General features: G+C 34.1%; 5 protein-coding genes across 12 annotated transcripts; 4 read left to right on the forward strand and 1 right to left on the reverse strand.

The window, feature by feature from the left end:
* Positions 14,117–18,482, forward strand: LOC109712270 (terpene synthase 10-like). The gene is made up of 7 exons (XM_020235735.1): positions 14,117–14,431; positions 14,799–15,060; positions 15,198–15,573; positions 16,645–16,863; positions 16,994–17,132; positions 17,601–17,849; positions 18,010–18,482. Exons 1-7 carry the CDS (start codon positions 14,195–14,197, stop codon positions 18,316–18,318), a joined length of 1,791 nt encoding a protein of 596 aa, XP_020091324.1. The 5' UTR covers positions 14,117–14,194; the 3' UTR covers positions 18,319–18,482.
* LOC109712786 (tRNA wybutosine-synthesizing protein 2/3/4) lies at positions 19,538–26,712 on the forward strand. Its single transcript, XM_020236540.1, has 11 exons — positions 19,538–20,046; positions 20,559–20,749; positions 21,043–21,244; positions 22,003–22,399; positions 22,884–24,005; positions 24,201–24,330; positions 24,732–24,967; positions 25,048–25,183; positions 25,534–25,610; positions 26,140–26,246; positions 26,342–26,712. The coding sequence occupies exons 1-11, from the start codon at positions 19,566–19,568 to the stop codon at positions 26,440–26,442; spliced, it is 3,180 nt and encodes a 1,059-aa protein (XP_020092129.1). The 5' UTR covers positions 19,538–19,565; the 3' UTR covers positions 26,443–26,712.
* Positions 28,387–29,178, reverse strand: LOC109713280 (formin-like protein 3; the record flags this gene model as incomplete). The annotated part of the gene is made up of 1 exon (XM_020237281.1): positions 28,387–29,178. A coding segment is annotated over one exon (639 nt), but the record flags the coding sequence as incomplete, so codon positions are not given.
* Positions 30,736–37,266, forward strand: LOC109712785 (disease resistance protein RGA2-like). Its single transcript, XM_020236539.1, has 4 exons — positions 30,736–31,157; positions 31,247–34,808; positions 36,781–36,884; positions 36,965–37,266. The coding sequence occupies exons 1-3, from the start codon at positions 30,843–30,845 to the stop codon at positions 36,837–36,839; spliced, it is 3,936 nt and encodes a 1,311-aa protein (XP_020092128.1). The 5' UTR covers positions 30,736–30,842; the 3' UTR covers positions 36,840–36,884; positions 36,965–37,266.
* LOC109712787 (reactive Intermediate Deaminase A, chloroplastic-like) lies at positions 42,894–49,092 on the forward strand. 8 transcript variants are annotated; one of them, XR_002216968.1, is made up of 6 exons: positions 42,918–43,253; positions 44,671–44,786; positions 44,900–44,944; positions 46,822–46,842; positions 47,772–47,910; positions 48,839–49,092. XR_002216968.1 is itself a non-coding variant. In XM_020236543.1 (5 exons), exons 1-5 carry the CDS (start codon positions 43,022–43,024, stop codon positions 47,817–47,819), a joined length of 462 nt encoding a protein of 153 aa, XP_020092132.1. In that variant the 5' UTR covers positions 42,918–43,021; the 3' UTR covers positions 47,820–47,956. The 8 variants fall into 8 exon arrangements, 4 of the variants coding, with proteins under 4 accessions (XP_020092133.1, XP_020092132.1, XP_020092131.1 ...); XR_002216969.1 differs by having other exon boundaries at positions 48,849–49,092; XM_020236543.1 differs by lacking the exon at positions 48,839–49,092 and having other exon boundaries at positions 47,772–47,956.

Consider the following 56,085-nt stretch of genomic DNA (forward strand, 5'->3'; position numbering starts at 1 on the left):
TCCATTTAACCATAATAAGAGAAGGAAAAAATAATGTCGTAGCGCCTCCATGATGGACATTTAAAATCGTATATTTGGAGAAGAAACACTGAAGGAACACAAACGTGAAAAATTTTATGTATTTCTTTCTAATTTGAATGAATTTATATAAAAAAACCAATTGGGCTATTTCTTTTAGCCTTCCAAGCTTAAATTTTGGATTTTAAAATTTGGATTTTAAAATTTAGATTTTAAATTTTAAATTAGATTTCAAATTTTATTTTTCTAATTTTAAATTTTAAAATTATCAATTTAAATTTTAAATTTTAAATTTTATATTTTATATTTTAAAATTGAAATTTCAAATTTTAGAATTTAAGTTTAAAATTTCAAAATTTAAATTTAAATATTTAAATTTCAAATTTCAAATTTTATAACTTAATTTTAAAATTTTAAAATTAAAATTTTTATTTTAAATTTTAAATTTAAATAAACTTTATAATTAAATTTTAGAATTTTAAATTTTATTTTTAAATGATATATATATCCAAAGAGTTTAAAAATGATGTTGTGGAAATTTTTTATAGTTACAGAATTTCTTATTTTATTCAAACTAAAATTACAGAATATAAAATAATTTTGTAGCCATGCATCCAAACAAAGCCTTGATCTTAAAAAAGCTCTAATCAAATTGTGTTGAATGAACAAAAATGTGGATGGAACATGCCATTTTAAGTTGTACTAATGATACAATTGTTTAGGCCCGCGTTTTTAATAAGTATATGTTAATTTTCTGTATGAATAACAACACTCCAATTAATTTGGAAAGAGATATCTAGATCCTTTTCTTGCAAAGATCTAATAATTTTTAAAACCCTTTGATTACTTGACAAATAATGTTAAAAAAGTAAAACATTTAGTTTTAAAATAATTTTAATAGTGTAGATCACATCCAACGAAATCGATTATTGAATCAGATATTTTATTATTAAAAATAATTCACAAATATGAAAACTTTCAAAAGTACAGAAAAAGCTGTTATGATAGTCATAGGGATGCATAACTCCTTGTGGAGGGGTAGCACAGTATTTTTCATGAGGATAATTAGCAAGGATTTAAGTGTTGTGGTATGAGATTGTGTCGAAAATTTGTCGGCATTGCCGGTCACAAAAAATATATGTGTGTCGATATATAATAACATAAAATATTTATTTTTTTTAATAACAAAATATGTTAATTATTTATTATATATTTTTATCAAATTTTTTGAACTTTATTGAGAACATTACTTACTAATTTCAAAAATAGAAAGTTTTGAGTTATACCATCGGCACGGAAGCTGTATCGTATCGATATTTTACTGGTACTATACGGCATGATAGATACAGCCTATACTGATGGACACTTTAATCTTTGATAATTAAGGCGCAAGGAGTATGTCGACAAATGTGCAAGGACTATAGGCTAATTGTATGTAAGGTTCATCTATTACATTAGAACTTAGCCACTACTATAAATTTATTTTTTATTTTATTAATTTAATACGGCAGGAGAGAAAAAGTATATTGAGACTAATATTTATGAGAGAGACATATATTTTGTAAACTATTTTGATTATAATAAAAATTTTCACTTTATTTTTGCCTATGGATATAAACTAGCAGTTGAATTATATAAATATATGTAAGCTTTATTTTTTTTTTCTCTTTTTCTCGTCCCACGAAATAGATTTTTTTAAACTTTTGTTGTAATAATCATAAATATAGTTACATAGTTGTAGCGGCTAAAGAAGTATCATTAGTACAAATTAAACTTACACACTTCACACCCCAATGGATGTTACATGAGGATAAGGGTTCTAGTGGTTGAAAATGTGCAATAAATATAGGCTAAGTAATTTTACGTATTACTTAATGAATGAAACAGATAGCTTGCTACATATTTCTAAAAAAAAAGGTAATTGTACGTATGATTCATTGTTTTGCCACGTGTGATTTGGCATTGCAACTACCACAAAGTCCACCAATTTATTTATTTATTTTTCTTAACGTATCAATCATTAAACTTTTTATCACTAACGTTGAGAAGGTCCGAAAGCTTAAAATCTATGTACAATGCACGTTTTTTTATGCCGAAAAATTAAAAAAAATGAATTTAAGAAAGATAGTTTTATTTGTGAATTTTAAAAAATTAATAAATTTTATCCCATTATAATTATCTAATCTGATAGAAAAAAAAAACGAAGTATTATAGTAGATTTAGTTCAACTTAATTGGCTTACCAATTAACAATTTGATTAATTTTAAATTTTAATTACATGGGTTGATAAAACCTACAAAAATACTTCAAATATTAGATTGTTGTAAAATTTATATTTTATTTTTAAATGTACAAATACTTTTTTTTGTTACTTCATTTTCACAAAACTTGGAGACATGACATGTTAGTAATAGTTTAATTTCACACGAGTGAGACTTGTAGGCACTGTTTGGTTTGGGAATAGGGATAGGGATAGGTACTTATCCCCTTCTTTATACCCAAACGCTAATTTTTTACCCGAGAATAGTAGTTTTCGGTTATCCCCACCAACACCTCCATTTTCTATATAAAACTTTTTAGTATTTTTCTTATCCTCGGGAACAACCAAATTTTCATCCAAACGCTATTTTTTTTATCCCCATACTTGTATCTATCCCTGTAATAGCTAGTTCTTGCTTATACCCGAACCAAACGGTGCCGTAGTGTTTTCTCTCTCTTTTTTGTACTATGTTTTTCCAATTAAGTTATAATGATTGAAAGCGAAGGGATAATGGCTTATGGCTATGCCTATTTGACACATTTTCCATAGTCTTTGATGGGGGTTAGAAGGGGGGGGGGACATTTTTTTCGAAGGGTGGAATTTGTTAACTCCATTCTTAACATATTATTCCGGAATAACCGGTTAGGGTGGGGTTAACAAACCGCAACTTGCCTTTCGGAAATTGGGGTGGGATAAACTAATTTCACCCCAATTTAATTTCTAAATTTAAATTTATATTTTAAATTTTAATTTTAAGAATTTGTAATCTTAATTAATATTTATAATTTTAAATTATAGCAATTAAATTATTATTTTAATTTTTTAAAATTTAAAATTTGATATTTGATATTTTTAAATTTAAATTTAATCTTAAATTTAAAATTTAGAACTTTAAATTTTTGAAATTTAAAATTTTATTTTAATTTTTTTTATTTTTAAAGTTAAAATATTTTAATTTAAAATTTTAAATATAAATATTAAAAAATTTAAATTCAAATATAAAGGACATTATCATTATTTTTTATTTATAACTGCCCAGTATTCTTTTTATTCCATATTATCTATCCAAATGCTATTTTTTTTTTATTTCTGTGAACAGCTCAATTTTCATTCAAACGTAAAATTGTTCTATTCTAGGCTTACACATGAATTTATATATATTCCTGGAATAACTAGTTCTTACTTAACTCCGAACCAAACGAAGCCTTCAGGATTTAAAATAGTTCTATATACGAGATATAATATAACTAAATTTTTTAACCCGATTATAATATTTTGGACGGTGGTTAGGATATAATTGTTTAGGCCTGCGTTTTTAATAAGTATATGTTAATTTTCTGTATGTATAACAACACTCTAATTTGGAAAGAGATATCTCGATCCTTTTCTTGCAGAGGTCTAGTAATTTTTAAAACTCTTTGATCGCTTGATAAATAATTTTGAAAAATTATAGAATTTAATTTTCAGATGGTTCTAATCATAAAGATCATATGTAAAAGAGCCGATAATTGAATTAGATATAGCATTATTAAAAATAATTTAAAAACACGAAAATCTTCATACCTTCAAAAGCATAGAAGATGATGTTACAATATTCGTACAGAAGCATAGCTTCATATGGACGTTTTGACTTGTATTTGTTACAGAGGGGAAGCATAACAATTTTTATGGAGAAAATTTACTAGTTCACACTTAAATCACATCACCGACAAGCACATCTCTTAAAATATAATCATGATGGGACCGATGAAGAAAAAATATTTGATTGATGGGAGATGCATCTGAGCAATATAATTAATGTATTTTAGACTTTTCCTTTTTCATGACGATATCTGCGGAAAATATGAAACGTCAGTTATAAACAGGTGGCATTAAGAGGGCCCGAGTAGGTGGGAATTAGAGGGGGCGGGTAGGGCCCAGGCCGATAGGGGTGAGGGTGGGGCCGGTCTTCTTCTTCTTTTTTTTTTCTTTTTTTCTTTTTTTTTTCTCTCTCCACTATTGTAGTTTAAATTTTTAAATAGTTTAAATTTCATACATTAAATATGAATTTTAATTTTTAGTATTAATCACTTAGATATAATTGTATAATAAAGAATAAAAGAGAGATTAATTTAGTTTAAGTTAATTATTGAGTTTAATAAATTTTAGTTGCAAGTATAGTATGAAGTATACGAGCTAAATCTGTAAACTAAACTATGCATTCAAATTTTGAAGTCAAATATTATTGACTAGTTCAAATTTAATATATAGAAAGGTTGGATAGTTAAAATAAAATTTTGGAAGATTAGATAGCTGATTCAAAATAGTTCATAACTTAGAAAAATTTTATATAATTTTACTTTGGTTTTAATATCAACTTTTATTGCCACATTTATAATCTGATGAGCGCCCAATTTTACATTTAAAATTTTCTAAAATATCCAAAAATATGATTGGTGGACTTTAAATTTAATAATTAAATATTTTAAAATTTATTAGATAGTTTAATATATTCTTTCTTCATATGAAGTTACTAATTGAACAAAACCGATTAACGCTAAACTCTGTTTTCGTTTGGAATAAAAATAAAATATAAAAAATAGTAAATTATGCTTTTGATCCCAAAACTATATGACGCGTGAAACTTTAGTTCCCGAACTCCCATGCATAATAATTTTTTACTCAAACTATAAAACACAAGATATTTTAGTTCTTAAACTTTAATTCCTAATTTTTACTGTTGCTATAAATATAATTTATTCTTTTTATAATTTTCTTCTTAATTTTTTTTTTATCCTTTTTATACTTTATTACTGCGGTTACTGCTGCAACTGTAGCTTATATTTCAGTTTCTTCTATTCTTATTCTTTTATATTTTTTTTACTTTTGTAGTTTTTTAATATTTTTTTACTTCATTTAATTATTTATTTTTGCGGAATCGATCCGGCGTAACACGTGGGCGCTATATCTGTACGCTTTAAGTGAATTGGCTGCGTATTTCTAACAACTCGAGCTTTTGGGATTAATGATTAACGCCAACGATCCGACGAGTGGTATCAGAGCCAGAGGTTACGGGTTCGATTCCAGCATGCTGCAAATATGTGCATGTGCTGGAGGGAGAATTATTGGCTAAAATAGGACAGTATTCTACCTATGGTCTGAGACTGATTGGATCGAATCATAATCGAGACACTGCACTAGAGATAATAAAGTTAAGGTGCAAATAAGCATGGTGGCAAATGTAAGAGTACTATAGGCTAATTGTATGTAAGGTCAATCTATTGCCACGTATCATGGCGGCGAAAGAAGTGTCCCGATCGAGCCCCAAAAATTTAAACTCACACGCTCCTCACGCCAAAGCACGTTTCAAGGGGACTTATTCTAGAATTCTGGTGGTTGTGAATGTGCGAGGACTATAGGCTAATTAATAAATTGTACTTAAAGGTTTATTGTACTGTCACAGTGTCACGTATCACTTTCATAGTGCGACTACTACAGAGGTATTTTTATTTGTGAATTTTAAAAAATTAATTCTTTTTTTTTGCATCATAATTAGCGAAGCGGATAGAAAAAACATAAGCAACCGTTTGATTGGGTACAAGGATAACTCCTTAATTATCCTACCCCTTATACCAAAATAAAAAAAAAAAAGAATTACTATCTCACCCCTTAACGGGTTATTCTGAGATAACCCGTTAATGGGTGGGATTAGCAATCCCACCCCTCCCCTTGGAATAGAGATGGAAATAGTTATTCCCACCCCTATTTAATTTTTAAATTTAAATTTATAAATTTTAAAATTTAAAATTTAAATTATAAATTTTAAATTGATATATTAAATTATAAATTTTAAATTTATATTAAATTATAAATTTTTAAATAGTTTAAATTTCATACATTAAATATGAATTTTAATTTTATAGTATTAATNCCATGTGGTTTCATTTTTATCTTTTTATTATCGATTCCACTAATTTTTGCATTAAATCAGTGACAAAGTTAAAAATAAGGATACTAAAGTGAATATTCGATAAACCTAGGTGGGGTATCTGAAGTTTTTTATATATAATTTAACGATATATTAATGAAAAAGCTGACGAAAAAATAAAAATGAAATCACAGGACACTAACTTGATACACTTTAAACCACGGGGTACTAAAATGAAAAAGTGCAAAATCACATGGGTGGTATTTGAAGTTTGCCCTTAAAAATATATTGAGCGTATCTGAACTATAGTCCATTTTGAATCAACTACCTAATATTCAAAATTTGGATTTTACTATCAAAAGCGTTTGTTTGAATTAGTTAATGGTACTTTTGACTTCAAAGTTTAAACTAATTATTAATTTTAATCGGTTTATAGTTGTGGGGAGTGTATAAAGCATACTAACTATGTCTATAAAAATAAATAAAATATTCAAATTTTGACGTCAAATGCCGCTGGCTGACTTAAATCAAACAAATTTTAGATATTAAAATTAAAATTTTAAAAGATTGGATAGCAGACTCAGAATAGTACATAGTTTAGATGAGTTTGATATGATTTTATCATTTATTTAATTATTTATTTTTATAGAATTGATCCGTCGTAACACGTTGGCGCTATATCTGTACGCTTTAAGTGAATTGGTTACGTATTTCTAACATCTTCTATTTTTGTTCTTTTATAACTTTTTATTCTTTTTATTTTTTAATATTTTTTTTAACTTTATTTAATTATTTATTTTTACGGAATTGATCCGTCGTAACACGTTGGCGCTATATCTGTACGCTTTAAGTGAATTGGTTACGTATTTCTAACAGCTTGAACTTTTGGAATTAATGGTTAGCGCCAAGGATCCGACGAGCGGTATCAAAGCCAGAAGTCACCGGCTCGATTTTCGCATGCTGCAAATATGTGCAGGTGAGTCATGTTCGAAGTGGCGTGAGGCTGCAGATTGGGCCAAGTCACAGTCGAGACTCTGCGCAAGTATAATAATAAGGTTAAGGTGCAAATAAGTATGGTGGCAAATTAACGTACAAGTACTATAGGCTAATTGTACGTAAGGTCAATCTATTGCCACGTATCATGGCGGCGAAAGAAGCTCCATAGGCCAAAGCACGTTTCAAGAGGACTTAGGCTTCGTTTGGGATTGCGGGGAGATTGCGTTACGTGCGGTGAGAAAGTACGTTGGAAAAATGCTCTGTTTGTTTCCGTACGTAATATTGCGTTCCGCATATCGCGATGAGTCGGTTATGATATATTTTCTGCGGTCCCACCGGAGAACGCAAAAGCATATCCTTATATACTTTTTCCTCAACTCAATTTTATCTAATAGCGTTAGATAGACCTAAATACCAAACTAAGCCTTATACTAGGATTCTAATGGTAGTGAATGTGCGAGGACTATAGGCTGATTAATAAATTGCACGTAAGGTTTATTGTGCTGTCACGTATCACTTTCATTGTGCGACTACCACAAAGATATTTTTATTTGTGAATTTTAAAACATTAACCAATTTTTTTGCATCATAATTAGCTAAGCAGACAGAAAAAACATAAGGTTCCATTTGATTGGGGTATAAGGAGGAATTGCTATTCTAACAAATTATTCGGAGATAACCTATTAAGGGATGGGATTAGCAATCCCACCCTTCCCAATGAAATAGGGGTGGGAATAGCTATATATTCCCACCCCTATTTAATTTTTAAATTTAAATTTAAAATTTAAATTATAAATTTTAAAAATTTATAATTTGTAATTTTAAAATTAAAATTATAAATTTTAAATTAATATATTAAATTTTATATTTCTAAATTTAGATTTGATCTTAATTTAAAATTTGAATTTGAAAATTTAAAACTTTAAATTTTAATTTTGTATTTTTAAAATTTAAGAATTATATATTTAAATTTAAAATTTTAAATATAAAATTTAAAAATTTTAATTCTAGTATAATAAAAATGACAATATCACTATTTTCTTTTATAACCACTACAACAAAACGGTCTATAGCGACATTTTAATATAGTACATGTCAAACAAAGTGCTGCTAGCTAAAATTACCGACACTTTTAAAAAGTATTGCTATATGTGGGGTCGCTAGGTATATAGTGACAGTTAAAGAGTGTCGCTATAATTTAAAATAATGCTGCTAATTTATCAACACTTATTTAAGCATTTAGCAACCGCCGAAACTCTATCTCGTTGACTGCGGTGGCGGAGGAGGACGACAGGAAAGGCTCTTCATCTAGAATTTTAGTGGATTGAGTGAAGAGAGAAGAAAAGATGATAATTGATTTTTCTTTTTTTTTTCTTTTCTGTTTGTAATTGGGCCAAGTGGACTGGGTGTGGTGGGTTGAATAGAGTAATCTTTTATTTTTGGTTGGATTGAGCTTTATATTTAGGCATTAGTAGATATTTTTTTAAGTTTTAGGATAAATGAGACACTTACTCAAAAGTGTCCCAAACATATGTCCCTATAACCTAATTCTGTTGTAGTGAACCGCCCATTATTCTTTTTTATTTCATTTATTCCAACCAAACACTATTTTGCTTATAACTGAACTAAAACCAATACTCAAACAAATACAAAATTACTCTATACCCATCTTATACCTCATCTTAATTATATCTATATCTGAAACAACTAATTCTTATTTACACCTGAACTAAACGAAACCTAAATAATTATTTTAGATTTAGTTCAACTCGGCTTATCTGTTAACATTTAAAGCATTGTCCATTGATAAAATTATGGTGTAAAATTTATGTTTTATTTTTGAATATATAAATAATATTTGTTTATTGTTTTATTTTCATGAAATTTGTAGACATGACATGTTGGACAGTATATTTAGGTTCGCATGAGATCCTTATCCACTCTCTTTCTCTTTCTCTTTCTCAGTACTATATTTTTCCCATTAAGTCACAATGATTGAAAGTGAAGGAATATGCCCAGGTACTTTGAGATCTAGAACGCACCTACTATATTGCTTATGTGGCATTTCTAATTAATCATATTATTTTTTTTATTCACCATTTCATTATAATTATTAAAAAAATATTTTTATTATAATTTTTTATAGAAAAAAATATGATTGGCTGTTAATTAATGATGTGGTATAAGTGTTGTACAGTAAACTTCCTCCGGATTGGTACGAATAATAACCCACATCTATTACACCTATTATTTTAACATTGTTAGAGGGTAGGCTTCTATGAAGCACAATTCCAGTGTTAGAGTTATACATCAAACAGTAGTTTAGTTATGAAAATTGCAATTAGTTGTCGTGTGTTGAGCAATGGCTCGGTCACGGCGGATTGGGTCCGGTGCACCGCCTCTGTCTCACGTCCGACATTTGTACACGCACATCTATTACCACCGCCACCGCCCTCACCACCATCGAAATGGTTGATATATACCGTTTGCAAGTTTAACGGTGTAGAAGTATTCAAATCAGATGAAATTTTAATAGAAAATTTTTTATACTATCTATAACAAGATCAATATTTCTGATCGAAAATTTTAGTGTTAACATTATAACTTTTTGTGTGATTTTTATTTTCAATCGTTGATTTTGAATTCTTTCGATTACTAGGTAGATGATATCGAAAAACCGTAAAAAATATTTTCTAGTTAGTTCAAATACGCTAGATCAAGTCTAACGGAGTCGATCGTCGATTCGAAAGTCCCATTATCGAAAACGGCTTAGGAGCACGAAGGCCTCTGTACTTCTAATAGCACATAAGTCTTATATATATATATATATATATAGAGAGAGAGAGAGAGAGAATTTTGTTAGAATACTATCGCTAGTAAACAGCTCGATTTATTACCGATTTGTTTTTCATGTATATTATTTTTTATTAGACTTGCACCTCTCAAATAGCTGGATAACATTAATTGGGTGCATACATATACGAGCAATGCTATGTATATGTTTTTAGACTACGTTTATGTATTAAAATTAGGCAGCTATCAAAATGTCTTTTATTATTTTGTACTTTTTGAGTAACTAGATTGTTCTTTTTTTTTTTTTTTTTTTTTTGAAAGAGATAGGTAGCACGCTGCCCGCTTCGTTTATTTCATTTAGAAATAAACTTAGCTGGAAATGTGAATTAATTAGGATTTGAATTTGAAATCTCGAGTACCAATCATCAAATCCTTTACCACTTGTTCTAGGAACAGTCGGTGTAACTAGAATGTTCATTAAAAACGTGCGGGGTATGCTAGCTCTAGCTACTTGTAAACTATTTTGACATACTAAAAAACGTGTAGTCCTCTCGGAATCTTGTCCATTTAAAGCCATTTTATATACTTCCGCTTCTTTACTAATTGGTCGTAAAAGTTATAGAGTCGCTCATCACCTGTACGGAGCTGACGGGGACAACAAATTTAATTAACATATACTTATTGAAAACACGGGCCTAAACAATTCGAGCTAATGCCATATCTAGTCTTATTAAAAAAAAAAAAAATTCTAATCTAGCCTTNTTAGGAGCATTTATATGTTAATTAGCAGAGAAAATTTTTTTTCTCTCTCTTTCCTCTCAACCTACTAATATTTAAAAATAATTAATTTTTATAATAATAACAATAATAAAAAATTAATATTTAATAATATTATTATTATTATTGTTACTGAATGATAATTTTATTTATTTATTATTATTATTACTAGTATTTAATTGACTATACATACCAAATTTGATAATATTGATTTGTATAGTCAAATTAAATACTAGTAATAGTAATAATAATTATAATAATTATTATTTAGTAACTGACCGCTTTTAGTACAAATGGCAAAGGACTTACTGGTTGGTATTTGAGATTCTAAGTTTGAATCATAGTTGATTCACATTTCTAGCTAATTTTATTTAAAAAAAATAACTGAAGAGGATAGGATGTTGCTATCTTTCTGAAAAAAAAAAACATTCAGTAATAATAATATTTATTATTATTAACTATTAATTTTTAATTAATATTATTATAACAAAAATTAATTGTTTTTAAATATTAGTAGGTTTGGAGGAGAGGGAGAAAAAATTTCTCTCTCCTAATAGGCATATAAATACTGTTAAAATTATCTTTTTATTTTCTAATCTATCAAAAGGAGGCTAGATTAGGAATTTTTAAAAAAGGAAGGTTAGATTGGGAATTTTTTTTTTTCTAATGAGGCTAGTTATGGCATTAGCTCAAACAATTCCATTAGTACAACTTAAATTGACTTGCACAGAGCGTACGTAGACAAACAAATTTAATTGGGTAAATTACACTTTTAGTCCCCAACCTTTTTCCAAATTTTCAACTGGATCCCTAACATTTTTTTTTTATTTTGTCAATTGAGTCTCCAATTACAATAAATTATTTTAATTAGGTCTTACCGTCTATATTTCCGTCACACTCGACGGAAACTAACACGTAGACGCCACTTTGGTGTCTTTTGGGTTAATTACACAGGTAGTCCCCAACATTCGCACTAATTTTCACTTGAGTCTCCAACTTTTTTTTTTTTTTACAATGGAGTCCCTAATCTTTTGATTTTATTACAATTACATCCCAAAATTTGAATTTAAATTTAATATCATATTCAAAATTTTGATTTTAAATTTTAAATTTGAATTCAAAATTTAAATTTGAATTCAATTCTAAATTTGAATTTAAACTTTGAATTCAAATTCACATTTTGAATTTGAAATTTCAAATCGAAGTTTGAAATTAAATTAGAATTTAGAATTCCAGATATGAATTTGAATTTAAAATTAAAAATTTAAAATTAAATACAAAATCGGTATTTGAATTCCAATTTAAATTTGAATCCAACAGCAAAATTTAAATTTAAAATTCAAATCTTAAATTATTTTTTTTTTTTGAATTTATAAATTTAATGGGTTAATTACACCAATGGTTCTCAACCTTTACACCGTTTTTCAATTTGGTCCCTAACCTTTTTTTTTTTTGCAATCCGCTAACACAGCACCACCGTGGCGCTGACATAGCGCCTCCGTGGCACTGACGTGGTGCTGACGTGGCATATTCCGTCAATTTTAACAGCTATCTAACGGCTGGGACTTAATTAAAATGAAATTAAGAGACTAGGGACTTAATTGCAAAAAAAAAAAGTTGGGGATCAAATTAAAAAATAGTGTAAAGGTTAAGAACCATTGGTGTAATTAACCTAATTTAATTAACATACACTTATTAAAACCGCGGGCGTAAACAATTCCATCATCAGTAAAACTTAAATTGACTTGCTCGATCCACGTTTTGTTGAACATCAACAAACACATTTTCACTGAAGTTGGTGGGATGGCATCTACCTTGGTTGTTAATTTGACTTCTCATGAGATTTGTAATCTATGGGTTATCAATTCCATTATTTGAGCTATGTACGTGGAGTTGTTTAGAAATAAATTAAGGCATTATAACTTTTAGCTTAAGAGATGTAAAAAATAATATGTAATTTGTTTGTATCATTTTGTGGGAAATACTTCAGATCTCACATACTGTTAATATATTACGAATTCCATGTATTACTCTTCAAGTGCGTGTGTGTCCAAGGTAATACCCAAAGCTATACATATTATGAGCGCCATGTCACGGCCTTAGCGTTTCTGTTCACAAAGCCCGTGCGGCGCCCGCCTTCCTGCTCGAAGATGGGCAAGCCTTCGTCCCTATTGCTAGTCTGGACCTTCGCGCCATACGACTAAGTATATAAAGGGAATGACAAAGAGAGAGAGGCAGAGGTTCACTCAAAAAAACTAAGTACTCCACTACTTAGAAATGAGAATTACAATCTACAAACAGCATACAAACACATTCTCTCTTGTGTGTCATGGCCTTAGCCAACCCCACTATTTATAGGCCTAATGAGCCTTTTCAACTCACCCACCAGCCACATAACTCACTCACTATTACATAAATAATGAGCCCTCATAATGAGCCCTCATAATTGCCAAAAGCTCAAGAGTCATCCATAACTCCCATGAGTTTCATAACCCTTGAGTTTTCCACAGCGGGTTGGGTTTGGGTCTCCTTGACAACCCGATTCAATCCGAACTCGCTAAGCAGATTTGGGCCATTGTCAAGAAGAAATCAGCGAAAAATATTTTGTCCGTGACAACCAGCTCATCAACAAAATGGAAAATCAGCAATGTTTACGAGGGACTTATGGTGGTACGTACGTACTCCAATTTTAAAAGTACGAAGATCTCTGTACTTCTAAAAAAATATCTCAGCAAGACTCCATATATATACACAATTTGTGAACTTTAATTGGTAATTATTTAGAACAATATTGCATATTTAAAACAAGAGTATAGCTACTATGCTATCGGAAGCATAAAGTGGTTGGTGCTTCCGATTTTTTAGCCCTTTGATCAATCCCATTGATCATTTCTAATTATTAGATTAATATTATTAACCAATGGGGACCACTCAACACTAAGAGGACTGCTATCATCCCAACAGTAAAATTTTTTATCTAAGAGCTAAAAAATCGAAAGAATCAACTATTTTATACTTCTGATAGTATAGTAGCTCTACACTTAAAACAACGAGTATAAATCTAGCATACGTGGTCAGAAAGCAAAATTTGTATTCTACTTTGAGAATGCTTGTGGAGTCTCCCATTTATTTCATCTTCACGGAAACTGGTGACATGACATCTTAGTAATTTGATTCCACATAAGATTTATATGTACTTTGTCTCTCTATTATTTTTTGATAATGATTGAACATGAAAGGGCGTGCATAGTCCGAAACAAGATGGGCCATTAGATGAATGGGGTCCTACCATGCATATAACGTGCCATGCGGTTCTCGCGGTTCAGCAAGCCAATTTATCAGATAGCACTACACTATAAGTAGAGAGCAAATTAGTGTATATTGCAGCAGCACTATTAATTTTATCGCTAGAGTTCATAAATAGTACTAGTTTAGTAAGGAAAATGGTAAATAGTACTAGTGCATTGTATGGGTGCTATTCACCGTGCAGTGTGTTGAGCAATGGCTCGGCCAAAGCAGGCCGTGTCCGCTGTACTGCTTCTGCCTCACCTCCGACGTATGTGCGCGCACGTGTGTCACCACCGCCACCGCCCCAACCACAACCGATGCGGCGGTCGGGGAATTACCAACCTAACTCGTGGGATTACAAGCTGATTCGATCACTGAAGGGCGGTTATTTGGTGATTACATACTTATTACTCATTAACTTTGTTTCAGGAGTTATTTTGTTTCGTCCGTACTTAATTAAGTCATGTTAAACAAGAATAAAAAATATTAGTTTTGCCATCAACTGCCAGTAGTCACATACTCATTTTTTTTTTAAAAAAAATAGCTTTCTATATATAAAAAAGAACCAAATGCAATGTTAAATATAAAAATATACAAACATCATTTTCTAACGGCTTAAACTTTCAGAATATAACGATTGTTTCATATGGTATCAGAGTAGAAAGTCTTGAGTTTGAGCCATGCTAGGCTCGTTTTTTAGAGTATAACGGTTGTTTCACAAGTAGCGTTCTATTTATAACTGTTATTGTTCTGATGTAGAGCGAGTCACAAATCACACAAATTGAGAAGTTGAAGGAGAAAGTGAAGCAGCTTATGTACAAGAAGGACGAACCAGCGGCTAAACTTAAGCTAGTTGATGCCCTGCAACGTCTCGGCATAGCTTATCACTTTGAGAAGGAGATCAAAAATATGGTGAGCTCAATATCCATCGACGATGCAAAAGTTGCGTTCGAAGAGGATATTTTTTTGATGGCTTTATTATTCAGATCGCTTCGAGAAAATGGCTTTTCGGTCTCCCAAGGTAATGACCCTTTTCCTTTTAATTGTTAGATGTGTTGAATATAATAAAATTTATGTATTAATGCTGACTAAAGTTCAATGTATTTATTCTGTCAGTAACATCATTTAGCTATACGTACTAATTGAATTGTTTGATAGATCTCTTGAGTGGCTACAAGGATATCAAGGGTCACATCAAACCCTACCTTCAAAAGAAGGATATTTTGGGACTTCTCTCTCTATACGAAGCTTCATATTTTGGTTTTGAAGGAGAGAGGATATTGGATGAAGCAAGAATTTTCACGACCAAGCATCTAAATGAACTTAAACCCTACATGGATCCAAACCTTAAGGCTGAAGTGGTTCATGCGCTAGAACTTCCACTACACTGGAGGCCTCCGCGATTAGAGGCGAGATCGTACATCGAACAATACGAGAGAGATGAAGATGTTGAGCTCGTTGTTTTGCAACTAGCTAAGCTCGATTTTAACAGGGTGCAAATCATACATCAGGAAGAACTTAAAAGAATTTCAAGGTAAGGCACCATGAAACCTACTCAATTCTGAAGCCAATATATATAGATTTTGTTAATTTTTGGGGCGTTTCTCCACAAACTTAATTTAAGAACACATCTTTTATCTGTGGACTGAAGTTTAAATTTCATAGAGAGAGAGAGAGAGGGAGAAGCTAGAATGTTATTAGTAGCAAAGAAGCTCTGTTGCCACCCATTTGATTTCAATAATGGAGCTTCTAAATCTACGTTGAATATAATTTATACCGCTTGAAGTATTTAGAAATCAAATTTAATAGTTTTTTTTTTTCTGATATTGTTCACTTGTCTATCAAATGAACATAAAAATGAATGGCTGAAATAAATATTTTTTAAAAAGTGATAATAGGAGTCTTGTAATCACGATCAAGAGAATAGATCTTGTTTTAAATAATTTAAAAAATTTTCGAATCAAAATTCAATTGATTTGAACTTCTTTACGCCGTTAAATGAAAAAACGTATCATATTGACCATTAAAATTACAAATTTTTAAATCCTTTGATTATTAGGCTAATAATGTCAAAATGATTTGAATTTTGATTTCTAAATACTTCAAGTAGCATAAATCATGTTCAACGATGCTAATCATCGATTTGGAGACTCTATTATTATCGGTGGCAACGAAGTCCGTTTACTACTAATAGTATTATATATATACACAGCCAAATGGCCATTGCACCCTCTAAATATATTGTTACTAAATATTTAAACAAAATATAGTAAGAAAAATATGTTAAATATAGAGTAAGAAAACTATATTTAATACTTGCAATTTAGATGAAGTAACGTCGAAGGGTCGAAAAAAAAAATAAAATTTAAGAGACAGAAACTAAGAAAAATTATTAAATTTTCAATGGTAAATTAAGCTACCATGCATGCTAATAGAAATAGTACATCTCAGCAATCAAGCATTGAGAATGAATTATAACATACTTTGTAAAGGGATAAATATGCAAATATTATCATTTGCAGAGTTGCATATGCCTTTTTTCTTTTTTTCTTTGTTTTTGGTATTTTGTAGTTATCTGAAGCACTAGATTTCTTTTTATCTTCAGGTGGTGGAGAGATGTGGCTCTTGCAGAAAATTTGTCGTTCGCCAGAGACCGCATAATAGAGTGCTTCTTTACCGCCGCTGGGGTTGTATTTGAGCCCCAGTTGGGACATTGCCGTGAGAGCCTGGCTAAAGTTTGCACTTTTATTACAGTCATAGACGATGTTTACGATGTCTATGGAACTGTCGATGAACTTGTGCTATTCACAAGTGCCGTCGAAAGGTTAAGCATGAGCCAATTTTTATACATCCATTTTAGAAACACATTTGTGGATAATAACCCACAAGTCATGAACCAATTAATGTTCCATCTTTTCTTCTGATTTGAGTTTATTATGTTTCTCTTTTTTTAGGTGGGAGAATGATGCAGTGGAAGGGCTTCCAAATTACATGAAAACACTGTATTCCACTCTATACAACACAACTAATGAAATGGCATGTCACATGCTTAGAGAAAAGGGTTGGGATGTACTCCCTTATCTTAAGAATGCGGTAAATGTCTACGTTTAGTAGAAACAAGAATCACCGATCTTCGGACTTTTCTTGAAAGTTCCGAGCAATTTAGCTCTGAATGGTCGTCAAGATATTCTAAAAATGCTGTAGTTGCAGATCGATTGGCCAACTGGGGGCTGCTCACTAGCAACAAACTATCTTTTTGATCCTCTGTAGATGATTTCTCTCAAGTTGTATCTCCCGATTGATAAATAAATTCGCCTTAGGGCCTGTTTTCCCTCAAAAAAAAGAGAAAAAGTAGAAACAAGATCTCAGGAAAAATTCACTAGCAAATAATTTCAATGAATTGAGATCCAGAATCACCCATAATGCATTTTGAATACAATTCGTGAGCTGTAATTAACTAAATGAATCAATTTGATGAGTATGATTAAGATGTTTGGAGAATTTAACAATCGCTGGATTTGGAATGGCTAATTACTGCTTATTTTGGTAATCATTATACAGTGGCATGATCTATGCAAGTCATTTCTAGTGGAGGCAAAATGGCATCACAATGGCTACAAACCGACTCTACGCGAATATTTGGAGAACGGTTGGATGTCGTCGTCGGGGAATGTTATACTTCTCCATGCATTCGCGTTGACGGGGGAGAAGGTAGCGATAGAGACTTTACGGAAATCGGAAAACTACCAAGGACTAGTCCGGTCGTCTTCGTCGATTCTTCGACTTTGCAACGACTTAGCGACTTACACAGTATATATAACATTCTCTTCTTTTCTTTCTCTTCTCTTCCTTTCGCGAGATTGTATGCACAATCCATACCAAAGAGTTTGAACAAATCCTAAAATCTAAACTTAAAATGCAAGAGCAGAATTTTGAGACATAATATCTGATTTTCATCCTACAAATGCAGGCGGAGCGGGAGAAAGGTGACGCTCCATCATCGATAGATTGCTACATGCAAGAGCACGACACAAACGAGGAAGAGTCTCGCGAAGCCGTAAGAGATCTAATCGTCGAGACATGGAAGAAGATGAATAAAGATGCTTACGATCGATGTCGTTTGCCTCGATCCTTCACGAATTCGGCGATGAATCTCGGTCGTATATCGCATTGTCTCTACCAGAATGGGGATGGCATAAGTGCTCCAAACCAAGAGAAGAAGTATCAGATCAATTCCTTGTTTTTGGAACCCATACTTGTGAAAGGAACTGAAAATTAACTTCGAAAAATTTCGGCGATAAACCTACTACTCAACACATATAAGTTGTTGTATATATGATAATAATGTTGTTCTAGTTCATTTGGCGCGCCTTATAAAGTGCCACAAATGATAATACCATTAGTTCTTCAGTACAAATAAATGTTCAACATTGTTTCCTTGTATTTCAAGTGAGTACGGTCGCGAAAGCGAACAGCTAAAAATGAATATCCTAAAAGGAGAAAAATTGCAATTAATTCCTGTATCCAAGATCGATCAAGATGGTTGATCTTGATTCAAAGAGATCAAACTGATAAAAGTAAAACCGAAAAATTCATAAAACTAAACCAAATCGATCGTGCACTCGTCCAACCACCTACAACTTCTACGGGTCGAACCAGGCCGAGTTCGAATCAGGTCACCCTAATTCCGACTATGGCACAAATCAATTTAGTTGACTTGTGGTCGGACTTCGGGTCGAAATCCTCCTACTTAGGACCATGAGTAAAGTAAAATTTCATATAAACATAAATTAGTACAAAAAAAATGTACGTACTATAGCAAATAAAAAAACATATGAAAAAAACATCATTAATTAAAAAGTATAAAGGTGTAAATTAATGTGCTTATCGGGCCTTGATTACGTACCTTTTTTTAAAGCAAATTCAATACGCTTAAACATTAATGTAAAAATGTGAAAATATACTGTGACATATAAAAAATTGATATTAAAATTTTGGCTAAATTGCATTTACGGTCCTCAAATTTTGAGACGTGTGACACTTTAGTCGTTAAATTTTAATTTATTATCATTTCTGCTTTAAACTTTTTAAATTATTATAATTATGCTCTATGATTCAATCAGATTGAATGAATAATGATATATGTTTCTAATATATTAGGAGTCGTATGCGATAATATGCGGCAATTACCAAGTAGCCATATCATTGCTACATTAGTTAAATTAGACTATAGGATTTAATGACAACAATTTAGAAAATATGAGTAAGAAATTATGAAAAACTAAGATTTTAGGACCAAAGTGTCACACAGTTCAATGTTTGAGGACCAAGAAGTGCAATTTAGTAATTTACTCTAAATATTTCCTTTATTAAATTATATAATAATAGTAATAATAATAATAATAATAATAATAACGGGCACGAAAGAATAAAATTTAAATCCAGGCCCAAATAAGGCCCGGCCCACTGGCCCATGCTTAGAAGGGTAAATTCGAGAAGCGAGAGAGGCGACCGTTCGCGCCGCCAATGGAGTTCGAGAAGCGAAAGGCGGCAGCGATGGCGGCGCTGTCGGCGGCGGGGCCCGACAAGTCGCCGAAGGGCGGCGTGGACGCGGCGATCGCCCCCCTCCTCGCCGCCATCAACCGCCACCCGGCCCTCTTCACCACCAGCTCCTGCTCCGGCCGCATCTCCATCCTCTCCCACCCCATCCCTAACCCTTACCCTAACCCTAACCCTGACCCCGACGGCGCGAAGGAGAAGACGACGAAGAAGAAGAAGACGAAGGCCGGGGGTGGTGGATGGGTCTTCGTCTCCCACGACCCCGCCGACCCCGATGCGGTGGTTGATATCCTGTTCACAAACCCTAGCGTCGAGGGTGGAGGAGGAGGAGGAGGAAGAGATCTTGTGCTTAGGTTTGAGCCCTTGATCATTGCTGTTGATTGCCGCGACGTTGCTGCAGCGCAATCGCTCGTCGCCGCCGCTATCTCCGCCGGGTTTCGAGAGTCCGGTGAGTGCTAAAAAAACAAAGGTTTAATCTTTTTTCTTTCTTGTTCATATCAAACTGTGCGATAATCATAGTTTAATTTGAGATATATGTGTGTTGGTGTAAGTAGCTTAGCTCCCAGCACTGGTGCAAGATCGAGTTTTGATTCTATTTTGTATATTTCTTTCCCTGCGAGAGTTGGCATTTTGTTCTTTAGCAACGGACAACTCAACTATGTTGTGATGTATAAATATTGTAGGCAAGAACATGTTTTTCACAAGTGTAGTAGTAACATAATGGGTTGTAGGATGGAAGGAAAGGAATGATATTGGGGTAAATTGAATCAGTTAAAAAATTCTTGGAGGTGGATTTTTTTCTTAAATTCCACATATTTCAGAATCGAGGAGAATTGAGTGGCATAAGTTAGTTCAATTTTACAATAAGGTACAAATAAGGATGAAAGAAAGTGGTGGCGCCAAATATGGATTTTTTGTTTTTTCATTCAGAAAATCATAGCTAGTTGTAATTCTTGGCAGGTATAACAAGCCTACAGAAACGTATAATGGTTGCCATACGGTGTTCCATACGTTTGGAGGTGCCGCTAGGGCAGGTCGGATCATTGGTGGTGTCGCCTGAGTATGTCCGATACCTCGTCCAGATCGCGAATGATAAAATGGAGGCAAACAAGAAAAGAACAGACGGTTTTCTTGCTCTTTTGCAATCTAAGGTACAGCTCATATGTATTCCTATTATTTTTCTTTTTATTATCAGTATTGACAACTTAATCTTATTGCTTTGCTTCCATATCGCTGATAATGATAACCAATTTTTGTTAATTCAAGACTTTTTTTTTAAGTTGGTGGTTTGCTCTTTCCTTGTTTTCTTATTTTTATGTATTGGCTTTTGGCTTTAAATGAGAATTTCTTTTGAAAAAATAGTCATCTTTGCATACATATTATTGTAGGGATGTAATATGCATTTCTTCTTCCTTTTATAATGACATTTATGAGAAATTTGCAGGGTCTCCCAGAATCAACGACTAAGATGCCTGATATGAATACAGCATGTGAGACTCAGTCGGTTAAAGGTGGTTCTGCGTCTACTCGATATTCTGGAGATTACAGAGATGATGGCCTTTTTCACAAGAATGCACTGAGAGAATCAAATTGTTTAGACGATGGGGAAGTAGCATGTTCGGAGGTTGATAGAAGTCATGTTTCAGGTAATACTGTTGTCAATTTCTTCATGCCCTCTCTGTTCCTTCTCAGGTTATTGCTTATGAATTAGTTATTTACTTCCAATTTTTCGAGGTTGCGTTATACAATATGTACTTTTCTATTGTTAAGTATGGCATTTTCTTACCAACTCTCAAATTGCTTTTCTAAAGAAAATTTACTCTAGACAACAAAATGTAGATTTCTTGCTGCATCCGTTTTCAGTTGCAGGCACATATGATTTAGACTGTAAGTTAGTTACCATATCATGATGCATTTGCATAATAAGGACTCATATTTTTCTCATTTGAGTACATGTAGTTCTGAGTCCAAAGAACTAGCTTTTATGTTAGTGGTATGCAGAAACTCAATTTGATTTTTTTTTTTTCTAGGAGTTCTGTGAGCTTTTTTTTTCTTTTTCTGTTGGCGGGCAGGCGGCTGCCGGGGGGGTGGGTGGGTGGTGAGATGGGATGATTAAACTGAAGAAAAGGAACAAATTTTGCTTAGAAACTAAATTTTATCATCAGAAAGCATTTTAGCTAGTACAATAGAAATGGAACTTGTTTCTTACGCACAGAACCTGCCATTATGACTTCTCCACTTATAAACTTGCCACATTCCATCATCAATTTTACTTTATAATATCCTTCTTTCATTTTAGTTTACTTTGTATTTAAATTTATGATCACCTCCGTTGCTACATTCAGATGATTAAAGCTTGTTAAATTTTTCTTTTTCTCTAGATTAAGTTGCAATTTATCAACAGAGTCTTCAGACATCCACAATTGCTCTCTCGAAGTTGCCTTGCTGAAGATTGTTGACAAGCCAGTTGAGAAGCTCTTCTTGTGGGGCCAATCAGCTTGTGTACTAAACAACAGAGAGAAACAAGTTTTAATATTTGGTGGTTTTGGTGGCTTAGGCCGGCATGCACGAAGGAACTACACATTAGCGCTTGATGCTCAATCTGGATTACTAAGAGAGATGGATGCTAAGGGATTACCAACTCCTCGTTTGGGCCATTCAGCTGCAGTTATTGGGACTAATATGTATGTTATCGGAGGAAGAACTGGCCCATCACAAGTGCTAAATGATGTTTGGGTTCTGCAGACTACTGAAAGTAGATGGTCACAACTAGAATGCACTGGGGATTCATTCAATCCCAGGTAACTTGCTAATAACTTAAAGGGCCTTGTCCACACGTCCCTGCAAAAATCATCAATTACATGTGTTTCGGGAAGAGAAAAAAAAAACCCCATCATCTTATGTTGATGAGTCATCAATGTATGGAGGGGTGGTGGTTTTGTATCAGCAAGTGTTCTCAAAGAGGGGTACTTCTGCAGGTACCAAGCTATATGTGAGAACGCAAGTTCTTGAATGGTTATGAGAGTTCAGATTTCGTAGGCATAATATATACATAACATCAGGGACACATGCTATCTCTACTTGAAATTCTTATTTTTGTGTACTGCTCTTACATGCTTCTTAATAATTGAACAATCTGAAGTAAGATGCCAAATTATTGCAAAATTTGTAGTTTGTGAGTAGTAGCAGTTACAGAACTACAAGATAATTCTGCAATGATACTTATATTGCCTATAAAGCATGCTGATATTTTTGTACTTTCTAAATCGATGTCTATATGTACAGGCATCGACATGCTGCTGTGGCTGTAGGCTCAAATATATATGTATTTGGAGGACTTAGTAATGAAGTGATCTATTCCTCCATGACTGTCCTCAACACTGAAACTCTACATTGGAGCGAGATTCCTGTGGAAGGTGAATGGCCATGTGCTCGCCATTCACATTGTATGGTGGCTAATGGTTCGCAATTGTTTATGTTTGGAGGTCATGATGGTGAAAAAGCACTTAGTGATCTCTACAGTTTCGATATTACAACCCAGCAGTGGAAAATCGAACGGTTCTCTGGAAAAGTTCCCTCTCCAAGATTTTCACATTCGATGTTTGTTTATAAAGATTATATTGGGATAATAGGCGGATGTCCTTTTGTACAACATTGTCGTGAGCTGGCTTTACTGAACCTAAATCACCGTGTCTGGAGAAAAGTTGATATTGTCTCTATAAGTGAAAACATCTGGGTTCGTAGTTCAGCTGTTGTGGTTGACGATGACCTTATTATTGTTGGTGGTGGAGCATCATGCTATGCATTTGGGACAAAGTTTAACCAACCAACAAAAATTAGTCTGCATTTATTAGAGTCTTTGTGTGATCCCAATTTTAATAAGGAAAATAAATCGGTGGGAATATTGTCTAAGGATCCTAATTTAAGTCATATAACGGACATTTCTGCTAACGGACATAGTAATGTCACAGATTCTGAACATCGTGTTTTACAGCTTGAAAAAAATTATGCCAAATTAGCGAAAGATGTATTGAAAAAATTTGGATGGTTGGATCTTACTAGGAAAGTTGTACCGAGCCAAGATGGTGGTTTTATCCGTTTTCCAATCAATAAAACCTTCCATGCCTTATTTTTGGATGAGCAACGTAAGCCAGTAAATGATTTTGATAATTTGGATCAACTTCATCAGCTTGGACTGGTGTTAGGAAAAGAATTTAAAGTAGATGATCATTCTCGTTGTAGAGCATTGAAGGTTTTGTTGTTGTGTGGTGGTGGCATACTAAATGACGATGTGCCTTGCAGCAGACAGGTTTCTAAATCTCCTCAAAGCATTATGAGAGAATCAATACATGATCTATTGAGAAGAAAAGGGATGGCTATTCAGCTTTTGGTGCAGCTGCCCACAAGGTATGTTCTTTACCTGTTTCCTACTGCTGTAATTCTGTAACTAGAGAGAAATTGAATCTTTTATGTTTTTATATTTATTTCCGATGGATTTTCTTCTTGAATTTTTAGTTTCTGTTGTCATCTTGGAGACAGGATTATTTTTATTGATAAATCTTGTCTTTATCTTGTGTTTCGAATATCTGGTCTGTAAATTAGGTGGGAGCATCTTGGGGATATTGTGGTTCTTCCAAAGACATCTTTCAGGGATCCTTTGTGGGACTCCATGGGGGATGAACTTTGGCCCTTAGTTGCAAAATCGCTTGGTGCTCAGCGGCTGGCTCGCCAAGTAAGTAACGGCTGAGCTTTCAAAATATCTACCAAATGATTCCTTTGTTTAATTTTCATTCTTAGTTAAGCTGGAAATGTATTCCTTGGTACTTCTACAAGAATGTCAATGCTGGGGGGAAAAAGAGAAAGGGATAGTCACAAACTGCACAAAATAATTTCCCTGTTGATCTTTAGGAGACTAGTTATATTACGTGTCTTACTGAGCCCACTGTGCTCAGATGGAATTAGAGGAATTTCTTGATCCATCAAGTTCACCTTAGGTTATCGTTCTTGAGTCTGTGACATAATTATCCAACTCATTTGATCCTTTGTGTCTTTTTAGTTGATTCCATTTGCATTCCTATTGATATTTTCAGTTATTGTGTTATTTTTGAGTATCCGGCAACCTCTTTTTATCAGGGGAGAATCTTGCCTACTGGGACTAGAGACAGCACATTAGAGCTTCTGGTTGGAGATAATGGCTGGGTTACTCATCACGAAAATGGGATTCTTTATTCATTTGATGCCACGAAATGCATGTTTTCTTCTGGAAACCGTTCGGAGAAGCTTCGCATGGCTCGACTTTATTGTGAGAACGAGACAGTTGTGGATCTCTTTGCTGGTATCGGATATTTCGTGCTTCCATTTCTTGTTAAGTATGTCCATCTTTCTTTGACTTTGATTCAGATGATTCTTGATCTAGTACGGTTTATCAACAACAAAATTTTTTTTTCAGGGCTAATGCAAAATTTGTTTATGCCTGTGAGTGGAACCCCCATGCTTTAGCGGCTCTTAAACATAACATTCATGCCAATTCTGTGGCAGATCGGTGTGTCATACTGGAAGGAGATAATCGTCTCACAGCACCCCAAGTATGTCTTATTTCTCTCTCTAGGAGTGCCGATAAAAGCCATGTCATGTTGTTGACAATTTGACATGCAACAACATAAATTTATTATACAATATGCAAAAAATGAAAAAAGCCAGTAAATAATACTATATTTGCACAGTATGTTTCCTTAGGTTCTACTTTTCATTCTGTCGTATTTAGCTACAGGATAACTCCCATAGTCCCTCATTCTCGAAGAATCGCTTTTTGTAGTTGACAGTCTGTTGCTTTCGTCCTTGGTCCTTACATGAGTAGATGAAGTCATAACAGTTTCTAGTTACGAGTTATCAGATACTACGGTTTACTAATGTTCATTTCTACTGATATGATTAGGGAGTTGCTGACCGTGTTTGCCTTGGTCTCCTACCGTCAAGTGAGTGCAGCTGGGCTACTGCTGTTAGGGCTTTAAGGTGAGAGATACTCCAGTTTCGACTTGATTTTACTTGCAATGTCTTGGACTTGATAGTATAAATACCTACTAGATCCATCATGCCACATTCTAACTAATATACCGATGAAATCCATAATATGGTTTTTGCAGCTAATTCTTTTTGCCTGTTGAGCAGATATATGCCTTCTTGCTGAGGCTTCTCAACAATAAGTTTTCTTCTTCTTCTTCTTTTAATGATTCTAGACTATTGGCTGATTTGTAGCTTTAGGAATTTTGGTACAATTTTTTTTATTTTTAATTTGTGTGATGATGCTGATTGCATACTGAGGAATAGTTTTAAGTCAGATATAAATTTAACAGATCAAAAAGCCTCCATTTTTGCTTTTTGGACTTGATTACCGTTTGGTACCCACAAGTATGCAAACAAAAAAAATTTGTGCACTCTACTTATGGTAGTTGTCTTCTTGATGACTTTAATTCGTAGTATTACAATAATTTATAGTAAGCAAGTATTTGAAATGGTTTTCATCCTTCTTGTTTTATTACAGGGCTGTAGGTGGTGTATTGCATATACACGGGAATGTAAATGATTCCGAAGAGAACTCGTGGTTAGACTATGTTGTCCAATCAATCCAAAGCATTTCAGAGTCTGAAGGTAAATTATTATCTTAGTATAATCATCGGCTATATCCTGTGGCTACTCTGGTAAAAGAAAAGCAAATGAATTATAATAATTTCTTTATATTGTAGGTTTATCTTGGGACATTTCGATAGAACACGTAGAGCGCATAAAATGGTATGGGCCGCACATTCGCCACCTTGTTGCCGATGTCAGGTGTAAGCAATTGTAGAACCATCAGGTTTTGTTAGCTATATGTGTTAGAGTAAATTACAGGTTGGTCGGTGGAGTGGTATTTGAAGTTATTGGAAAATTTGCGAGCTTGATTTCCACCGAAATGAAAAACTTTCAGGTGCTTTCATGTGCGGATGATCTCTGTTTTACCTGCTGCACTGCTTCAGAACCTCTGTAACTATTCTGATCACTCATTTGAGACGCTTAATACATGTTGTATGAACTCTCTTTTGCATAATGAAACTTTTCTTTGGCATTGAGATCTAAATCCTCTTTTTTTGAATACGTAGATCGATCTAATGGTATTTGCATCATTTCGCTCTCATAATACTAATGATTGCCGGAAAAAATTGATGTACTTAAGATTCAAATGACTAATTGCATGGATGGATTGTTTGGATGGTTAATGCTGGCTTCTTAAAGTTGGATAATTATCTGCAAATGTGCTATTGTTTAGGTGAATCTTATGGATTGGTATTCTTTATCTATTCGAGAGTTAGGATTCATCGTAAATCAACACATGAATTGTTTTAATTTCTTGTTATGTATGAATCAAGATGGACTTCAAGCAAACTTCATACACAGATGTGTCTTGTATCTGCTTTTCTACATTTCTTTTAATTTTTCTAAATTAGAATTTTTATATAATTGTCAGAATAATAATTAATTATTTCTTTTAGATTGTTATTAAGTCTTATATTTTCTGTGATCAATTTTTATGAATAGGTTATAAATCTTACAATCTCTGACACACATGGGCCCAACTACAACATTCTAGGTCAACTTTGGCAGGAAAAAGCAAAATAAAAAAAGAAGGGTATATTATATAGGAAACTACTATGCTTGGTCAACTTTGGCAGGAAAAAGCATACACTTTTGAACCAATGTATATTTGTAAAAAAAAAAAGAAGGTAAATTACAGGAAACCATCCTATTAAAAATCGATTTTTACTTTTCCTTCATGTTATTTAAAAATTTATACTTTACCTTCTTAAAAAATAAAAAATATTACAAGAGTACGATGTTAATAGTATTGATAAAATAACCAAAATATCATCTCCTTCTTTCTCTCCTTCCCTAACCTTTTTTTATTTGTAGAAGGGTATTTTCGGTATAAAAAAATATATAATAATGAAATATAAACGGAACCTTAACGGAGTACTGACGGCGGGGTTCAAAGTGAATATTTTTTATTCTTTAGGAGGGCAAAGTATAGATTTTTAAATGACAGGGAGGAAAAGTAAAAAATTAAATTTTAATAGAAAAATTTTCTGTAATTTGGCTAAAAAAAAAAATTTAAAATTTGAAAGTGCACTCACATATAATCTTTTTCTTTTTTTTTTTTTTGCTTTTTCCTGCCAAAGTTGACCAGTGTTTTAGTTGATAACTAGTGAATTACCGCGCGATGCTGCGGATATAAAATTATTTTTATAATAAATTATATATTTTTTAATATTTTTATATAGTTTTATAAGTCTAATTATTAATTAAATAAAAAATTATATAAAAATAATTATGCGCAAAGTAANTCCTAGCGCAAGTGGCAAAAAAGCTTGATTATTTGTATTCGAGATCCAAGTTCGAATCTTAGTTGATTTACATTGCCAGCTAAGTTTATTTCTCTCTCTCTCAAAAAAAAAAAAAGAGGGTTTAAATTAGAACAGATCTTTAAAATTCAAACGCAGAATGAATTTTATAGTTTATGTTTTTATGAAAACTTTTCCAACAAAGTTGCACCCTATTAATTGTTGAGGGCATCAATCTACATTTACTACTTTTCTTTTATTTTTTTTCCTCTGCGATCTTATGTCTCCAAGTGCGCACTTTCGAATATTCGATTTTTTCTTAGCACACAAATATTCTACGTCTTTTCTCTCTTAACAAGAATTAATAACGCAAAATTGTACGAAATAAAGCGTATGAAAAGCAAGAAACGAGAGGATTAAAATTAAAAACCAGAGCAGAGCATCACCTCCACATTTTATTTCGCACGTATCCGCAAATATACAATCGATCGATAAACCACACAATAATAATAATTCTGATTATATATACATCAAACCCTTTGTTAGTTCTTAATTATTTGCTCCGTTCATTAATCAGAACCGGGCTTTCTCAGTGCTTTAAAAATCACGTAGATCCCCATCCCAACCAACACGGCCACGGCCACGGCCACGTTCAACAACAGCGTCCTCCTCCTCGGCCTCTCCAACCCCTTCGTTACTCCCCCCTCCCCTCCCTTCTCTTCTTCCTTCTCTTGCTTCTCGCGCGGGGGCTCCGGCGTCGGCGGGGGTGCTGCAGATTTCTTACGTTCGAGCTGCGGCTGCTGCTGCGGAGGCGGCGGCGGCGGCGGCGGTGCTGCAGATTTCTTACGTTCGATCTGCGGCTGCGGCTGCTGCGGTGGCGGCGGGGGTGCTGCAGGTTTCTTACGTTCGAGTGGCGGCGGCTGCTGCTGCTGCTGCAGGGGCGGCGGTGGCGGTGGCGGCAGCGGCAGTAGCGGAGCGCTGGGCTTTTGGGCTGCAGGAGGGATTCTTTTCGGGAGTATGACGTACAAGGTGTCGTTCTCGAACTCGGCCCGGATATTGTTCACGTCGCAGTCCGGCGGGAGGCGGAAGTCCGCCGTGAAGCGGCTCCACCGGCTGCTGTCCAGCGGCCGCTCGCCGCGTGCCCGCAGGTTGCCGTGGGCGTCGGCTTCGACTCTCAGCTGCTCATTGCTAAACCCTGAAAGTTGGAATTACGCTGGCCACTGTAATATATACGGAGTTGAGCTAAAATATATTTCGTGAATCATCAATAAAATGTGCAAGTTGAGTCACGATAAACAATACTATTTGTACATCGTGAAATAAAAATAAATTTTGTATTTTTATTATTTAAGGACTAATTTTTTACACTAATTTTGTCGTTTTTAATTATTTTAATACCAAAAGTCTAAATCTAAAAAAAATTGTCTAAATCTTAAATATTAAGTGTACACGTAGCATTTTCATGCACCACTAGTGAATTACTCGCGCGATGCTGCGGATATAAAATTATTTTTATAATAAATTATATATTTTTTAATATTTTTATATAGTTTTATAAGTCTAATTATTAATTAAATAAAAAATTATATAAAAATAATTATGCGCAAAGTAAATTTATACAATAATTTATTTTATAAAATTTATATGAAAAAAATTTGAGATAAATCTATCAAAATAATTTAAGAAAACCAATAAATAAAAAAAAATTGTAAAAAAAATTATTTAATAAAATTAATTATATATATACACATATGCACTATATTTCTAAAATTTTAGTCCTAAAATTTAAATTCTATATTTTTTTATACAGCGATATTTTATGTAATTTAAATTACATTTATTAGGTTAGATTTTATTACGCGTATTATTAGAATTTAGAGATTTAAAATTTTAAATTTTGAAAAGTTTAAAATTTGGAAATAAATATTATAATTTAAAATATGAAATATTAAATTTAAAATTTAAAACTTTAAAATTTAAAAATATCAAAATTTTAAATTTTGTATTTTATATATATATATATATATATATATATATATATATATATATATATATATATATATATATATATATATATATGTGTGTGTGTGTGTGTGTGTGTATGTGTGTGTGTAGAAAGAGAGAGAATAGGAGGGTTGGGGGGACACGTGTCACTCTAAGGTCCTTCCAAATCCTCCTTTAATGTAGTTAAATAGAAATAGATATTTGAACCGAGTAATGCTATCTGTATATCAAGTATGCATAAATATGGCATAAATTCTACACTTTATCCATTCAAAATAGCAATTTTTTAGTATAATTATTTAAAAAAAAAAAAAAATTTCGTAGATAGGTGAGTGTGAGATTTACAGTGTATGAGTGTGATTGGGATAATTCTCTTTGATTAGTCGGATTGAAAGGTCAAAAAAAAAAAAATTAATATAAGAAGGATATTTTGCTCCTTTTCTTCTAAAAAATTTTGAAAAGTCATTGGAATATTACTGTAGTCTTTTTTCTCTCCCAAGAATTTAAGTGTCCATCGACGTGGACTGTATCTACGGTGTCGTATTATGCCAACAAGATATCGACTTAATACAGGCTCCGTACCGATAGTACAGTTCAAAATTCTTTATTTTTTAAATTAATAAATAATTTTTTTAATAAAATTTAAAAAAATTGATAAAAATATATAATAAACTCTTAAAATATTTTATTGTTAAAAGAAAAAAATTATGTTATTACGTGGCGGTATACATGAAATTTTTATGCCAGACACACATATCGAAACGGTTCCACAGACACCGTGTCGTACCCGAGGACGCTTAAATCCTTGCCTCCCCCTCCTCTCCCGTCTCCCTGCAGAGCCGCGAGCAGGAAGGAAGAGGCAGACAGGATGGAGGCGGTGCTGGGGTTTTTTGCGTCAGCCTTCATTTCCGCGATGGTCACGAAGCTGGTCGACAAGGGCCTCACTTTCTTCCCGAGCAGCAGCCACCGCAGGCAGAAGCTGGACGAGCTGAATCGTCTCCTCCCAACGATCCAGTCCCTCCTCACGGCCGCCGAGCGGCGACAGACCCATCATTTCACTCCGGAGCATCAAGTTCTGTTGACGAGGCTGAAAGATGCTATTTACTCCGCAGACGACGTCCTCGACGATTTCGAGTGCATGCATCGCGAGCGCCATCTCGAGCGCCAATCTGGCAAGTTCAAGGTTAGTAATTTCGCCGGCGGTAATTTTTTAAAATCCTCAAATATTTTCAGTTCTTTACTTTTATTTCATTCATTTTTCTCTCTCTTAAGCTTTTTCGCCGGGACACTGACGTTGATATGTTGGAAAAAACCGTCGATGACATTGAAAGTGTTGTTAAGGATTTCATTCATATGTTTGATTTCCTAAATGGTTCGGAACCGGAACACGGTGACCAGGATACCCGGGAGACAAGCTCACTGCTGCCTCTAGCAGGCGTGTTCGGGCGAGAAGGTGAGGTGCGACAAATACTCGAAATGCTCGAGCGAGGAGAAAATTTCCGGTACAGATCAGGTTTCGGCGTCCTTCCCATAGTAGGCACCGCAGGAGTCGGTAAGACCACCCTTGCGCAGCTCATCTACAATCACGAATTCGTCGAGCGGGAATTCCCGATGAGGATTTGGGTTTACGTGTCTGACGAATTTAATGTCAGAAAGCTGACCGTAAAGATGATACAGAGGGCTTTGGATGGAGAGCAATCTCTGCCTCGTAAGGACTACGACAGTTTAGAGGACGCGCATGCCGATCTCGTCCGTCTGTTGACGGGCAAGAGGTTCATGCTCGTCCTCGATGACGTTTGGGAAGAGATTTATTCCGAAAATTGGGACAACCTGTGCAAGCCCTTTAAATTCGCAGCGAAGAGAAGCGTAGTTTTGCTGACTTCTCAAATTTGGTCTGTGGCGAAACGAATACACACGATGGGATGGGTGACTTTAAGTGGTTTGGATATGGACGATTATTGGCGACTATTCAAACACTGTGCGTTCGGAGGAGACGACCCTGCTGAGCACTCTAACTTGGGAAAGAACATCGGCGAAACATCCAAAGCGGTTAAAGAGATGTCAAGATTGGAAGAAATAGCTTGGGAGATTGCTGGTAGGATGGACGGCTCGCCCTTGGCCGCCAAACTACTGGGAAGTGTGTTAAGGCGAAACAAAGACGAGGGCTACTGGAATCGAATCCTGCAGAGTGATTTGTGGAGCGTAGATAAAAGAGATAAGAATACCATATTCCCCTCCCTTTGGTTGAGTTATAAGTATCTAGATGGACAGCTAAAGCATTGTTTTGTTTACTGCGCAGCATTTCCTCAAGGTTACATTTTTGAGAAAGATAAGCTAGTCCAAATGTGGGTGGCGCAAGGCTTTATCCCTCCTAGCGGTGTGGAAAGACGGGAGGATGTTGGGAATCGCTGCTTTGAGGAATTAATTGATAGATCATTCTTTCAACCTGTTTGGAATGATAAATATATGATGCATAGCTTAATCCGTGAATTGGCACAATCAATTGGTTCCAATGAGTTCTTCACATTTACTGACAGGCTGTGGGGAATCCCGTCAAGAGCAGCTCGTCATATAACTGTTAGGACTGATGATCTACTGCAACTAAAGCATGCACTAGCGAACAATGATATTTATCTAAAGCATCTGCGCACTGTTTTATTTTTCGGTGGGTATAAAGATTCTCACCTATTCCGTGAACTTCTCGACTCCATATTCCAAAAGGTCAAAAGCATAAGAGTGCTGGATTTATCTCAGACATGCATGACAGAGTTGCCGAGCTCGATCAATAATTTAAAACACCTGCGATACTTGGATCTATGTGGTAACAGAGTAAGGTCATTGCCTGAAGGCCTTTGCTCGCTTTACCATCTGCAGGTGTTGAATGTTAAATGGTGCCCTCTTCAGCAACTGCCAGAAAAGATGAATAGATTGATTAACTTAAGACACATTTGTGCGGACATTGTGACAATTTCAAGAATATCTCAAATCCTAAAGCTTACAAACCTTCAGGAGCTAGAGAACTTTCCTGCTGGGAAGAGCAACGATTTAAACGCCCTCGCGTGCATGACCGAACTTAGAGGTGTTCTCCATATTGCGGATCTCCATCTTGTCAAGGTCGGGGAGGCTAAAGAGGGGATTTTGGAGAAATTAAAGCACCTGACTTCACTGTGGTTATCATGGGATTCTGAGGGACGAGGCATACGACAAGTAGATGATGCACAAACTACTCTGGACGAGGAAGTCCTACAATGCCTTCAGCCACATGACAATCTTAAAGAGCTAAGAATTGATAGTTATGTCGGTCTTAGATCACCCACATGGATGCTGACAAATAATCGTCTTTCCAACGTAAGATCCATGTACTTAATTGGTTGTGTTAATTGGCAACACCTCCCACCCTTGGAGCTGCTGCCCGAACTTGAGATCCTAGAGATTAAAGGTATGCATGCGTTGGAAAAAGTTAGCAGTCAATCACTTAGTCATGACTCAGTTAAAAAAGGATTTCCAAGGTTGAAGAAACTTTCGATTGATGACCTGCCAAATTTAAAAGAGTGGACGGGGGTAGAGGATGGTCAGTTTTTTCCTTGCCTTTGTGAGCTTGTTGTTCGAAATTGTCCCACTCTAGAAAGATTTCCTTACATCCCTCAACTTGAGAATGTCATTCTAGAAAATGTTGGGCTGGTTTCTCTTACAGCATTCTTCAATCCATGCTGTCCAGAGGTCTCACTACCGGAAAGCAGCAGTAGCAACAGCAAAGGGAATCCATTGGCATTGCCAACAATTTCTTCCATGTACATCAGCAAGTGTCCAAACTTAAGATTTCTTGGGGAAAGCTTAAATCAACTATTTCTTCCTCGACTCTTTGAACTCGAGATAAGAAACTGCCCGCAGCTTTGTTTGCTACCAGATCTTCCCCCTACATTAACAAAATTGATTATTGAAGATGCTGGACTGGAAGAACTTCCAACAGTATGGAATGAGGGCTTGACAGATGATTTTGAGGTGGTGGGAACAGGTTCTTTTCTCCCAACCCTCTCAACCTTGTATATTAGTAGCTGCCCGAAGTTGAGTACCCTAAGTATAGGCTTGTTTCGGCAACAACGACTCTTAAGATGTCTTGGAAAGTTATCACTCAGGAACTGTGAAAATCTCAAATCTGATCTGGCCAAAGGGTTTCGAGCACTCACCGCACTAAAAGAGTTGACTATTTTTGATTGTCCCAAGCTGCTTATCTCTCATTTTTACGTGTCTCTCAAGGCGATTGAAATCAGCGAGTGTTTTATTACTCAGGGTGCTTGGTCCGATGATCAGAATCCAATTCTCCAGGCTATTGAGACTGTAAAGATAATTGGTTGTCCACATGCAAATTTTGATGAAGATCGCAAACTGAATCCAGTGGACTCCTTTAAGCACCTTACATCTGTCGATCGCCTTTATTTGGTGAACACGTCTGTTCTCACACTTGATCTATTTACAAAACTTCGCTCACTGAGAATTCTGGATATAGATAGTTGCCAGGGATTTCTAACCAATCGGCTACAGCTTTTGCACTTCAGCAAACTGCAACATTTGAGCATCCGGAACTGCAAAGAGCTCCCACACCTCCCTGAGGATCTAAATACTCTTAAACCCCTTATAGAATTATGCATTGAAAATTGTCCTTTGATAACTTCTCTGCCTCAAAATGGTCTGCCACCTTATCTCGAAAGATTGTCTATCCATGGATGCAATCCACTGTTGAAGGAACGGTGCCTAGATGACAACCGTGACTTACCAAAGATTTCTCACATTCCTTCCATTTGCATTGAAGGAGAACTATTACCATCAGGAGGAGGTAAGTCTACCAGCTGCAACTGCTCCTTCACCCTAAATTTTCTGTTTAGTCCCATGGCATCTATATAATCTATATCTATCTATTATTATATCTATATAACATAGTTGGATCCACGTGGCATGCAGAGGGCAAGGGTGCGGGTGGGGGTGAGGGGGGCCAGTTTTTCCTTTTTCCTTTCTCTTAAATTTTTCTCTCTCTTCAGATATAGAGAAGATGATTTGGAACCTTTTTTTTTTTTTTTTAAGTCCAATCTAATTCTTTATTTTTTTATTATAAAAATTTTAAATATATAAATTTTTACGTATAACTTTTAAATAGTTTAGACTGTTTGTATTAAATATAAATTTTGATTTTATAATATTGAGCATTTAGATATGGATTGTATAATAAAAAATAAAAGAAAGATTGATGTAGTTTAAGTTAATTTTTTATTTTACCAAATTTAGTTGCGAGAATCGCATAAAATATACTAACTAAATCAGTAAAGTTAAGCGATGCATTCAAATTTTGAATTCAAAGTACCATTAACTTACTCAAATCTAATATATAAAAAAGTTGGATAATAAAAACAAAATTTTGAAAGGTTGGATAACTGATTCGAAATGGTTCATAATTCATAAAAGTTTTATATATTTTTATTTTGATTTTAATGCCAAACTTCAATGCCATATTTATAGTCTAATAAGCGATCAATTTTACATTTAAATTTTTTTGGAATATCCAAAATATAATTAGTCGATTTTTAATTTTAACAATTAGGCTTTCTAAAATTCATTCGATAGTTTAACATATTCTTTCCTCATATGAAATCGTTAATGAAACAAAACTGATCCATGCTCAACTCTGACTTTGTTTGGAAGAAAAACAAAACATAAAAAAATAAATTGTAGTTTTGATCCTCATACTATAAGATGCGTGAAATTTTACTCCTCAAACTTTCTTGGGTTACTATTTCTTGCTCAAACTATAAGGGACAATACTTTAGTCCTCAAATTTTGATTAGTTGTAATTTCTGGCTCGAATTATGAGACATTTGATATTTTAATTCTCAACTCTTATTAGTGTTATAAATATAACTCTTCTTATATTTTTTTTTCTTTTTTTAAATACTTTTTATATTTTTATTCTTATACTTTTACTGTAGCAATTGTTGTTTCGTCTTCAGTTTCTTTATTTGTATTTTTTTTTTATTCTTTGACTCTTCTTTTATTTTTTTTCGTTGTTTCTTCTTTCTTTAGCTTTATTTATTTATTTAGTTTTATAGAATCGACCCGTCGTAACGCGCGGGTGCCTTCACTAGTGAAACTTGATTTCACTGTTTTGTGAGTCAATCAATACTTAGATGTTCATTATGGCCTATTAGATTCTGTAGAACCTTATGTTACATATTTTATCCTATATCTTCATTGATGCACGAGTGAATTTGGTAAAATGTATATACCTCAAAAACAATTTCTAATAAAGGTCGATCCATCAAAACATTTTTATTTTAGTTTGTTGGTATAAAATGGGATGAAAAACCTGCTTCATAGGTGCAATTGTGCTCAATAAGCTCATGATAAGTAGTAAAACAATGTCTAGAAGTGGTTTTCTTTCTCTTAATAAAGTTTCCTTATGAACTATTTTGACTCGGTAATAAACATTTTACTGCAGAGAACCCATGATATCTAGCTAGAGAGAAATATAGAATTATTTGCTTGAACAGCTTTCTTGTGAAGATAAATATGTTCTCAAAACTACATCTGTGTTATTTACTAATCAATCCGTTATGAGCAATCTTGATTTTATTTTTTGCTGCTATGCATAGACTCTGCAATGCTACATAAATTACTTTTTCTACATTTTGCTTCAATTAATTTATATTACCTAAAGTGATTGAGATATCTCATCCTAAGGACTTAAGCATTAGTACTTATACTCTTTGGTGACTTCCCGTGAGCTAACTAACCACTTCAAAATAATCTCATTTCAGTTTCGCGGCATCCAAGACTCATCAGTTTTGTTTGGCGTACTAAAGTTTCAGGAACTTGATCGGAGGTTTGGTCTTGCATTTTGCGCAAATTGACAGAATTGGAGGTATATTGTTGTGGTCTATTTTGTTTAGCGCAATTTTATGGCTCTTTGTTCATTTACCTTTTGGCGTTGGTTTTTTACAGGGGTCTCTTGTCAGCCTCAAAAAACAACAAACAAACAAACAAAAAAAACAAGAAAACAAAAGAGAAAAAAAAAAGAAAAAAAGAGAGAAAAATAAATAGTGGGAAAAAAAAAGTGGGAAAAAAAGTGTGCTTAGCTTGGCCCTTGCCCCCAACTTCCTATTGCCATTGGACCAAGGTTTCCATGCATGCATCTAACTAATCTGGTGGTTTAGGGGGGAAAGCCCTTGATTCAGTGTGCATGTTTATTCAATATTCTTCGGTTCTGTGTCTATTCTCCGCAAAAAAAAAAAAAAAAAAAAAAAGTCTAGGGGAAAAAGCTCTTGATTTAGTGTGCGTGTTTATTCAATATATTTAATTTTGTTGCGTGTCTACTCTCTGCAAAAAAAAAAAAAAAAAGTCTAGTGGGGAAGCCCTAAAAAAAAAAGTCCTTGATTCAGTGTGCGTATTTTTTCAATATATATATTTTGTTGCGTGTTTACTCTCCGCAAAAAAAAAAAAGAAAAAAAAAAAAGAAAAAAAAAAAAAAAAGTCTAGTGTCTAAGCCCTTGATTCAGTGTGCGTGTTTATTCAATATATTTAATTCTTTAGTTGTGTGTCTACTCTCCAAAAAAAAAAAAAAGAAAAAAAAGAAAAAAAGAAAAAAAAAAAAAAAGAGAGTTGTGTTTTTAATGGAAAATTAGGTTTATGTTTAATGGTCCTTCAAATATGTGTGTTTATTTAATGTATTCAAGTTCGTTCTGGTGTGTATTTTCTCTGCATACAAAAAACAAAAAACAAAAAAAAAAAAAAAGAAAAAAAAGAAAAAAAGAGTTAGTGGTATGTTGTACTTGTCCTTCAACTCTGTTTACTTGATATATTGAAGTCTTTTGTGATATGTTCAGTGTAATAGTGGAGTCTTCACACAGTGTGTGTGTATATTGATGTATTTGTGCCTCTTTAAGTCCTCTGTGGTGTATTTTTCTTCCGAAAAAACAAAATAAAAAAAGAATCTTTTGTGGTGTGTTTCAATGGGGCCTTTTGATTCATTATATTTGCAAGTATTTGCCTTTATAGATTATTACTTCCCATGCTTTTTCCTTTAGATTAACATTACATTCAGACAGCTGAACAGCATGCGACCTGTGAGCTTTAGCTTGGTAGAAATCCTGAATTCTTTACTTTGGAGATTATTCTTATGAGACTAGTAGGTTCCAAAGCAACATCAGTGTGTAATTTAGTTCTCTCTCAGAAGATGATCTTGATTGTTATTTACTGTTTTTGGCAATCAAGTCCAGGTTCTGAAATAGATGATTTTATTTGTCTTTTGCATAGTGGACCCAAGATTCAGATCAACTAAGTCGTGGTGTTCCTTCTTTGTCATTCCCAAAAACACTAACAACTTTTTCATTGATGTCCTCCACAATAGTTTCATCATACAACATACACAAGTTCAGACTAAAGCTTCTACTGTTTGGGTCCCGAAAGCTTATTTTGGCTCACTTCCGATCCATTTTGCTTGTCAAAGTTTCCGGAGAAGGAAAGCTGTTCAATCTTTTCCAAACTGCAAACCCTTTTTATGATTACCCTTGCCAATTGATTTATAGTTTGCTCTGTAATCAGAGTAGTGGCCTGTTTAAAACTTAGGAGAGAAGCTACTAAGTCATAAAATATCTCAATGGTGCTCTAAACATGCATCTTGCCTACAAACAGGGCAAGATCCATGTCTCACTAGCCATCTGTCTATGCAGAGTGTATGAAACAAATGCCCACATTTTGGCATTCTCCTTGCACTCTCTCCCTTCTTAAAGTCCTGCACATAAAAAATAAGTTTGCATGCATCAGTATGATGAATAACATATGCCTACTGGTATAGATTTGTTCATGTCAAAATGTCTAAGCACTTTTAGTTATGAGCTCTGAGCCTTAAGAGGCGAAAGTTTCGATTCAGTGCTTCTGATTCTATTAAAGAAATAATTTGCCGAGTCTAATTTGTATAATTCTTTTTCTAACAGCACTGCCCTATAGCAGAGTTAAGCATGTCCTAAATTCAGTGCTTTTGATTGATGCAAAGGTACAAGCAGATGGAAATTGCTACAAACATCAACTTACTTTTGTTGCCACTTCACATTACACAAAAGAACAGGTCAAGTTAACACACTAGGACTAAAGATAACGCACTTTGGGTTTAACTTTATCCTTATCATAAATATATATAGTGGACCAACCATATCTAGCTACTAATTTGAGTTATGATTATTTCAAAACCTAGGATCAACTTATTTACATGGTCCCTCCCATGAGCTAGCTTGTGCTTCACTCACAACTGACCCTCTCATAACAGGTAACACATCCTAGTCACCCTGCATTTGGCTCAGCCACCTTATATAGTGCATGCATGTGCAGCACATTCATTGCTCTCAATACATAACTATACAGTGTGATGTTTTGCGGTAAAAATTATAAAACATACAAAAAAAGAAAAAAAGAAAACCTTTAAATCCCCTTCAAAAGTAACAGTTTACTTGTGTATCGCTGTAAAATGAGACGATCATATATGCATTTCGTAAACTCGACTTCTTATGTATATAAGATAGCGTAAACTCGACTTCTTATGTATATAAGATAGTGTTGTTTATAAAGCGAGAATTATTGTACAGAGATTAGGTATATTAAATCCAGCCAAGTTTACTGAATGGATAACAACTCGATTCAATACACTTTATCGACCTATGGCGAATTTAGTTTTGTTACTATCATTTTCCTCATGCTTGTAATCATGCCCTTCTCTGAATAATCATGTTTTTAGGACAAAACCAATTAATATATATATATATATATATATAGAGAGAGAGAGAGAGAGAGAGAGAGAGTTGAGCTAGAATACTATCGGTAGCAAACGGGCTCTGTTGCTACCCATTTGTTTTCGATGTAGCCTCCAAATCGACGATCGACACCATTGAACATGATCTATACAACTTGAAGTATTTAGAAACCAAATTTCAAATCTATTTAACATTATTGACCTAATGATCAAAAGGTTTCAAAATTTATAACTTTAATGGTCGATATGAGGCGTTTTCTTGTTTAACGGTATAAAAATACTCAAATCAATTGAATTTTGGTTAGAAAATTCTTTAAACTATTTAGAACAAGATCTATACTCTCGATCTTGATTATAAAATTCATATCATCACTTTACAAATAATTTTTATAATACTTTACAAACTAGTATATAGGTGACGATATTTAAAAACTAAAAAGTATGACTTATGATTTCAACCATTTAATTGTGTAGTTTGTAAAGTCTGGTAAAATTTGTTTGTAGTAAAAGTATTTTTCCTCTACAACCAAACTCTCTGCCTCATCAGGACTATTCTATGGTTAGAATAGTGAACAGTGTGTGTGTGTGTGTGAGAGAGAGAGAGAGAGAGAGAGAGAGAGAGAGAGAGGGGGGNTCTTTACTTCATTATGAGCCCTTTCAGATGCTGATTGTGCCGGTAATCATAATGATATATATATATATATATATATATATATAGAGTTGAGCTTGAATGCTATCGGTAGCAAACGGGCTCCGTTGCAGTCCATTTGTTTTCGATGATGGAACCTCCAAATCGATGATCGGCACCGTTGAACATGATTTATACCATTTCAAGTGTTTAAAAATCAAATTTCAAATCTTTTTGACATCATTTGCCTAATGATCAAAGGGTTTCAAATTTTGTAATTTTAATGGTCGATATAAAGTGTTTTCTCGTTTAACGGTGTAAAGGTATCCAAATTAATTGAATTTTTGTTAGAAAATTCTTTAAACTATTTAAAACAAGATCTATACTGTTGATCTTGATTACAAGACTCCTATCATCAATTTTTAAAGAATATTCATTTTCAACCGTTCATTCTTGCGACCACTCGATGAATAAGATAACAATATAAAAAATGTATGAAATTTGATTTCTAAACACTTCAAGTGGTATAGATCGTATTCAAAAGTTAATTTCCTTAGAGAGCTCATGCAAAGCCCAAAGGTAAGACCAGGAACCTCACTCCAAAAGCCCTCCATTCAAAACCCTCTCTACTTAGCACTAATAATTAGCTAAGAAGAGCCTTATTAGTGTGAAGGGAATCAAGGGATCATATAATGAGAGAGAGAGAGAGAGAGAGAGAGAGAAGAGGGGGAGGAGGTAGAAGTAAAGAGGCAGATAATAATTATAAGTAGGGGTTGGTGCAGGGCAATGGAATGCATATATAGCATGGAGAAGTGTATGGAGAGAGTGGAAGCATTTAAGAGGGTGAGACAGGGAACTCAACCCAACGCATGCACAATACCATTGCCTACACTTGTAGCCTATCCTTAGTTTAAGATTTTGATGTGGGCTTTTAGCTTTGGACCATTCATGGAGGAGCTCATCTAATTTGGAGTGGGCTGGTATTTGGGATGAGTTGATGATCCTGTATATGAGTATAAATATTAGTTAGACATTGAATTTGAATTCATTGTAGAAAAATTAAATATCTCTACAAATGTTATCACTTATTTGGCCTAGCTTCTGTAACATCTTTTCTAAATGATCTAACGCACGACAATTTTCTCTAAAATCTATTAAAACTTTTGCTTTTGCTTTTGCTTTTGCTACAATAATATTGTATGCATGTAGAGAAGATTTTAGCAAAATTTTTAAGTTTTTTTTTAAATAACTCTGCTCAAATGTGAGCACTCGTGGGGCTAAATGTAACCTTCAGTAGATGGATAAATTTATGTTCCATTAATATATTCAAAATATTTAATGTCATTTACAATTTGCAAAAGTTTCCATCGCAAATGGCTCCAAATTTTTATGGTAATAATAATAATGTGCCCATCTTTATATAAGTTCCATGAATTAATAAAGGGATCTCTTTTTATTAAAAAGTAGGGACATGCTTTTTTTTTTTCTCTATTTTTTAAAGAAAATATCTTCCTTGATGTGTAAATGCGAGTACCACTTAGGCGTTTTGCATGCATGGAAATGAATGGTTCTGCAAACATTTATTTAATAGTTGCCACCATTCCAAAAGGGGAGTACAAAGAAGAGAATTTGGCTTTTTACCTTCATTATTTTCTCTCTACTTGGAAACAATCTTGGAATAATGTGACTGCTGTTAAATAGTGGACACAAGATGAGGAGGTAACATGACTCACATCAAAGGAATTATAGTAATCCTAAAAAGTAAAAAGATGGTAAAAATACAAAATTGTCAACGAATGACACTATCACTAAGATAATTTAAGTGTTTATGAAAGATCTTATTTGCTGGGATCTAAGCCCCTAAGTCAGGAATCATGACTTATATTTAGTTGCCAAACTTGTCAAGTTGGGTGATTTGGATAGTTTCACTTTTACCTCTTATTGATTCCGCATTTGGTGCTCCAAATCACATACTGTACAAGAGAATTAATCAGATCATTCCACTTTCTCCTCTCATTTACTCTTAATAATGGAATGGATGCTGTCTTTCACCAAATAGTTGCTGCATAGCCCAGTGATTCTTATCCTACGAGATTCCCATTGTGGCCGGGGCTTGAGCCACCTATGTGTTTGTTGAGGAGCACCACAACGAGATCTTGTTGAGACAATTTGGCGAGCAGTCCAATATATACACCATGCATGCACTCGAATTTGAAAATTCTGTCACGATTAAAGTTTTCCGGTCTAAGGCGGATTAGGGAGAGTCTGGCGCGGCAGAATCAGAGGCTCCTCGTTCAAAATTTTTCCCGCTTAAATTTGTTTGATAATATAAATTTTTTTTTCTCAGGGCCTGATTTGGAATATGTGGCCCATTCAAGGCCCAATCCTGGCCCAAAAACCCAAAGAATAATTGGGCTGGATATGAAAATTAGTCCATTTATTTAATATTTTATTTAATTTCACAAATTAAAATTTTTGCAAAACCCAAAATTGTTTCTATTTTTTTTCTTTTTTAACTGCGAACACCATTGCACTTTGCAAGAGAGAAACCCAAACCCTAAACCCTAAACTCTAAACCTATTTTCCCACCGAGAGAGAGAGTAAGAGCGAGAGAGTGAGAGCGAGAGCGATGATGGCGTGGTGCGCCGCGAGGTCGGCGGCGGCGGCGGCGGCGGCGGCGCCGGGGGCCGACCTGCGCGCGCTGCGCGCGCGCGCGCCCGTGGCGGCGGCGGGGCTCTGCTGTGTCTCCGTGGCCGGCTCCCTCCTCCGCTCCTCCTCCTCCTCGACCAAATCCCACAACCCATTCGCCTCCGTCAACGCTACCCTCTCCTCCTCCACCACCGCCTCCGCCACCGCCGCAGGTAATGGAAAAGTGTAACAACCTGAAGAATAAAGGAGTAGAGTAGTTAAAGGAGAAGTAGTAAAAATCTCAACTTTACACAGTAAAAGTAGAGATAAGTGGCAGCAGCGGGATGGCGAGGAGCGAACTCGGCGGAGCGATCCGATGGGAAGGTGCTCGGGCGGAACTCCGGCGGGTCAACGGGATTAGGGCATCATCGGTGCACATGGAGATCGAGGTTGGAGGAGGAAATCCGACAGAATCTTGGAATTGGGGCGAAGACGAGAACCTGCGGGTCGAAGGTTCCGCGACTCGGATCGGAGGTAAATGGCGAACCCAAGACCCGCCGGTTGCGGGTGATGCGGAGAAGGCAGGAACCGACGCCCACTTACCGTTACGCATGGATCGGGCGAGCCGGAGCTCGGATCGGGGCGAAATGGGGAACCAAAGACCCGCAGGGTTGCGGGTAGTGCGGAGAAGGGCGGACCCGAGTCCGTTTGCCCGACAATCAGCAGAGGGGATCGGGAAAGCCCAGGAAAGGGCCCCACTATCCGAATTGGCAGCTCAACCAGTCCACTTCTTATTTTATCACTTTTGCTGTTTAGTCCTCGAAGATTAAATAATTTTGTTTTCACTACGGGTACTAAGTAGTATAAGTATATCAGAATGTAATGCAAGTTAGGGTCATGAATGGAATATTGAATCTGCTTCTTCCCCATTCCCCAATTCTCCTTCTTCTCTAAACTCTCTTTCTCCAACTCTTATCTCTTCTCTACTTCTAATCCCCACTCCTAATATCTATCTCAAACTTCTTATCTCACTTTCTACTCTCTATCTCTATCTCTATCTCTACTCGCCTCTCAGACCCATCATCCTTCCCGCCGTGCTCGTCTTGGCGAATCTTATCATTGGCGGCTGCGATTCGTTCGGAACATTACAAAAAGGAAAGAATTTGTAGGGTTTGTTCTCTTGTTACAGTGTTGCTTCGTTTTAACAAAGGTATTGTGCAATTGGTTTTCAACTATTATGATTAGATGTTTACAACGGCGTGGTGTATCCGGCTTGTTAGAAAAAATTATTCTGCAAAAAGGAGAACAGATATGCGAAATGTGACTATTTAGAGCTTCTCTAGCTGTGTAAGTGGTTAACCATTTTTCATAAGGGAGAATCATGAACTATCCGGTATATGATTAAGCTAATTGTAAGTAAAATTCTTGAAATCTTGAATCATTTTAGCTGTCGTAGTGTCGCCTGTTTCTGATAAGTCAATTTTTGTTTTCTCACATTCCTATGTGCACTGTTCGTTATGTTGAAATCTTGGCCATTAAATTTGAGGTTTAAAAAGAAAAAACAATGCGAAGCATTCATTGAGTATTCAGTGTTAGAATTTTATGAAAAATAATTAGCTCAAGCTTTGCAATCCGATGCCCTGTTTTTAGATAAGAAGGAGGCTGTCCAGACAGAAAAGGCGCCTGCGGCGTTAGGCCCGTACTCGCAGGCTGTCAAAGCCAATAACCTTGTTTTCGTCTCTGGTGTTCTGGGCCTTGTTCCCGAGGTTTGTCATCTCTAGTTCATGGGGTTAATTCTAGAAAATTAAGTGCATTTGCGGCGAAATAGCATTCTTTCGATTTCTTATTGGTGCACTTTTTGTGATCCGTATTTTTGTAGACAAGAAAGTTTATCTCTGACAGCATTGAAGAGCAAACTGAGCAGGTAAGCAAGTTGAATTTGATTAATCCGTAGATTATCAGTTTCATTTCGTAGTTTTCTTGTTTTGCAATTTGCTTTTGTCTTTTTAACAAGTATTAGAAGCGATACTGACCTAATGAAAGTATAGTAAACATAGCGTGAGATGTAAAATTCCTATGTTCAATGTTTATATTGACGTTGCATTCACTTTAAAGTGTCAATCTGTTTGTTTTAAGACAAACTTTTTGATAGTAATGCGCATACAGAATGCCTGATCATATGTGGTTATGTACCTGATCTGCAACATGTGAAAGGCCTTTTAGGTTTAAGATGCTTATATTAATCTATTAAAAGTGTAATAAAAATGGTCCTTTTTTTTGCATTAACTTTGTGTATAGACTGTAAGAAATAACTGAACGGATGATAGTGATGTTTTTTTTTCCCCTTGTATATGATTTCGTGAAATTTTTGGTGAGTTTGGTGTGAACGATTCAATGATAGCATAATCATTTGAAGCATTTACTTATTACTTGTAATTTAAGATGGCAAAGTTCTCAAGCAAACTTTTGGAGTATCTTGTAAGAACTCCTAAAACCCTCCAATGTGAGATATGTTTGGGCCTCAGGTTTTAACAATTTTGGCCTGCATGTGGCCCTATTGATTGACACCCAAAAGTTCCCCTGTTGATCCAAGGCAGTGATGTTATTACAGAGTCAATAGGTGTCTGAATTGACTTTGATTTAGCATAGCTCTTCGTCAGGGTATAGGTTGGATGCTCTAGGTTGAGACTGGGCCAATTGTTTCAAACCCTCCCCGCACCAAACTAGGGCGTGATACTAGCCCAGCACAATATAGATCGCCAAACTGAGCAGGTAGATTTTTTGCTTAGTGCGCTTGCGGAGTTCGATTGGTGCGTTCCTGCTTCGAGCATCGCTAAATTTGCTTGTTGTTCTGCATCCTGCTACACCACCTGTACGTTCTCCTCTGTTCTTGCTTCCAGCTTTTCTACAAAGATGTTGCAACTTCTATTTCCTCTGCATTCCTTTCTCTGCTGCTCTTCCACCACATTTTATACATACATGTGTAACCATTTGCTGTTTACATTAATAAAAAAAAGAAGAAGAAACTTAAAAGAATGCGCTATTAATTCGAAGTCGTAAATTAGAGGCTACGAATGCTATAGTTAAAACTGCCAAAAAATAAAGCTCCGTAAATCGTCAGGAGATGTAATGCTTTTATGTTGGTTGCTATAAACCGAGAAACTAATGCTAATTATGTTGGCAAAAAACGTTGTAAAGAAACGAAAAAAAAAAAAAAAACCACATAAAAAATGAAAAATTCTATCCTTAAAAACTTTGCTATAATAAAAGGTATATATTTCCTACTGCATCCTTTGCCTCATTTTGATCTCACCTGTAGCGATGGCAGAACCGGTTGTCACCGATATTACCTTTCGCAGACTGCTACGCAGCATATGCACGAAGTTCTCTTTGCCTCCAGCGAGGTATGGAGTGAGTTTGGATGCCACAGGTTGCTTTTCGAGCTTATGTGGACGTTGCAGTACCTAGGGTTGGCCCAATGATGGAGATGATTAAATGAACTCTTTTAGTTGTTCTTATATTTTTGTTGTATAAATCTTCTGTTATATTTCATTCTATCGATGTTGCTGCTCGAATTTATAGTAATTTCGTGTAATTAGTGCTGACCGAAAAAAATATCTTGATTGCCCTGTTGATGGGGGCCTTCCGGTTCTGTGCTTGCTTCAAACAATTTTGTCTTCTATACTGTGCGTGCTCCAATCACTTGTTGTCGTTACTCAATAGTTTCAGCAGTGATTTTTATTAAACGTCATATTTATTTTCAGCAGTAATTTTATTGATCTTCGTTCTTTACCTTCACAGATAACCCGCCGCAACGCGCAGGTATTGCACTAGTCTTACACTACCTGATACACATGGAGCCAACTACAACATTTGGCAGGAAAAAGCAAAAAAAAATTTAAAAATTATTATATAAGAAACTGCAACACTATGCTTGGTCAACTTTGGCAGGAAAAAGCATGCACTTTTGAGCCAATGTATATTTGTAAAAAAAAAGAGAATTTAAAATTTGAAAGTGCACTCACATATAATAATCTTTTTTTTTTTTTTGCTTTTTCCTGCCAAAGTTGACTAGTGTTTTTTAGTTGATAATATTAGAACTGAGTAATACTATCTGTATATCAGGCATACATAAATATGCTATAAATCTTACACTTTATCCATTCAATTAGCAATTTTTTTAATATAATTATTTTTTTTAAAAAAATTAAATTCTTAGATAGGTGAGTGTGAGATTTATATAGTGTATGAGTGTGATTGGGATAATTCTCTTTGATTGGTCGGATTGAAAAGTAAAAAAAAAAAAATTATATATGAGAAGGATATTTTGCTCTTTGTTTTCTAAAAAAATTTGAAAAGCCATTGGAATATTGTTGTAGTCTCTTTCCTTCCCCAAAAATTTAAGTGTCCATCGACACGGACCGTATCTATAGTGTCGTATCATATCAATAATATATCGACACGATACAGATCCTATGCCGATGGCATAATTTAAAGCCTTATATTCTTTAAATTAGTAAGTAATTTTTTAATAAATTTTAAAGAATTTGAAAAAAATATATAATACACATTTAGAATATTTTATTGCTAAAATAAATAAATAAATTCATACTATTATATATCGGCATATATAATTTTTTAATGGCCGGCATGTATGTATCAATACTGTTTCTAGATCTTTAATGAATAATTGCATCAGGATGCTTTGGTCACCTTGCTATTGAACTTAAAAGGTTCAACCTCTATTTCAGTTAACCAATGCTTGCTTCACTGAGGCGTGTGGTGAAAACTACTTCTAGAAACAAGATTGTAGTTTTTCTCTTCTGGGAGAAATGAGCAGGGCTTTCTGATATGAGGAATTCGGCAGGGTTGATATGGATGCTGAAACAGGTTTATGATGATAACTTTGTTTTTTGGGATTTTCCTTTGTGGTTCATGATTTCAGTGTAGGAGTTCAATAGAAGCTATGTTGACAACCTGATTGTTTTGATATTCCGAATAGTATCTTCAATTACAAGGTGATTTATCATATTCCAAGTGTAGAAAGAGGCCATATATTCTATGCAATTGTAGACATCTTCTCGTACTCCCCATGAATGAATTACCATGAAGCCCTTTAGGGTCCATTTGGATACACGGATATCTTGTTTAACGTGTCCTTTTTGTTTACTTATGTGGTTTTCGTAATTGGTTCGGTAATTGATTTGATTGGGACCGGGGAAGGATGTCTGTAGCATATGCAATGAATGTATAGCCTTACACTTTGTTTTCAGCAGAATATGATAAATTAATTATGATTATGATAATTCGTCAAGTTTTGAAGTTGCAATCACAAAAGAAATTCTGTATCATTCGCAAGTTTTGTCCAATTAAGTCATTCCAGCATTCAAATTGGCCCTTAAATGAGGCCAAATATGTCTTAGGCTATCTATTGAGGTATGCATATCCTACCTTTCACCCATCCACCATCCTTATTCAGTATACAGTGAATAAACATGAATAGTCAACTTTGTATGATGTGCGATACTTTTCTTTATACGTATTGAAGTACTGATACTTATATAATATTCAGAAATATATATATACATGTGTAAATCAAACATCACATATATAGGAAAATAACATGATGGTATTAAATATAATAATAAAGGTCAAGGTTTTCTTCTAGTTATATCCATATTCTAGTTGCTTCCATGTGCTTCTTATTGTGGATACATTGCATGAGATTAGATGGTCAGCTTTGTTCTTAATTAACTTATTTACATTACAAGTTGTGGATATCCCAGTAATGTTTCTTTTCTTTCTGAAAAATAATAAGGTTTCTGCAGTCAATGCTACAGGAATGAAGTAACCAATCTACCGTGCTTGCGAGTTGCAGTTCCTCTTCTCAGGTGTGAATTCTCGAATCTGTGGATCAGAAAACCAGTAGGTTAGCTATCATTGTCATATCTAAACCTGTTATTAAATGTTACTCTTATCTCTTCTTTCTTGTTTTTCCATGTATGTTGTTTCCTTGCATTTGAGCATGTGACATTTCGCAATTAATTGCAACCTTCCAACTTTGAGCCGCCATGACAGTTGTCTCCTTTACCTGTCCGGTGTATGAAGATTACATAGTAAAATCACAATGGTATATTTGTCTATAATCAAAGTTTCATCTTGCTGTCGCTGTTATGAGGAAGAAAACTAAGAGAACATGTGAGAAACACTAAGTTAGGTTAGTATTTTCCATTGGCGAAAGCGAGTCGCTTTCGCCAGGACTTGTTATGCTTATGTGAAACTTCCGCGATTGATCTCGACGTGCTGACTCGTTCTGTGGGATGTGCACTATCCTTCATGTATGCTAAATGGATGTTAGTATCTCTTTCTCTCTCATTTCCTAAAGGAAGTAGATAATTGTTGTTTATTTGTTGGAATTATTATAATATTATGATAAACCTTCCTTTTTAACTATGTATTCTTTTGAGATGGTCCCTTATGTAGCCAACCCAACATTGCATGTGATTGATCCACAAAATAAGTGCCACTGCTTTTAGGAGAACAATAGTAACAAAAAAACCATGGGAGTTGATCATTCACTCTCTTAAGTGAGTTGAAACCACGTTTTCTTTAAAGATTATTTTTGGACTCTTATGTAAAATTTGACAAGTTTTAGTAATTCTTGCTTTACTTTTTCATGCCAAATTTTCTTCTTTTTTCTCTACATCAAAGCCTTAAAATATCCAATGATTTTAAATGCTTCCCAATTCTCTTGACCAACATGAGCACATTATGGTTGGTGAAGTAAATGACAATAAATGAAACTCTTAACTTTAGCCAAGTGATGTTTACACTTGGTACCCCCAAAAAAATGTGTTGTTAACCTTTTGGTCCACACAAACTTTGTGAGGAAAATACAACCAGTCCTATAGCACAGGTGAAATTTTACACCTTAGCAATTTGTGATTCTCTTCCCATGCTTTAATGATAGCTTTGAGTAGGGTGGTAATCTAGCTCGCTGTTCGCGAACCAGCTCGTGTTCGGCTCGAAATGAGCTCAAGATCGAATCGCGCGTTAGTAACGAGCGAACACGAGCTGAATTTTTTGGCTCGTTTATTAAACGAGCCGAACACGAGCTGGGGTTAGCTCGCTTGTGTTCGGCTCGATAACAAGCTCGAATACATATATTTTATATTTATATAATTTATTTAATTTATATTTATATATATAAATAAATAATTATATTATAATATATATTTTTATTATTTAATTTTTAGCACAATAAAATATAAAGGCGAGCTCAATTATAAAAAGACTCAATTATATGTAAAATTTTAATTATTAGATCAAAGTCTAATAGATAAGATTCTAAAATTTATTTTTATATATATTCAATCTAAACCTCTTAACTTATTGCTCGTTGGCTAGCTCGTGAGCCTTTTCGGCCTCGATATTTTAACGAGTCGGCTCGTGTTTGACTTCTTTATTAAACAAGCCGAACATGAGCCGGCTCCAGCTCGCTTGTGTTTGGCTCGTTTACACCCCTAGCTATGAGCATCAAATCGACTTGGAAATTTTTTGTGAATAGATATATGAACTCTTCTTTGCCATTAGTTTTTAGTGAGCACCAGGATATAGCATATCTAGGAGACCATTGTAGCAAACATTTTTGAGTCACTTTGATGTTGCCTATGCCCAAATAAGTGTAGGGCATGGGAGGTGACAAATCATTAAGATTCAAAATAATAATAATAATAATAAAATAAATACTGTTTAAATAGAATTACTCGAAGAAGCAATTTAGTTTCGAACTTAATGTGATCGATCTCAAAGCACTTTTGCACACATCTACAAAGCAAAGAACCCTCTCTAGCTAGCACCTTCCTCAGTCTCCTACCCTGGAAAAAGCTCCACTAATGAGGGCCAAAAAGCAAAAAAACAAAGCAAAAGAATCAATGGTACGATCCTTTTGCCGATTCCTTAGTAACAGAAAATTGGGACCACACCACTCATGCATCGTGAACTATAGTATGCAAAGGACTCGTGTAATTAAAGTAAAAGTAAATTGGTACGGTGGGGATGGATCTCCTACTTATATTCTCTCTCTCTTCTGCACCATTCATGAGATGAAGATGATATGAGTTAGAGCGCACAGAACAGCTGTGTTCCACCCGTTGAGGGGTCACACGGAATCCAAGATGATCGAGTAGTCGTAATTAACGCTCCATTGGCAAGAGAGGACGTACTAATAGTCAGTGACTTATGGAATAACTTATGTACAAATATTATATTATTAATTTCATTTGATTTAATTAGTATTGAGCTCAAGTGGAATTAAATTGAAATTTAATCATATTGGCAACTTAACAGATAAGCATACTACAACATGGGACCAAGCATCTCCATCATCTTCCTCTTTGTATTTTTACAAGCATCTCGGTATCTCTATTATTGAACAACTGCATCAAAGAGGAAACATCTTCACGTGACCCTACTATTCTAGTACAACCATTATTAAAAGGCAACGGCATTCTCGTACAATCGATCGAATTGATTAGTGATAAGAAAAATGTAATTCTAGCATTATTCTTATTCTTAATTAGCTACTATTAGTTGTAAATTGGATTATCTCTCGGACGTACCCTTTTTTTAAAAAAAAATTCTAGCTGCCACTCCTCTCCATTGTTGTCTCCTCAAGTAGAGTTAATTATAATAAGATCCATTAGTAGAATTAGCACCTAATTAAGTGAGTATTTCAATCAAATCAGTAATCTTAGCAATATATATGTTTTACATCATAATTTCACCTAGTTTAAAGCTCCTTCTCTCCTTTTTCCAACTGCTTCATGGAAGAAGCACATGTCAATCATTTGAGCTCTTGTGTTTGTTCAGGTTCCTTTTATTCACGAGTTTGTACACACAGGTTAACTATAATTAACCTAGTACCATCCGACATTTCAAGTCAGTTTCTATTTGGATATATGAACATCTTATTTCACACATCTCTTTTGTTTGCTAAGAATAATTAACGTAGCAATTAGTAGACTAAAAGAATGATTAATTAGATGTACATAACACCACACTATATTCGATCTTCCAATTATTTTCTTAGAATAAGATATATTTCTCCGTAGATAAAATACATTATATTGAGATCTTATGGAGACATTGTAGGAGATTAAAATCAAACCCTCATTGCTCATATATTATCATGAGAGTAATGCTTCTATATATTTTTTTTTTGGTTACCGTTCATTCACGTGTATTCAACGGCTCAGATTTAGTTTTTTTAAAATTGTGACCTGCAATAGCAGGTCACTTTGGGAGAGGTACCGGTTACCAGGTACCTCAAAAAAGAATATTTTTGTCTTTTAATACATGGGCAATTTAGTCATTTTACATCTACTATATTTTCAAAATTTTTATTTTTTCTTTGTTTCCTTTTTCTCTCTCTATCTTTCCTTTCATAATTTGGCATTTCATATAAGGAAAATTTCAAATGTTTTGACAATATAATCATTGAATTTAAACTTTAAATAGTAATATGAAATTCCTCTAATTTAAATTTCACTTTTAAATTTAAAATTTAATATTATATTCAAATTTATATTTTAAAAATTTAAGTTTCATATAAATACTTTGAAATATGGTAAACAGAAATAATTGTTTGAATTCTAGTCTTCTGGTTTAGGTTTGATTTTGGGTTTCGAAAAATTGGTCAGTTTTGAATTTGGATATGGATTTTTGAAATCCGTCGAGTTCGGAAATAAGTTTTGTGATTGTTAGTCAGATTCGAATTCAAATTCCTAACTATTTTTTTTCTCACCAATAATTCTAATCTTTTTAATTTATATGTTTAAAATTATATTTAAAATATTTATTAGCTCTAACAGTTAAATTATCATTCTGTTTAAAATATTTATTATCTTTACCGGTTCCAAATTGTTCTTAATGTTATTCGGTTCAATAGGTTAAAATCAGATTCTTGATAGAATAGGTCAAAGTCTGATCAGTCAAATCAATCGGTTCAATCTAGTTTTTAAATCATTGAATTTAAAATTTAAATAGTAATATAAAATTCCTCTAGAGAAATCTAGTTGTAGAAATCTTACTCTCTAAGTTTTTTATGCATTACGTTTTAAACTGGTGCGAATAAACTGTATTTTAAATCTTGGTAGAAATTTAGTTTTTAAATAGTAATATAAAATTCCTCTAATTTAAACTTCACTCTTAAATTTTAAGTATTTAAGTTTTAAAATTTAAATTCATCGTATTTAGAAATAAAACTATTTCTAAAATTTCTATAATTTAAATTAATGCATAATTCGAGAAGCACTAAAACATTTAAAGTAGATTCCTAAATTAATGCCTAATAATTGCATAAATTTGGTTAATCAATTAATTTCCTAAATTAGTGCTAATTAATGCATAAATTTAGGAGATTAAAAGCAAACCCTAATTGCGCATATATTATCATGAGTAGATAACTTATTCTGGTATCAAAATCTATAGGCGCTTCATTTCCACACTTTAGTCGCTAGACTCTAACGCTTTGTCACTCGAAGTATGAAAGTTGAAAAACTAATTAAATGGTTTAAGTTAAAATGTACGAGGGGCCACATGAAATAGCATTTTGTTTTGCCCCTACTTGCAGTTGATACATCGATATCGGGATATAAAGTATACTATTTAGTTCCTAAATTTGCACAAAAGCTTATGATCATGGGAAATCATTGTAATTAATGAAGGTTTTGGAAAGAGGAATCTATATTAATATTCAAAAAATATATCTAATTGCATCTTGGTGAAATATGAAATATTTTAAAAATATTTACATTTTACCTGTCTCCATTGCCCGATTTAATGCATGCGCACCATCAACTATTAAGTTTTCTTCTTCTTCTTTTGCTTTTTTTAATGATTCTAGACTATTGGCTGATTTGTTGCTTAAGAAATTTTGGTACAATTTTTTTTTTATTTTTAATTTGTGTGATGATGCTGATTGCATACTGAGGAATAGAATAGACTAATAGTTTTAAGCCAGATATAAATTTAACAGATCAAAAAAAGCCTCCATTTTTGCATTTTGGACTTGATTACCGTTTGGTACCCACTAGTTTGCAAACAAAAAAAATTTGTGCACTCTACTTATGGTAGTTGTCTTCTTGTGACGACATTAATTCATAGTATTACAATAATTTATAGTAAGCAAGTAATTGAAATTGTTTTTTTTGAGAGATTAATTGAAATTGTTTTCATCCCTCTTATCTTAGTACAGGGCTGGGCTGTAGGTGGTGTATTGCATATACACGGGAATGTAAACGATTCCGAAGAGAACTCGTGGTTAGACTACGTTGTCCAATCGATCCCTAGTAATCTAATGGGAATAAAAAAATATGACGGTGTTTGGCTAAACGCACTAAGTAATCTAGTTGATAATATTGGATTCACTTGGGAATAAAATTCACCCCAAAGTACTAATCTCATTCCCTTGAGGGAGGGTGGGTATCCTTATATTAATGGAATGGGGTAATCATAATATATCTAATCTCTTTCTTTCTTCCTACCCGCCGGCTAATTGATATTATTTTTCTTTACACTCTAATCTTATATCTCTCTCTAAACTTATTTTTCTCTCTAAAATTCAACTTTTTTTCTCTCTCTAAACTAAGCTTTCTTTCTCTCTCTCTTTCTAAAATTTCAACTTTCTCACTCCCTCTAATTTCGATTATATTTTTCTTTCTTTTTTTTTNATTTCCACCGAAATGAAAAACTTTCAGGTGCTTTCATGTGCGGATGATCTCTGTTTTACCTGCTGCACTGCTTCAGAACCTCTGTAACTATTCTGATCACTCATTTGAGACGCTTAATACATGTTGTATGAACTCTCTTTTGCATAATGAAACTTTTCTTTGGCATTGAGATCTAAATCCTCTTTTTTTGAATACGTAGATCGATCTAATGGTATTTGCATCATTTCGCTCTCATAATACTAATGATTGCCGGAAAAAATTGATGTACTTAAGATTCAAATGACTAATTGCATGGATGGATTGTTTGGATGGTTAATGCTGGCTTCTTAAAGTTGGATAATTATCTGCAAATGTGCTATTGTTTAGGTGAATCTTATGGATTGGTATTCTTTATCTATTTGAGAATTAGGATTCATCGTACATCAACACATGAATTGTTTTAATTTCTTGTTATGTATGAATCAAGATGTGGACTTCAAGCAAACTTCGTACACAGATGTCTCTTGGAGTATCTACTTTTCTACATTTCTTTTAATTTTTCTAAATTAGAAGTTTTTTATAATTGTCGGAATAGTAATTAATTATTTCTTTTAGATTGTTGTTAAGTCTTATATTTTCCTAAGCAAGGCCCGGCCCGATGGGCCATGTTTGGGTCGGGCTTTGGGTATTAAAAATACAACTTTGGGTTCGAGCTGGGTTTAAAAATTTAGGCCCGAAAAAATTTTGGGCCTATTTGGGCACGTCCAAGCCCGACCCGAGCCCGACCCAAAAGCCCGATATATTAATTATCAAAATAAAATATTTAATTATATATATTATTTATCTATAGTATATCATATATAGTATATATTGTTATTAATGATATGTACTTATATATATGAGGATATATTATATATTAACAAAATATTTAGTTCTATATTATGATATATTTGATGTTAGATATTAATTTCTTTGATGTGATAAAACTAAAAATAGGTATTTTATTTTAATTTTATACAAATAAAAGTATTTATGTATTATATGATAAATGCTTAAATGGGCCTCCACAAAGCCCGATGGGTATTGGGCATTGGGCTTGGGCTTGGGCCGGGCCTCAATTTAAAAAAAATTGGGTAAAAGCCCGACCCGAAGCCCAATATTTTTTTGGGCCGGACTTGGGCATAGTAATACCCGACCCAAGCCCGGCCCAGTTCCACCCCTATGTCTGACACACATGGGGCCATCAACATTTTGTGCGTAGTCAACTTTGGCGGGGAAAAGCAAAAAAAGAAAAAAAAAGAAAAAAAAAAGGGAATATTGTATAAGAAACTACAAGTCTACAACACTATGCTTG

This window comes from Ananas comosus, linkage group 7, assembly GCF_001540865.1.
Source record: "Ananas comosus cultivar F153 linkage group 7, ASM154086v1, whole genome shotgun sequence".
Lineage (NCBI taxonomy): Eukaryota > Viridiplantae > Streptophyta > Magnoliopsida > Poales > Bromeliaceae > Ananas > Ananas comosus.

Bases quoted from the DNA above. Each gene is read 5' to 3' on its own strand.
- LOC109712787 (XM_020236541.1), top strand. From the start codon at position 43,022: ATGATGGCGTGGTGCGCCGCGAGGTCGGCGGCGGCGGCGGCGGCGGCG. The intron at 44,787-44,899 runs GTTTGTCATCTC...GTATTTTTGTAG, and splicing joins TTCTGGGCCTTGTTCCCGAG to ACAAGAAAGTTTATCTCTGA. The intron at 44,945-46,379 runs GTAAGCAAGTTG...TACCTTTCGCAG, and splicing joins TTGAAGAGCAAACTGAGCAG to ACTGCTACGCAGCATATGCA.
- LOC109712270 (XM_020235735.1), top strand. From the start codon at position 14,195: ATGGTAAATAGTACTAGTGCATTGTATGGGTGCTATTCACCGTGCAGT. The intron at 15,061-15,197 runs GTAATGACCCTT...ATTGTTTGATAG, and splicing joins TGGCTTTTCGGTCTCCCAAG to ATCTCTTGAGTGGCTACAAG. The intron at 15,574-16,644 runs GTAAGGCACCAT...TTTTATCTTCAG, and splicing joins GAACTTAAAAGAATTTCAAG to GTGGTGGAGAGATGTGGCTC.
- LOC109712786 (XM_020236540.1), top strand. From the start codon at position 19,566: ATGGAGTTCGAGAAGCGAAAGGCGGCAGCGATGGCGGCGCTGTCGGCG. The intron at 24,968-25,047 runs GTATGTCCATCT...TTTTTTTTTCAG, and splicing joins GTGCTTCCATTTCTTGTTAA to GGCTAATGCAAAATTTGTTT. The intron at 26,247-26,341 runs GTAAATTATTAT...TTTATATTGTAG, and splicing joins AAGCATTTCAGAGTCTGAAG to GTTTATCTTGGGACATTTCG.
- LOC109712785 (XM_020236539.1), top strand. From the start codon at position 30,843: ATGGAGGCGGTGCTGGGGTTTTTTGCGTCAGCCTTCATTTCCGCGATG. The intron at 31,158-31,246 runs GTTAGTAATTTC...CTCTCTCTTAAG, and splicing joins GCCAATCTGGCAAGTTCAAG to CTTTTTCGCCGGGACACTGA. The intron at 34,809-36,780 runs GTAAGTCTACCA...ATCTCATTTCAG, and splicing joins ACTATTACCATCAGGAGGAG to TTTCGCGGCATCCAAGACTC.